At 42.8% G+C, this 72,089-nt stretch overlaps 2 pseudogenes; one reads left to right on the forward strand and one right to left on the reverse strand.

Moving 5' to 3' along the window:
* Positions 1–2,274: 2,274 nt before the first annotated feature.
* On the reverse strand, positions 2,275–54,595 carry LOC117074108 (annotated as a pseudogene).
* Positions 54,596–58,291: 3,696 nt separating this feature from the next.
* Positions 58,292–60,092, forward strand: LOC117074109 (annotated as a pseudogene).
* The last annotated feature ends 11,997 nt before the right edge of the window (positions 60,093–72,089 follow it).

The following is a 72,089-nucleotide window of genomic DNA, read 5'->3' on the forward strand; positions in this document are numbered from 1 at the left end:
GCTGGGATTACAGGCGTGAGTCACTGCGCCCAGCCCCAAGATAGGGATTATTTCTTATTCATTAATAATATTTTCCTGGGACTTTTCCAGATCCAAGCAAAGACAGACAGGAATAACCAGTATCATCGAGCTGCTGGGTTTGCTACTACTCTCCTAGGTTTGTTAAATTGAGTTGTATAGGAATCTGTCAAGTGGGAGCTGGGGATAGTGAGCTCCTTTGCACAGTGTGAATGGCGGGGGCTGTGAAAAAGAAGAGAAAACAGTTTCTCAGTGCCTATCATTTCTAAATGCCATCAGTATCCACCTAATTTTCTAAGCTAGAGTCTTATAATCACCTCCTATTCCTTCTTCTCCTTCACTTGTTACCCGCTCCACATCTAATCAGTCACTAAATTCTGTCAGTTCTACCTTTTAATGTCCCTGGAGCCTGCTGGCATCTTGCCATTGTCATTGCCAGTACTACAGTTCAGGCCCTCATTATCTCTCATCTGGAATCAATAGCTCCTGACTGGTCTTCTTGCTTTTCGTCTCTCTTGCCCTTCATTCCACCTCCCATTTATCCTCCCCAGTGCTGCCAGAGTGTGCTTTCCAAAGCAGATCTGATCATGCCACCATTCTGAAAAAAAGCATCCTGGGGGACTACGTGACTTGCAGAAAGAAATCCAAATTCCTTAGCATCCTCCATCTTGCACCAATTTCCCCTACTCAGCCTCACTCTAGCCTACTGGATAATGCAGTTTCCTGAAGTTACCACACTATTAAGCCTTTGCTCATGCTGGTTTGTGTGTGTGTGTGTGTGTGTGTGTGTGTGTGTGTTTTGAGACAGAGTCTTACTCTGTCGCTCAGGCTGGAGTGCAATGGCATCAACTCGGCTCACTGCAACCTCTGTCTCCCAGGCTCAAGTTGATTCTCATGCCTCAGCCTCCTAAGTAGCTGAGATTACAGGCACGGACCACCATGCCCAGCTAATTTTTTTGTATTTTTAGTAGAGATGGGGGTTTTGCGCTGTTGGCCAGGCTGTTCTTGAACTCCTGATCCACCTGCCTTGGTCTCCCAAAATGTTGGGATTATAGGCATGAGCCACTGCACCCGGCCTGCCCATGCTGTTTTTTCTGCCTAGTGTGCAAACTTCTCTCCTGGCCTTCAGATGACCTGCCACTCATTTTTCAGGACCCAACTCATAGGACACTTCCTCTTTCAAGAGGAATGCCAGATGAGCTTTTGGAGACAGAATGTTAGCCGTTAAGGGGGGGAGAAAAGAAAGATAGGTCCAGAGTTGTAACATTTGGTAAATAATCTCTGTTAATGGATTTGATATGTTATGGTTATTTATGCATTTGTCTCTTTCTCTCAGACTTACTATTTTGTGTTTGTATCCTTAGCATACAGCATAAGTGCTCAATAAATGTTTGTTAAATAAGTGAAGTAGGTATGGGGAGGGAACAACTGTTTATTGAGCACCTATTGTAAGCCTATATACTTTTAACACATCATCTCATTCAAACCTCAAAACAATTTGTTTGATATAAGTAGTGTTTGCTAATAAGAAACAGTCGCAGAGGACATAAATACTTCCCTCCCTCCCCACCCACCAAGGTTATGGGTTTGTGAGGAATGGAACTAAAGTTGGAACCTAGGTCTGTCTGACTCCAAACCTTTCCTCTCTTGTGTGATTCTCAGACAGGGACAATTTTGTCCCCCCCGCCCCGGGACATTTGGCAATGTCTGGAGATATTCTTGGTGATTATAATGGGGGTGTTACTGGCGTCTAGTGAGTACAGGTCAGGTATGCTGCTAGGCATCTCCATTTTCCCACAGAAAAGTCCCTCAAGCAAAGAATTTTCTGGCCCTGAATGCCAGTAGTGCCAAGGTTGAGTGTCTTCATCTATTTGAGCTGCTGTACTAAAATAGCATAGACTGGGTAGTTTATAAATAACAGAAATTCATTTCTCACAGTTCTGGAGGCCAGGAAGTCCAAGATTGAGGTGCCAGCAGGTTTGATGTCTGGTGAGGGACACTTCCTGGTTCATAGATAGCCATCTTCTGGTTTTGTCTTCACATGATGGAATGAGCAAGAAAACTCGCCAGTCTCTTTTGTAAGGGTGCTAATCCCCTTCAGGAAGACTCCACCCTTGTGACCTAGTCACTTCCCAAAGTCTCCACCTTCTAATACCACTACCTTGGGGGTTAGTTTTCTTTCCTTCCCTTCCCTTTCCCTTTCCTTTTCTATTTAAAGCAGTTGTTAACATTTAATGAACCTCCTTCTATGTGGCTTCAAGCCACCAGGACAAAGCTCCCCCCACGGAATCTTCTCCAGAGCTCTTCTGCTGAAGAATCTGGCCTTCACAATGACAGGCTGGTTTGGGAACTTTTCCCTTCCCAGAACTCTGTAGTAGCCCGATGGCACCACATCAGTGATGGGAGCTGTTCCAGGCTTGCTTTTAGCAGCATTCACCTGTGTCTGCTTCCTGACCAAAGCCCACAATTTGTCAAGGCTGATAGCTGGGCAGAAGCTCAGGATCCTCTTTAGGTGGTAATGCCTCATACCAACTTTCCTAAAGTAACCTGGGTGACATTTGCTGAAGTCCATCCTATGGTGATGCATGCTGCCGGCATTGCCACGGCCTCCTGGGTGCTTTCAGTGCTTGCCGATGCGGCAGTGGCCGTGGCTCACTTGGCCCCAAAATTTCTGGGTCCTGTGGTGACTACATTTCCTCAGTCTGGATGGCTGTGTGGAAAAAGAAGCTTGGTGGTAAGCCCTAAGGAAGAAGGAGCAGGGGCAATGCTTGCCAGCCTGAGATGGGCCTGTAGGCCTGTGGGCCAAGGACCTGCCATCTGGAGCATTTGGCAAAGTTGAGGGGCCCGTGTGTCTTCGAGATCCGAATCCCAGGCTGAACAGGGCCCCGCCCCAGACCCACCTGAGCCGCACTGCCCTGCTGCCAGCCAGGTGCAGCCTGGAGGTCCCGATCAAGGTCGAGGGTGGGTGGCTGAGGGCAATGGGAGTAGAGCTTAGGGTTCCTGCTAACAAGGAAGTGGAGGCAAGAAAAGGATTCTAGTTTTCAACATTTGAAATTTTGGAGGACACAGACGTTCAGTCTATTACATTGTGAAATCCTGCTCTATTCCATGTTGACTCTAATGAAAAGCAATTCATCAGCAAAATAAATGCATCCATGACTCCATGGGGAGTCAGATTGGGCTGAAGAGAAGTCCTAGGGGCTTGGGGCCATTCATGAGTCACTGGCATTGGTAGGATAGAAAGACTATTCTGTCTAGTCCCTGACCTGCCTTTCATTGTATGGTTCTTTCTCTACTGCATCCACCCAGTCCTTCTGCCTCTTCTCCACCTTTCCTTTTCTTCAGTAGACTCTAATTTAGCTTGGGGAAGGCAACCCAGAAAGTTCCAACATTTTCAAACCTCTTTTCTAATTAGAAGGTAGAGTTAGTATATAAGAAGCTGCAGGTTTCAACTTGACAATATCTCTAGAACTGAGAACAAGGCCAAAAATGTCACACTCTGAAATTGACAGTAAAATAGATGAGATTATTCACTGTGATAATCTTCCCAGAAAATAACCCACCTAAGAAATTCTTGCTAAGTGTGCTGCTAAGACTTGGCTGTTTCCTAATCTCAGCCAGGGTCCAAGAATGCCTCCCTGTAAAGTAAAGCATTTGAAACGTAACTTGTGCATTAAACTAGTAATCTAGGAAATTATAAAGTGTTTGTCCTGGGGAAGTGTTCTAATGGGGGACGCTTTTAATGACTCTTAAGTGTAACTGCCTGTAATTGTTGGGGATGCTTTGTGTTTTTGTTTTTCTATCTCTCAGCATAACAAGTATTAGGAGAGAAGAACCAGGTTTATTTTACTGGTGTCTGGCAGCAAAGCCATGGATGAGTCACGGCTGGTGAAGGGTGGGAATTAGTGGTGTGTGTGTATAGGGCTGGCGGATGGTCATAGAAGTCTTATCCTTGGTAAAGTGATTTTAATCAGAAGCCCATAAACCTTGGTTGTGTGCAAAATGTGTGTGTATTTGTATGTACTTTTTCTGTAAAAAAGTGTCTGTAGCATTCAAAGGGGTCTCTGACCTCTAAAAAGTAAAACCCCTGCCCTGGTGATTGGAACATAGCTACTAGGGACAATGAAATAGAAGATAACCCAGGAAAGGCAAGGGAAGTGAGTGCCTCATAGGAAAGAAAGGATTCATTTTAGAGCTCACATTTATTGATTGTGCATGCAGAAGGCCTCTTTACATACATAAATAGGGTTCCTAATTTTATCACAAATATTGGGAGCCCAGCATGCAGTGGGAAGATGAACTGTGAGAAAACATCAAGGCAGAACAAATCCAACCTGGTGGATGCTGGATAAAAGTACAAAGGGTGATGAGAGGACTTGGAAAGAATATAGCGTGGGGAGAGAGAGAGAGAATGTGTGTGTGTGTGTGTGTGTGTGCACATGCACATGCACGCATGAATATGAGGTGGGAAAGATGAATATTAAGTTGTTCTACATATGTCAATATCCATGCTGAGTTTAGATTCCACAGATGCCCTGGGGTAGCCAACACTAAGGGAATGGTTCTGTAAAGCTGAGTTCTAGGAAGCTAACCAGACAATTAAGAAGGAATTCTTCTAAAGTTCTTTTCAATTGTAAGTTACAGAAACCAACTTTAGCTAAAGGACTTAAAGGATACTGGTCAATCATAAATCCTAAGGAAAGAACTAAACAAGGAAGTCTGGGGAGGCAAGAGATTGGACAGTTTGGGGACTTCCACAGCAGGTGACCAGCTGCAGTGACCTCCAGTTTCCAGATCTCTATATTTGGGTTTTAAATTAACAAGAGAGGAGTTAACTGTTGGGACTTGTCCCAGAGAAGGGGAAACCATGAGCCAAGGAATCACCTTGGTTGTTGACCAAAGTCATTATCATATTGGTTTAGAGCAGGTGTCCTATCTTGAAAAGTGTGTGAGACTAGTACCCAAGTCTTCTGATTGCCACTTACACGCAGCATGCTCTCAAGACATATTCTTAATTTCTTAATATTTTAAAAACTAATTAATAGGTTTTGGGTAGGAATAGAGTAGGGGACTGTCAGGCAAAGGGAACAAAAAAGTGCAGTGACCTTCAGGTAGGATGAACTTGGCATCCCAGAAATAGAAAAGGCTCTTGTGGCTAGAGAATTATCTGCAAGGAGTAAGGAGTAGCAGAAGGGTGTTCAGAGGCTTTATTGCATTATGGTGAAAAGTTCAGAGGTTTTTTTTGTTTGTTTGTTTATTTTCTTATGTGCATTCGAAAGCCACTGAAGAGATTTAAGCAGATATGAATTACATTTTCTGAAAAACACTCTGACTGCTCAATCGAGAATGGATTCTGTGAAGGCTTGAATAAGAGTGACAGTACTAGAGATGGTAAGAAGTGGGTTGATTCAGCATGCATTTTTGTATCTTGGAGAGAGAACTGGTAGAACTTGCTGATGGATTTGGTGTCAGGGAAAAGAAAAGGGAAATCCAAAGTGGGTGCTAGGCTTTTGGCTTGGGCAGCTAGATGGATGGTAATGTTCTTCACTGAACTATGAAGACTGATGGAAGGAGTAGTTTTAGGGAGGAAGACAGTTTGGAATCGATCATGTCAAGTGTGAGATGTCAGCAGTCTTAGGAAATCAGAGGGACAGTCAGATATACATTTGGGAATTACAAGATTATAAATGTTGCTTAAAGATAGGGGCCTGGATGAGATTGCTTGGGGGGCCTAAGACTGAGCTCTGGACACTGTAATATTAGATAATCTAGCTAGGCAGCAAAGGGCAAAGGAAACTGGGAAGTCAGTTAGGTCAGAGAAATGCTGTATTATTTTTAAAGTGTGGGGTTTTTTTGTTTGTTTGTTTGTTTTTTTGACAGAGTCTCACTCTGTTGCCCAGGCTGGAGTGGAGTGCAGTGATACCATTTTGGCTAACTTCAACCTTGACCTCATGGGCTCAAGCAGTCCTCCTGCCTCAGCCTCCCAAGTGGTTGAGACCACAGGTACATGCCGCCATGCCTGTCTAATTTTTATTTTTTGATTTTTTGTAAAGAGGAGGTCTCACTTTGTTGCCTAGGCTGGTATTGAACTCCTAGGCTCAAGCTATTCACCTGCTTCAGCCTCCCAAAATGTTAGGATTATGGGTGTGAGCCACTGCACCTGGCCAAAGTTTGGGCTCTTAATTTATAGTTCTTTATAGATGTTTGTAATTTCTCTATATGATACTTTATTTTGGACACTTGGGTTGTTTATGAATCTCTTCTCATATTAGTCTAGTAAATGTTACACACTTTGCAGCTCTAGATTTTTCCTTGTTTAAATCATTGGCAAAATCTCTCTAGTTTTCTCTTTCTGTGTGTTTGAGGAGCTGGGAACCATTCCCTGTTAACTGGGCATGGAAGGAAGCCCAAGTCTGCCAATAAGTCTCTTTTTGAGCCTGTAAATATTTCTATAAGGTCCATTAACTCTATTAAGTGGTCATAGATAAACCAGGTACTTATAGGCAACTCTAATAAATGACATGCAGCTTTGTAGGTTATTTGCAATACAATTTTAATTTTAGCAATCCTTTAGTTGTTAAATTAAAGCCTGCCTAACCTCTCTTGTAGTATTTTGCATTTGTCTGGGGTGTATCTCTTCATTGGCTTTTGGCATATGTGTTTAGTTTAAAGCAGTCCAAGCAAAACGTAAATAGAAAGGTAAGTCTACTAATTATATACGGCATATATATTTACACACACACACACACACACACACAGACAGCCATAAGAACTATGTCCATCTCTTTCTAATATAGCTAAGTAACTGTAACAGTCAGTTAGTCCACCTGAGGACCCAACTTTATTTTTTAAGTAAAAATAAAAATCTTACTTGTTATCAAAACAATATGTTCCTTGTAGTAAAACAGAAGCAAGCTTTTTAAATAGAAAATTTGGAACACAATAATCATAACTCCACCATCCAGGGATAACCACTGTTAATATCTAAGGCTGTATTCTTCCAGATCATTGTACATATACTGTAGAGTTTGGAGTCATACTATTCATTTTAATTTAAAATAAACAACAACAGCAAAAAACTTAGCAATGTATTGTGACTTTCTTTTTTTCTTTTCTTTTTTTTTTGGAGGCAGGATCTCATTCTGCCCCCAGGCTAGAGTGCAGTGGCACAATCATAGCTCACTGCAGCCTCAACCTCCTGGGCTCAGGTGCTCCTCCCAGCTCAGCATGTCAGGCAGCTGGGATTACAGGTGTGCACTACCACACCCCACGCCCAGCTAAGTTTTTTTTTTTTTTTTTTTTTTGAGAGATGGCATTTCACCATGTTAACCAGGTGGGTCTCACACTCCTGGGCTCAAGCAATCTGCCTGCCTCAGCTTCCCAAAGTGCTGGGATTACAGGAGTGAGTCACCACGCTCAGTCCTCCCCCTCCCCTCTTCCCCTCCCCCCACTTCCTCCTTTCCTCCTTTCTCTTTCCCTCTTTCTCTCTTTTTTTCTTTCTTTCAACAGAGTCTCACTCTGTAACTTAGGCTGGAGTGCAGTGGCCTGATTTCTGCTCACTGGAACCTCCACCTCCCAGGTTCAAGTGATTCTCCTGCCTCAGCCTCCTCAGTAGCTGAGATCACAGGTGTCCGCCACCACGCCCAGCTAATTTTTGTATTTTTAGTGGAGACGGGGTTTCACCATGTTGGCCAGGCTGGTCTCAAACTCCTGGCTTCAAGTGATCCACCTGCCTTGGCATCACAAAGTGTTGGGATTATAGGCGTGAGCCACTGTGCCCAACTGGGCCCCTATTTTTTAATAATAATAGATATCCTTCAAGACTTGCTTCAGACTTTAAATGACCGCCAAGAATTTCACAGTATGAATGTACAAATTTACCTATTTATCAGTGTTCGCATTGTTTCCATGTTTTTGTTTTTGTGTTCTGCTAGTGTATCAATAATGTCATCCTGGCTGGGTGTGGTGGCAAACTCTTGTAATCCCAGTCCTCTGGGAGGCTGAGGCAAGAGGATTGCTTGAGCTCAGAAGTTTGAGACCAGCCTGGGAAACATATGGCGATCTTATCTCTATTAAAAAACAAAAATTAGCCAGGCATAGTGGTGTGCACCTGTAGTTGCAGGTACTTGGGAGACTGAGGCAGGAGAATCAGTTGAGCCTGGGAGATAAGGCTGCAGTGAGCTATGATTGTACCACTGAACTCCAGTCTGGGTGACAGAGTGAGATAATGTTTCAAAAACAAACAAACAAACAAAAAAACAAAACAAAGGTATCCTTACAATTAAATCGTTGTTTACAGTATATTCCTATTTCCTTAGTCTAAACTTTGAGAAGTAGACTTGCTGAGGCAAAGAGTTCTGACACATACTGCCAAATTTTTCTACAGACTGAATGTATACTTCTACCAAAAATAAATGCCTTTGTTAACACTGGGTCTCAAAAACAATTTCAAAAATGTTTCTCAAATCAATAGGGAAAATGGTGTCTCATCAGTGGTTTAATTTGTATTTATTTGATTACTTGTGAGGTTGAATGTTTTTGTCTTACACTTGTTAGCTATCGGCATTTCTAATTTAATGACTTGCTTTTCTATATCCTGTACTCAATATTCTCTGAAGATGCTTGTTGTTGATTTGCAGGGACCAGTGTCTCTATAAATGGATATTGAGTCTATGTGTTTTAAATAATTTTTCTCGTCTGCCATTGGCATTTTATTTTTTGATCTGAAATGGTTAAAAAATATATGTAATTTAGGCCAGTTTTTCTTTTTATGATTTCTCTGTTGCTATTTTTAAAATGTTGTTATTATAGACATTATTTTTTGATACATATTTGTATGTATTTATAGGGTACAAGTGCTATTTTGATACATGCATGGAATGTGTAGTGATCAAGTCAGGGCATTTAGGATATTCACCACCTCAAACATTTGTCATTTCTTTGCATTGGGAACATTTCACGTCTTCTCTCCCAGCTATTTTGAAATATACAATATATTGTTGTTAACTATAGTCACCCCGCTCTGCTATCAAACATTACAGCTTTTTCCTTTCATCTAAGTGTTTGTACTCATTAATGAACCTCTCTTCATCCCCCGCATCCACACACACACCCTTCCCAGCCTCTGGTATCTGTCATTCTATTCTCGAACTCCATGCGATCAAATTTTTTAGCTCTTACATATGAGTGATTTGTCTTTTTGTGCTTGGTTTATTTCACTCAACATAATGACCTCTAGTTCCATCCATGTTGCTGCAAATAATAGGATTTCATCCCCTTTTTCTGGCCAAATAGTATTCCATTGTGTATATATACATTTTCTTTATCCATTTCCCCTTGATGGACACAGTTTGCTTCCATATCTATGCTATTGTGAATAGTGCTGCATTAAACATAGGAGTGCAGATACCCCTTTGATATACTGCTTTCCTTTCCTTTGGATAAATACTCGCTAGTGGAATTGCTGGATTGCATGGTAGGTCTACTTTAAGTTTTTGAGAAATCTTCATACTCTTATCTGTAGTGGCTATGCTAATTTACATTTCCGCCAACAGTGTATAGCAGTTCCCCTTCTCCACATCTTGTCAGCATTTGTTTTTTTCCCCTGATAATAGCTATTCTAACTGGGATAGGGTGATATCTCATTGTGGTTTTGACTTGCATTTCCCTGATTAGTGGTGTTAAGCATTTTAAAAATATATTTATTGTGTATATGTATGTCTCCTTTTGAGAAATGTCTTTTCAGATTCTTTGCCCACTTTTAATATAATTATTTGCTTTTTGGTATTGAGTTGAGTTCCTTGTATATTTTAGATATTAGTCCTTGTCACATGAATAGTTTGGAAATATTTTCTCTCATTCAACAGGTTGTTGTTATTTTTAAGAAAGCATTTCCCAACTTGAAATTATATAAATACTTACCTATATATATATTTTCTACTGCTTGTTTAGTTCCATTTTTTACTTTAAATCATTACCCTGTAGACGTTATTTGGTGTGATACAAGAAGTAGAAATTTAATTTAATTTATTTCAAATGATTCACTATTCAAAGATTAATCAATTTTTTATACCATTTCACATTTCTTCTCTGTATTTGCAGATTAATTATAAAGGAAAGCACTGATCAACAGTTGCATGCTGGAGGCCCATGGCCATATCTAGCCTATGAATATATTTAGTTCAGAATATTTTTGAATTAGTTATCTGCATCTAAAAATCAGAAAGTTTTATACAAGAATCTGTTTTTACAAATTCTCCTTAAAAATCAGAATACTGGCAACTCTAGACTCACAGTCTCCCTTGACAAAAATGTGCAGGAGCTGGGAAGCAGTTGCTTTCTGTCATCAGGAAAGGTCCCCACCAGTGTGCTTTATTCATTTTTGTTGTCTGCCTGATCCCTGGAGGCATTTGAGGATGCAACCACTGCTATTAAGTTTTGTATATTTATTTTGCAATTGGACACATTACACGAATTCTCTAATTAGTACTAACCATTTTGTGGCTAATTTTCTTGGGTTTTCAAGTAATTATATCATCATGCAAAAAATTATAATTTTGTCTTCTCTTTTCAAAATATATACTTTCTAATACTTTCTTCTCGCCTTATTACAGTTGCCTAAAAATTTCTCACATTTTGAATAATGGTTATGACTGTTAATTTTAACTTTAATTTTTAGCGTGACGAGATTGAGAGGTGCCTAAATGGTTGGTTTGTTTCTGGGTGTGTCTGTTTCCAGGAGAGATTGGTGGGTGAGTCAGTGGACTGAGAGAAGACAACTTGCCCTTGTTGGGGGCAGGCGTTGTCCAACTGGTTGGGGGCCTGGTTGGAACAAACAGGAGAAAGACAGGAGATTCTCTGTCTCTGCTGTCTTTCTTCTGGAGTGGGAGGCTTTTCCTCCTCTTGCCCTTGGACATCAAGCTCTAGGTTCTTTGGCTTTTGGACTCTGGGACTTGCACCAGGGACCTCCCAGGGCTCTCAGGTCTTTGGCCCCAGACTGGGGGCTGCACGGTCAGCTTCCCTGGTTCTGAGTTCCCTGGTTCTCTTTAGCTTACAGGTGCTGGTCATGAGACTTTGCCTCTGTGGTCATGTGAGCAGCCAATTCCCTCATAAATCCCCTCTCATCTCTCCTACTGGCTCTGTCTCTCTGAAGAACCTTGACTAACACCATGGTCGTAATAGCAAACATCTTTATACGGTACCTAATTTTAATGGGAATGCCCCCTGTGCTTGACTTTTAGGTATGAAGTAAGCATTTTTTTTATTGTGTCAAGGAAGTATATTTTTTATAGTTCTCTCATGTTCTGATTTTGTACTAATATCAGTAATATATGTGGAATTTGATCAGACCAAATGACTTTTCAATATCTATTGATATTATCCTGTGACTTCTCTAAATTTAATACATTATAATAAGAGATTTTTCTAAGGGTTCATATGCTTCACATAGTTTAAGCCATGTATGTATTTTTATTATGAATCCTACCAATATCTAACACTACCTAATAAGCCCTAATAATATGCTTCTTAATCTAATTTGCCTTTAAAAGGCAGTTAGGAAATTTTTATCTGTTTTCATAAATGAGATTTGTCTATTGTAATTGTTCTTTCTCTTTTTGGTGCTTTGTCATTTTTTTCTTATTAGAAAATGTCTTTTCAACACAACTAAAGCAGCAGCTCAAGATTTTTTTCTTAAAATATACTTCATTTAATATCTCTACTGCTGACCATACTTAATTCTTTAATTGCATTTACTGGTACTTTTAAAAATTCTCTAAAAAGTTAATTTTTCATTTACATATTGTGATGGTTAATTAAAATTAATGCATAAATGCATCAACCTGACTTGGCTAAGGGATGCCCAGATAGCTGGTAAAACATTTCTGGATGTGTCTGTGAGGTTATTTTCAGAAGAGAGTAGCATTTGAATCAGTAGACTGAGTCAAGAAGACCACTCCACCAGTGTGAGAGATGTCATCCAATCTGTTGAGGGTCTGAATGGAACAAGAAGGTGGAAGAAGGGTGAATTTGTTCTCTCTTCTTTTTTCTTAATTTATTTTTTATCTTAAAATTTTTTTCCCACCCAGCTGCACACTGATGTTCTCTCTTCTTGAGCTGGGACATCCAACTTCTGCCCTCAGACATCAGCTCTCCTGATTCTCTGGAGTTTGGGCCTGGACTGGAACTATACTGCTGGCTCTTCTGAGCCTCCAGCTTGCAGGGATCAGATTGTGGGACTTTGCAGCCTTCGTAATCCCATGAGCCAATCCCTCATAATACATCTCTTTCTGTATATCTCTCTCTATATATACCTTTTTGGTTCTATGTCTCTGGAGATCCCCGATTAATACATATTATTTTCTTTTCTACTTTTTTCTTTTCTTTTCTTTTTTTTTTTTTTTACAATTTTGATGTGAAGCATATTATACATACAAAATAAGAGTAAAACATGCATGTGTACAGTTTAAAGGATGATAATAAAATAAACACCCATATAGTCATCACTTAGCTTAAGACATAGAACATCATCAATGCCTAGAAATTGTTTTCCAATTGCATTTTTCTTCTTCCTCACACAAAACCATTATCCTGAGTTTCGAGTTAAAATATCCTTGCTTTTTACTGATAGTTTCGCCTCTTAATGTATCCTTTAACAATATGTTGTTTAGTTTGGCTGTTTTTGGTCTTCACATATGCAGCTACTCCTTGATTTATGATGGGATTACATCCTGATAAACCCAAACCTAATGTAAGTTAAAAATCAGATGGGTTTATCAGGAGTGTACTGAATGCATATTGCTTTTGCACCATGGTAAAATCAAAAAATTGTGACTAAGGGACCATCTATATAGAATCATATGGCATATATATTTTTATGATACCCTTTTTGCCCAATATTATGTGTATGTGAGCCATCCATGCTGACGTATGCAGCTGAGGCGCACTTATTTACACTGCTGTATATATTCCATTACACACATTTATTATCTCTTCTGCCTTTGAGTGACATTTTTGCATTTAAGGTTGCTAAGGAGAAATCTGCTATTTCTCAGTGTAAATGGCCTGTTCTGTTTTGTTTTCAGCCTGGATGGTTATAGGCCTTTTTTCTTTAACTTTGATAGTCAATGTTTGCTAGAATAAATCCAGATACATTTTATTAAGTTTGTCTGGCACTCCTCATATTGGCCCCATTATTTCTATATGTGGTCATTTTTCTCCATTTTCTCATCCTTACAATGGAAGGCTTATGCCTCTCCAGCATGGGAATGGGTAAGTGTTCTCTCAGAGATGTCCCTGTGAAAGCCTTTCAGTCTTGGCACAGGAAATAAGTTTATATTTTCTTGACCTTAACCATCTTAAAAGTGTCATGGTGTATGAGGAGTGAGAAGAGACGTGGCCGGCCCGACGCGGTGGCTCAGGCCTCTAATCTCAGCACTTTGGGAGGCCGAGGCGGGTGGATCACGAGGTCAGGAGATCGAGACCGTCCTGGCTAACACGGTGAAACCCCATCTTTACTAATACAAAAACTTAGCCAGATGTGGTGGCGGGCACCTGTAGTCCCAGGTACTCGGTAGGCTGAGGCAGGAGAATGGTGTGCACCCGGCAGGCGGAGCTTGCAGTGAGCTGAGATTGCGCCACTGAACTCCAGCCTGGGTGACAGAGCGAGACTCGGTTTCGGAAAAAACAAAACAACAACAACAATAAAAATCAGAAGAGACGTGACCATAGGTAGGCAGCCTCATCTCTGCCTGAAGGGCTTCTCCTGGGATTGTCACAGCAGCTGAAGCCCACCGGGGCAGGCAGCAGTACCCCTCCAGCCAGCATGGCAGCCCTCCCCAAGAACAAACCTCATCAGTACCTCTGCTCCATTCTCCATGCCTTCTGTGCTGTGAACAAGCCTTGAGCATGCCTGGGACCACCCGGCCCTCCTTGAGAGCTCCAGTACCTGTTTCCTTCTCAAGGTGGTGGTGGAGTTTGAATTTGGCACTGTCCTCAACGAAATGACAGTCTTATGTTCATCACTCATCTCTGGTACCGTCACACCAAGGAGTGGATTGTTTGTCCTCTTCTTTTGTGTAGGTCATTTCAGCTGCAAATTAGGAAGGGAGAGTGTTAAATTCATTGGCTCAGATCGTCATGCTGAATTGGAAACACTGGCTGTTCCACTTGTATTGACTCTCAAGTTGAAAAGTGGGCCTTTTGTGCATTCAGGATGTCTCCCAGAGCCTAGTGAGGAGGGTAGAGATGGATAGGCAACTTCTTTTTTCCAATCCATACTTGAGAAAATTTCAGCTGCATCAGCAGTTTACAAGGGAAACTACCTGAATGCCACCTGGGATTTATAGACACCTGGGGGATAAGCATTTGTTTCTAATGTGGAATAAGATAATCTTTTCCTCCTAGCCTCTGGACAATAGAAAGGGAGTCTGACCATTTGCCAAACACATTGTGGAAGGGGAAAGTACATAGAACTGGAGATTGGACAATGTCCTTAGTATTCTTCCTTTACAGAAATTCTGTGACTAGTGTTTTCTTTGACTAGAGATGAAGGGCTCCATCTCTCTAATCTTGAAGTCCTGAGATATGTGCCTGCTTGTTCAATGTCACCTAAGGCTTTTTAGTCAGTGTTGAAGGATGGGGCTGTCTTATGATCACACAGATATGTTTTATTGTCTTAAGGGCCTGACAAATCAGGGATACCTTCTAGTTAAATTCCTCTTTAAGGGCCTGAAGTCTCCTTAGTACTCAGCATGCAGTTCAGATGTTTCCCTTTCTCCTGGGAAACAAATAGGATTCTCAAATTGTGACTTTGTTAATTGTTCTGAAGCAAATTGCATTAAAATTTATATGCACCTTTCCAAGAGAAGATAAATTATACATATTACAAGAAGGAGAAGAAAAGACACAGTGATTATGAAATTCCTCAGAGAAAGGCTCTTTGTTCTTTGCGTGCCGCATAATGTATCTGTCAGAGCAGACCTGTCCATTCAGCAGGTCTAAGATGGCAGTGAGTTATGATTGGAGGATTCAAGCTTATCCTCCTCATTATTGGGAATAGAATCAAAAGATCAGAATACTTCCCCTTGGAGAGTTATCCAAGGCAGGGGCTTGGCTGTGGTCTATGGGTCTTTAACTTGAGGACGGGCAAGATAGGGTAGGGAACGTGGTCTTAGATTTCTCAGATATTTGAAAATAACTTTATCTTCAGTCAAAATCTGGAAACTGTACACATTACAATCAAGTGTTTCTTGGACTTTCTAGGGTAGAGGAAAAATGGGACAATAAAATAACTCTTTTATTCTTTTATGTCTGTTGGAGTCTTGAATATCATTTAGCCCTGATATCATTCAGTTGGGTCCAACCTGAGAAGGAGAACATCTCTGATTTGATAAGCTTCTAAAGTAGTGTACATGTTGCATTTTGATCACAATAAGACAGATTATACAGAGTGCTATGAGACAGAGACAGGCCAAAAGAACGTCACTCTCTTTTTATTTCCTTTTTCTTCTTACATAAAAGGCTGGGCAATATTCAGGCATTGCCCATGCTACTCCTGACCCTGTGCAATTGTCCAGAAGGTCCCTGAGCCCAGAGCTGGGTGCAGGCTGTGCCTACAGCAGTCCTTGGGGGTAACTAGTAGCCTGTGGGGGAGGGGGACTATTCTGACCTCCTTTTACAACTTTCCCAAGGGCAGGCAATCTGGATCAATGGAGTTAGCTAGTCATAACTTCCTCAGTTATTTTATAATTCTGTGCCTCAGTTTCCTCTTCTCTAAAATGATAAAAATAGAATGTACTTTTTAGAGATATGAAAATTAAATGAGGTAAAGCTGTTAGGAGAGTTTCAGGGCTAGAGTAAGTGCTTAATCAATAATTATTTGTGACATTATTATTACCTTATTTGGATCATTGAGGAGTAAATTTCTCCCTATTCTTGAGTAGAAATGCTTAATAATCAATTTGGTTTCTAAGTGAAGATGAGCTTTTAGTGGGAAATTTACAGATATCTTATGCCTCCCCTTCTTGCCTGTACAAAACCTATTTTCTTGGTGGGACACCGAGAGCCTTATAAACTTTGCTTACGCACAATAGAGAATATTCACAAAGTCTCTTAATCTCATCCAACTCCCATGAGAAGGAACACTGTTACATAGTGATGACAGTGGATCTCAACTTCATCATGAATTCTTCCCAAGAGACTCCTGAAACATTTATTTTATAGCAAAGATGCCTTCTAGCAAGATTGACTATAAAAAGAATTCTCTCTCTCATTGACTTGTTTTATAAAATCAAAGATATGATCTCATGGAAGAAAATCTCCCAGTTGATTTGACAAAAATGCTTAGTTAAGGAATGAGTAGATGATGTGTTTGTTTTATTCCACAACTAAGTTGTAAGGTCTGAAAGGGAAGGGAGCTAGATTCCTATTTTTGTAGATTACAAAGATTCAGTACATCGGACTGGCGTGGTGGCTCATGCCTGTAATCCCAGCTCCTTGGGAGGTCAAAGTGGAAAGATTGCTTGAGCCCAGGAGTTTGAGGCTGCAGTGAGCTGTGATCACGCCATTGCACTCCAGCCTGGGGCACAGAGCAAGACCTTGTCTCTAAAACAAAACAAAACAAAACTAAACAAGAATAGATTTAGTACAGGACCCTAAAATGTGCTGGATACAGTAAATGTTGACATGGGCTGACCAGGTCCGAATAGTAGAAACAATATTTTTGAAACTTTAAGAAGAAGATTCATGTATGAAAAGATAAAAATAGACGTGCCTAGATGTGGAAGTGAAGAGAGTAGCCACACTCATTTGACTCTGCCTTTCCTAGAGGGCCCTGAGGGTGTCCTTTAGCGCTTTGAGGGCCTCTGAGAGGGCCTGACCCTGTTTGATTGAAGATGAGGCTCCCGAGACAAAGTGACTTAACCAAGTCTATACCAAGTTATTTATGGTAAAATCAGGACTAGGACTCAGGCCTTTAACTGAACTTGGAGATTCCAATATCTCCCTTCTGCTTTCTCTGTATGAAAGGAATTTTTCTGCTTTCTCTGTATGAAAGGAATTTTTCTTATTTTGATTTACACCTGAGACTAGTATAATTCCACATCAACCAGCTCCAATTATATTTCCTGTGAAAGGAAGTTGGATGCAATATCACAATTGACCAATAGATGTCACTATATGCCATATTATTTGTGCTTGTGGCCGCCTGCCTGAATTTTGCTTGAATTTCTTAATTGGGGTGGGGTCTGCAGACTTCTGGGAATCACTGGATCTCTTTGGGAGACGCAAAAGAACTATGAGAATTTTAAAAATTGCGTTTTAAGCTTGATAAAAGTTTTATCAAATCAAGAATTATTCGACCTGCTATAAAGGCAAAACTGTTACTTGAAACCTTTTTTAATAGGAAAAAAGGGATGTTTTTCAAGTTGAGCTCCCTGGATGAGAAGTGGAGTTAGTGGGGCTAGGGGAGCCCCTAACTTCTATTCAACTGGCAAAACCTCCCCTTCCACTTCACAGGAGTCTGAGGGATTGAAGGGCATGAGATTTGACAGAACTGGGTCTGAGTCCTGGTTCATTCATTAGCTGTGTGATCTTGAGTATGTTATTTAAACTCTCCTAGCCCCGCTTTCCTCAGCTGTAACATAATGACACTGATCATATGGTGTTGTAAGGATGAAATGAGACAATATGTGAAAACATAAAGATTAACCGTCATTATTAACTATGACCATTTCACTTTACGAAGGCATTTTTATAACTAAAAATGTTTGGAAAGTACTGACTAGTCAAAGTTTTCATTTTAAAAATGGGACTTAAGAGGCCAAGTGATTTGGTTCTCTGATCATGTTTTACAATTTCATAATACAAGTATTTATGTAAAACAAGACATGCCTGTTCTAAATCTTTTACAGGTGTGTCCCTCCTGACTTGGGGAAATGTGATATGTCCCTATTCAAATTTATCAAACTGATGAAATACAAAACAACCCTTCACTTTGTAATTTAACAGGCTAAATAATCCAGTTTATTTGAAACTTTTATCTTTATTTTTTCTGTTTACAAAAGTATTCTAGAATAAGTGTGTAAAATTTCAGCATATGATGTGTTTAAGTGATGATTTGATTGATGTAGTTAAAATATAATTTAGTAATTAAATATGGATGTTTTCATAACTTTCATCCACAGAGTTTTAATGTTTTGATTTAGTTGATTCATTTATTAGGCAAATATTTTCATTGGGAACATTCATATTCACCAAATACATGTATAGGCTGCCAAGTGAAGGCTTTAATGGAATGGGAATTCATGAATACTTGGCCTTATGATGTCAGTTGCTCTGATAAATTGTTAGCTGAAGAATAATTCAAAGTGTTGTAAGTCTATCCTCATTTATAATGTAAATTTAGTTTTACCTTTCTATTGACATCCACCTGTACCCTACAATTTAATTTCTGTTTCCCCAAATTCCTAAGGTTTCCAGATAGTTGTTGTTAAGGAAATGCAATTTTATGACAATAGAATCCCGTTGCAACTCCATATGCTGTAATGTCCAGGGTTGGAGAAACCTCTGGATCCAGGAACCAACAATTCAAGGACTGGTTTGATTAGACCAGGGTATTCCGGCTATTTTGAGGGTTGTCTATGGTAGTCAGGGCAAAGCAGAGAGGCCACTAGAACCACAGGCCACTAGTCTTGGGCTTCCGTGGGGGCCTCTACCGCTGCTGCCGGCAGAGGGCGCAGGCAGGTTTGTGCATCTCCTGAGCAGGTGGCGTGCTGTGAGTTATATCTGAGCCAACTACCCATTCAGGAGGCACACCATCTGGGGTCACCATACTTACTGGGACCCATGAAAATGTTTTAATTTTAAGCTCTTTTGAAATAAAAAGAAAAAATAAATATAAGAATAATGAATATAATAAGGAGTCCAGCTTACATTACATTTTGCCTGGGAAACAGCTAGACACCATCTCTACAAAAATAAAAATTAAAAATTAAAAGAAAATTAGCCAGGTGTGGTGGCAGGCCCCTGTAATCCCAGATACATGGGAAGCTGAGGCAGGAGAATTGCTGGAGCCCACGAATTCGAGGCTGCAGTGAGCTATGATCGCACCAATGCACTCCAGTCTGGGTGACAGACAAGATCCTGTCTCAAAAAAAAAAAAAAAAAAAAGAAAAGAAAAGAAAAGAAAAAAAATTATGGAGGTGAAGCTCTCTAAGCCCAAAGTAGCTAAGCCCCATGAAAATTATAATGTGATCCTGAGCTACACTTCCAAAAATGTAGAGTCCTAAGTTTACTGTAAGGGGAGAGGGGGAAGAGGGAGAAAGCTGGAGGAAGAGGGAGTTGCTGAAGGTAAACTCGGCCCTGGCCCAGGACACACGATGAAGTAGGGTGAAGGTTTAGCTCACCTGGGCTCTAACTGACTATAAGGGAGGTGACCTGGGAGTGTAGGAATTATTTTAAGTTACAACACTGGTTGTACAAAGACCTTTCTGATCTCATAGCTGCCAAGCTCCTAGACTTTTACCTGCTTCCCAAATCTTCAAAGGCAGGCTGTTTTACTCGCCTCGCTTGCAGTCTGTAAAATGTCTTGCTGCCTATAAAATGTCATAGGTCTGGATTGGAAAACACAAGGTGGGCAGGCTGCATGATTCCTCCCCATCCAGGCCTAGGGAGAGCTAAGTTTCAGGCTAAGTAGTAGTGCGGGTCAACTTTTTCCTCCTTGGAAAGTTACCATTGGAGAAACTCTGAGACTTCCAAGCAGGTATCTCTGCCTGAACATGAGGGGATAAAAGAGAGCACCCTCTGGGAAAAGAGCAGGCTTGCTGGTAACTCAGAGGACACTCTTCTGACAGGCAAGACAAGGAAGCTAGGTTTCCAGTCTGTGGCTTCTCTTTCCAGTGACAGTGTGTTCTGACACTCCCAGACATTATTGCCTGGTTTCTTGGGGGTGGTGCCTGGATCCTTGGCCTGGGGTCTTTGAAGACTGCCCTCCAGAAAGGGAGAGGCAAGTGAAGCAGACTAGAACACGACCGTCCGGTGGCATTGGGCAGTCGACCAGCATCCCCTGCCATCCAGTGAAACACCTGTGAGACTCATGGGGTGGGCTGGGGCGGGGAATGGGGAGGCTCTGCCCTCAAGAGCTTTGGTGCCACGCACCCATCTGGCCCCAGGGAGAGGGGCAGCAGAGGATCAGGGGCAGAAGACCTTGGCTGTGGAGGGTGAATGGAGGTGGCAGGTGTGCCTCTCAATGGAGGGAATAATGGGGATGCATGCATGAAGATACGGTCTGGCTTTTCTGGGGCCAACACCATTCCTACCTGCCTCCTGGAGAACAGGCTGCATCCATCATGTTAGTCTCTTAGGCTTAGGTGGTGGCTTTGGTTATTTAACTCCTGGGGTGCCTTGTGCCCTGAGGACACCATGCTGATCTTGCTCTCTGGCTGGTGGGTGGGTCCCTTTACTGGCTGACTCTGGGGGGCAGCAGGGGAGATGTTATTATATCATTCCTATGTTCATTTATGGCTTCATCTTTTAGCCCTTATGGAGTCAGGCTGGGGGACACAAAGATAAGTAATATATGGGCTCTGCCTTCAGGGAGCTCAAATTCTGTTGGGAGAGAAAAAAAAGAAAAAAAGACTACTGGTACACGGTGACAAATGCTGGGCCAAGGCCTGCGCTGGAAGGGGACAGCTACTGGGAGAGGTGTGTGCTGGAGCAGGGTGGGCCTTGAGACAGGGAAGGTGGGACTCCAAGGGAACACAGGAGTCAGCCAAGTGGGAAGTCAGGGAGGAACACATAAAGCCCTGGTGCCATCAAAACCCAGAGGCACTCAGGACTGCCGGCCCTTGAAAAGGCGAGAGCTTAGGGGATAGGATGGGAAATGGAAAGAAAGAAGAATGGAGAGAGGCAGGGCTTCGGGTTATGAACAAGAGCCAGGCTTCCCTGCATTAGAGGACTGGGGAGGAACTGCAAGATTTCCTCAGGGGAGAGACAAGATCAGACTTGAATTATACAAAGACCGAGGCTGGGAGAGTGGGGAGATGAGAACTGGAAGCAAGGAGGCCTGTTAGAAGGCAATTATGAGTAGGAAATGATAAGAACCTAAGATCACCAGCAGTCAGTGCGGATTACAGGCTTGCGGCTCCCAGGTGCATGGTGGTGAGTGAGTGGTGGGGCTCAAGGGTGGGAGGGGCCTCCCAACTCTTCCTCCTCTTGCTCCTCCAGCCCCAAGGAAATGAGAGAGCTCGGCCACATCTTATTCTAGGAAGGTGCCCCTGCTGGGTTCTGGTTGAGGCGATTTGACCAGGGTGCAGCCTTTCGCCTCTGCACAGGTTGTTCCTCCTTCCCTTCCCAGCACACTTCCCTTCTCTATGTCTTGTGATCAACTCCCACTTGTTCTTTAAGGTGCAGCTCAAGTGTTACCTCCTTCAGAGAGACTTTTGTGACCTATTCCTGCCCCATACCTTGGGTCAGGAGCCCCATTGTTGTGGCATGTGGTTACCGTGCTTGCAGTAAAGGCCTCTGTCATCGTGCACTAAAATGGCCCAATAACTTGCCATCTTTTCCCACTACGCTGAGCTCCATGAGTGCAAGGTTTATCCTGATGTATTATGTATTAAATGCATATTTACCAACAGCCTGCTTGGTAAACCAGGAACAGAGCTAGGCATTTGGGAGATAAGAGTGAGGGGGAAAAACAGGCACTAATCACGCAACCATGAAATTTAGAGCCTATAAGCAAAGACTCATGCTATAATGAGGAGAAACACAATGTTATAAGAGCTCCTAGTAGGTACCCACATTAGGCAGGGTTCTCCAGAGAAACGGAACAAAGAGCATGTGTATGTGTATGTATACACATTATGTGGATATAGGGAGATAAATTTATGATAAGGAATTGGCTCTCATGATTGTGGAGCCTGACAAGTCCAAATCTACAATGTAGTTCTAGTCCGAAAGCCAGCAACCTGGAGACCCAGGAAAGCCAAGATTCCAGCTCCAGTATGAAGGCAGTCTTTTGGAGAATTCCCTCTTGCTCAGGATAGCTGGTCTTTTTATTCTATTGAGGCCTTCAACTGATTGGATGAGATGCACCCGCATTATGGAGGTCACCCTGCCTTATCCAAAGTGTATTGATTTAAATGCTAATCTCATCCAAAAACACCCTTCAAGCTTGGGTGCAGTGGCTCATGCCTGTAATCCCAGCATTTTGGGGGGCTGAGGTGGGTAGATCGCTTGAGCTCAGAAGTTCAAGACCAGCCTGGCCAACATGGCGAAACCCCATCTCTACAAAAAATAGAAAAAAAAAAAGCCAAGAGTAGTGGTATATGCCTGTATATGCCTGTAGTCCAAGCTACTTGGGAGGCTGAGGTGGAAGGATCATTTAAGCCCAGCAGGTCAAGGCTGCAGTGAGTCAAGATCACACCACTGCATACCAGCCAGGAAAGAGTGAGACTCTGTTTCAAAAAAAATTAAAAATAAATAAATAAATAAATAAAACACCCTTCAAGTTGACACATAAAATTAGCAATTGCAGTACTCGGGCTTAATCTAGGAGGTCAGGAAACCCTCCTTTGAGAGAGGAGCAATAATGCTGAGGATCTGAAGAAGGGCCAAGGGCACATGGAGGAAGTCAGGGTGAGGGGGAAGAAGGGAGGCTGTGTCAGGTGGAGAAAACAGCCTGTGCAAAGGTCCTGTGTCAGGAAGAAACATGGTGTTCTGGGGGATCTGAAAGAAGGCCAATATAGCCAGAAGGGAAAGAATAAGGGAGCTTGGCGTGAGATGATTCTGGATAGCTGGGAAGAGGGCAGATCCTTCAGGGTCTTGTAGGCCACAGTAAGAGGTTTGGTCCATATCGCAAGAGCATTGGGAAGCTATGGAAATGTTGTTAATGAATAATGTGATCAAATTTGCATGATTGCATGTTGAAGTTCCCTCTGGTGGCAATGAGAATCGGGTGTATATAGGCAAGAGTTGCCATGGGGTGGCTGGTTGTATTATTCAGGAGATTTATTATGGGAATTGGCTCATGTGACTATAGAGGTCAAAAAATTCCATGATATGCTGTTTGCAAGCTGGAGAACCAGGTAAGCCAGTGGTGTCATTCAGTTCAAATCCAGAGGCATGAGAACCAGGATGGTGTAACCGTCCAAGGCCAAAGGTCTGAGAACTGGGGTTTGGGGTTGGGGGTGGGGTGGGGAACTGCTGGTGTCAAGTCCTAGAGCCTAAAGGCCTGAGGACCAGGAGCTCCAGCATCCGAAGGCAGCATCCGATAGATGTCCCAACTCAAGAAGAGAGAGTAAACTGTAGCACTCTCTTAATCCCTCACCTTATCCTTATTTGGACCTTGGCCCAGAGAGTCCCAGAGCCAGGAAAAATCCATGGCCAGTGTCCCAGATAGGCAGGCATACACCTCTCCCTAGCAAATAGAAGTTCCCCAGAAAGACTAGGGGAACATTGGGAAGATGGGACTGTCTGCAACGTCAGTGTTTCTTCACATAAATGAAATGACTCCACATTCAAGGCCAGGAAAGAAGGAATAGAGCATATGCCCCACCTCATCTCTGTCATAGAGGCCTGATGAACAGAAAAACCATGATATGAGCGTACTTAGAAACCACAGTTATGCTACCAATATCTATAATAAAAACAAAGTGATGTTGTTATCATTAACTATTACATTTTATTTTCATATTTTTCTGTTTAGCAGATACATATTTTTTTCTAACAGACTGTAATCTCTTGGATTGTGTTTTTCTTTAGCTATTGATGAAATTAATTTGGGTTCCTTGAACACAGCCATCATTTCACAAATGTTCTGCCTAGATGACAAAGAAAAGTCTGCCTAGAATGGAAAAAAAAACTATTAATAATCCACAAAAGGAATAATCTGCATTATCATTTGGATTAATTGAGAATTGATTGGAATCATCTTGAGTCAGGTAACTTCACTGAATTAGTAAACCTGGCATAAACCTCTTACAGGGCTGACAGCTTTATCAACAAAGTTAGGCACTGTATCTGCCTAGTCCTCTGGCCACTAGTTTCTGCCTCCTTTGAAGGTAGGAAGGTTTCACATGATTGTCATTCATGAATTGAATACTTTCCATGCAGAATGTATCGCATATAAAGCAGCTTCTGGCTCTGAGTTATTTGCACTCTTTCTTTAGAGACAGGCAAGGTCAGTGGTGAGCTAGATTCATGAGCCCTTGGATTAGTATCCAGGTTGGCACACACTGTGCTGATGCTCTAGGTGGACCCTAACACTGACGAGGTCAGTGCTTAGACCATTCAAATATCTGCACAGTTCTCCTATCACTGACATGTCCTCCACATTATTTTCTGTTCTTGGACTTTCTTCTTCTCAGTCATCCATCAATCCTGATTCCTCCAGTTGGGGAGGGCTGCCAAGGATGTGTAGTTATATTCTATGGCTCTCCTCCTTAAGGGAATATTATGCTAAATGTTCCCTCCCCCTGCACCCTGTTCAAAGAGGAGGAGCACCCCAATGAGAACCTCGTGGCATCTGTGAATTCTTAGTGCAGTATCTTCCGTTGGTTAATCAGACTTCCTAGTTTGTTTCAGACTGATTCTCTTCTAAATTCACAATAAATTGATGACTTAGCTAATTACATTTGCAAAGACTCTATTTCCAAAGAAAGACACATTCTGAGGTTCCACGTTGACATGAATTTTGGGGGGCATGCTATTCAACTTACTACACTGTCTAACCAGTGATGTACATCACTTACATATTTGATCTCAACCTAGAAGTCTATCGTCCCTTACATATTTTATGTAGACGAATGACTAACATAAATATTTTTGGAAAACTAAACATCAAGGTTGATAGATTTTATCAGATTTTGTCTGTGGTTAAAATTCATGGGCCATGAATCTGGTCCAATGTCTATGAGTTTGATTGAATACTCCTGAAAGGCCAACCATGGTATAAATCCAGGAAATACGTGGTATAAATCCAGGACAGGCTTCATCCGTGTTTTGAACCTAAGTGTTAGTGTTGTGAATTAATTAGTAGTTGTTTTTTATTTTCTCTTTGCCTGTTGACGTCTTTAAAATATACATTTTAGGCTTCAATTATACCTATTTATAAATTTGCCTTTTCTTCTAAGTTGATTGGTGAGAACTGAGGGCCAAGAAAGCATCTAAGATGAAGTGAAAAGTATTTGCATTTGAAAAGTACAAAACGAAAGAATGATTTTTTGTTATAATATCTGATTACTTAAAAACACAATTTTTATAATATAAAATTGATGTATACTCATTGTGGATGCTTTGAAAAAAAGTAGCCCAAAAAGAAAAGAAAATGCTCTTGTAGTCCCAATCATCAGAGTGAAGTGTTGTTAATATTTTCAGAGTATGCTTTTTCAGTCCTTTTTCTAATTGTATGCACATGTAAACATGAAGTGTGAAGAAAATGAGACCTGTATTTATACACATGTACTCACAGGATTGTAGCTGCTCCTGCCTTTAAGAGGATGGTAGAATTCATCTCAAGAAAGATTTTTAAAAATTATAAACATTCTTAATGGTCCTGATAAAGCATGAATGGTGGACACCTCTCCCTCTTTTCCAGGGTATGGAAAGAGGAGGTGGGACTAACAGAGCAGTGAATCACTCCCCACAAAACAGCAAAACAGGAGGGAACTGAGTTATTTGTTGGCAGCTCAAGATACTGGGGAAGATGACAGGCCAGGAAGTCGAAAGAAGGTGAGAGGATGAGGACAGAAGAGGAGCTGGGGAGAAGCTTTGGCCATGTGGACATTGGTAGAGCCTCCAGAAGACTGCAGCCAAGGAGGAATTCCTTGTGGCAAGGAATGTCTGATGGTAAATGTTAGATGGTTTTCTGCTCTGTGCTGGGATAATACAACTTGACTCAACTCTTCATTTGATTGTTCCCTACTAACAGCACCCTGGGGTTAGTGTTGCTTTGGTTGAAAGGAAGCATGAAAATGTTCTTCTATGATTTCATTTTTTTTTTACATCCAACTCTTTAATCCATTCAGAATTTATTTTGATATAAAGAATGAGGTGGAACACCAGCTTAATTTTTCTCCTAAAGGTTAGCCAATGATCTCACCATCTTTTAAATGATTTTAAATGCCACCTCGACATTATGTTAAATTATATGAAATGCTCAAGTATACTTTGGTCTGTGCTCCTCTGGAAGAGACATTCCAATGTTCCCTCTCTCTTTTAGCTTTAGTAATAAACTTTCAAAATCATCTGGACATGTGATTCTTCTAAATCATTACTATGTCTCCCAATTTCTTTTGCTGCTAGCTATGGCCATTGAGATGGAAGCAGGAATGTTGTATGTAACTTTCAGGATGGTCCTGAATGACAGGGGGGTCATGCTCCTTTTCACCCCTTTTCGTTCCTTTCTGACAACTGTGATATAAATAAAAAGAACTCTGGCAGCCATCTTGGACCATGACGTAGAAGTTGCTTGTTGAATGTTAATGCAAAATAGAAGTAGTCTTGGTCTCCCAAGAGCTCTCGATGACTTTCTGTCACCTGTAGATTGCTTATCTTTAGACTTATAATAAATGAGAGAAAAATAAACTTTGATGGGGTTCAGGACACACCACTCCAAAATATCACTGTAGGAAACCAAAATATGCCATCCCAAAATATGCCTCTTTGCTATATTGGTCATTTTAAGTTGGTTATTTTTGAGAAACTGCAGACATAGGAATAGCTCTGAAAAGTTGCCCTTTTGTAGGAGAAATGTACATCAATAAAGGAAACCTCAGTTTGTAAGGGTGTTTTCCTCTCTGAACCAAGAAGAGAAGGAAGACTGAATCACTAGAGACTCTTATCAACAGACAAGGCGTAAACTTAAATCCACATAGCAAACCTCATCCTTGTTTGTGGCGCTTTTCCTGGCCATCTGCTCTTAACCTGACTTTTACTTACACTCTTCTTTCTTTGTTTCAGAGAAAAATGGCATTTATGCCTGAAGTTTATATGCTTTTTTTTTTCTTTTACCTACTCTAGAGATTTACTCATTTCTCTGGGTTTTCTTTCATGTATATATGAGGCATACATGTTAATAAACTTCTATTTTTCTCTTGTTAATCTGTCTTTTGTTATGGGGGGGTCCCAGTTAAGAACTGTGAAGAGTAGAGAGAAAATTATTTTTTCTTCCCCTACAACTTCTATCTGATTTGAGTCCTTTTTATGTTGATTTTTTTAGTGATCATTGCAGGTGAACCTAATCCTAAGTGATGGGACTTCGTATTAGGTTTCATGGTCTATCTGCATATTAATGTAACATGGTGATGCAATTTGACTTCAACATTGTAACACATCTTATTTTGTACTCTTTTTTAAAATTATACTTTAAGTTCTAGGGTACATGTGCACAATGTGCAGATTTGTTACATATGTATACATGTACCGTATTGGTGTGCTGCACCCATTAACTCATCATTTACATTAGGTTTATCTCCTAATGCTATCCCTCCCCACCCCCCAACCCCACAACAGGCCCCAGTGTGTGATGTTCCCCTTCCTGTGTCCAAGTGTTCTCATTGTTCAACTCCCACCTATGAGTGAGAACATGTGGTGTTTGGTTTTCTGTCCTTGTGATAGTTTGCTCAGAATGATGGTATCTAGCTTCATCCATGTCCCTACAAAGGACATGAACTCATCCTTTTTTATGGCTGCATAGTATTCCATGGTGTATATGTGCCACATTTTCTTAATCCAGTCTATCATTGTTGGACATTTGGGTTGGTTCCAAGTCTTTGCTATTGTGAATAGAGCTGCAATAAACATACGTGTGCATGTGTCTTTACAGCAGCATGATTTATAATCCTTTGGGTATATGCCCAGTAATGGGATCGCTGGGTCAAATGGTATTTCTAGTTCTAGATCCTTGAGGAATCGCCACACTGTCTTCCACAATGGTCGAACTAGTTTACAGTCCCACCAACAATGTATAAGCGCTCCTATTTCTCCCCATCCTCTCCAGCACCTGTTGTTTCCTGACTTTTTAATGATCGCCATTCTAACTGGTGTGAGATGGTATCTCATTGTAGTTTTGATTTGCATTTCTCTGATGGCCAGTGATGATGAGCATTTTTTCATGTGTCTGTTGGCTGCATAAATGTCTTCTTTTGAGAAGTGTATGTTCATATCCTTTGCCCATTTTTTGATGAGGTTGTTTGATTTTTTTCTTGTAAATTTATTTAAGTTCTTTGTAGAGTTTGGATATTAGCCCTTTGTCAGATGGGTAGATTGTAAAAATTTTCTCCCATTCTGTAGGTTGCCTGTGTAACACATCTTAATATGATACAATACAGGTATTTCTCTTTCTTCTTTTTCAATATTTTCTTGGCTATTCTCATCTGTTATTTTTCTTGTAGACCTTATGATAATTATGTTAATTTGTAAACAAAAAAATCCCTTTTGGATTTTGATTGAAATTGCATTACACTTATGAATTAATATAAAAGCATTGAAATCTTTATAATGTTGAGCCTTTACTATCCAGAAATATGATATTTCTCTCTCAAACCTTTTTTATATTCCTCAAATAGATTTATGTTTTCTTTTATATCAGTTTTATATGATTTTTATACTTAATATTGGATGTATTTTTATTGTTTATATTGCAAATTGAATTTATTCACATAAATGATTACTCTAAGATAGAGCTGATTTTTGCAAATTCATATTGTTAAGAGGGCAGAGAAAAGTAGATTAAGAAAAATTCAGCTACTTCTGCCTCCTAAGGCAGTGTCATAACTTATCTCTGGAATCCATAGTCCTCCTATGTCTTAAGCAAATGCCTCAATGGGCCTTTTTGGTTGAGAAAGTCACAGCCTGGTATTTGATCTGGCAAGGGCAAAGAGACCCAAATGACTATATCATAAAGTATTTTAAGTGGTTGCAGGCAGGCTGGGAGAGTGGGTGATGGACCAAGAACAGGAAGGTGAGAAAAGTGTGAGGAACATGTAGAGAGTGAGTAGAAGAAGAACTAGAGAGAAAGTGGTGGAGATGCTAGTGTAGACTGGCACCTAAGGAGGGACATGGCTAGTAAAAAAGAACCTGTATTGAGCAATGGAAAACGCATTTCTTGACAGAGATGACTTATATTCAATGTTGTTGCCTCTGCTACTGTGCAATAAATACACTCTTTATTTTCCCAGTTGCTTTGGGGAAAAGTCTACTGTATGTAAAGCGCTTGGATTAATGATGCTCTGGTGAATGAAGGAATGGGGCAGTGTTCAGCATGGGGCTAAGAGATGCAGGAAGAATAAAACTGTAATGAGAGGCAAGTGAAGAGCAAAGACCAAGAATCCAGTGAAATTTAGAAGTTACAGCAAGAGGTAACCAGGAGAAGTATAAAATCTCCTGATAATACTGCTCAATTGGAAAAATACCAGGTTTTCTATGTGGGATGGAGGAACAAGCCATTCTGTCTGAATTAAAAAGAAAGGCAAGTCAAGAAGGCTGAATGACTTGAAGATACTCTGGAGGCAGAAATCTAAGTTACAACTATACTTCATTACATTATGTTGTTACTAGTTTTATTTTTTGATTGCTATTGAGAATGAATATACAAATAGATCATGTTCAGACCACATATCACAGCAGAGATCTGACTCACAACTTTTGCAGCAACCAGCCCAGGAAGTCAGAGCAGGACCTCTGCAGCCGTCGACCCAGATGTCAGGACTTAGTCAATGATGGCCTTCTCCCCCAATTTTTGCCTCTGCTTCCAATTCAAGACCAACCAAAGAAAGTCAAATATGCTCTCCAATTGATCACATAGGATTCTTCTAGTTAGCTTACCTCCTGCTTTCCCATGCCAAAAATCTATCAGAGTGTCTTAGTTCTGGCTGCTTTAACAAAGTACTGTACTGCATGGGTTATAAACAACAGAAATTTATTTTTCACAGTTTTGGAGGCAGGAAATCCAAGATTAGGGTGCCAGCATGATTGAGTTCTGGTGAGGACCCTCTTTTGGATTGCAGACTGCTGATATCTTGTTGTATCCTCACTTGGCAGAAAGAGGGTGAGAGAGGTCTCTGGCCTCTTACAAGGGAACCAATCCTGTTCATGAGGGTTCCATCATCATGACCTAATTACTTCTTGATATGGTTTGGCTGTGTCACCACACAAATCTCATCTTGAATTCCCACATGTTGTGGGAGGGACCAGGTAGGAGGTTATTGAATCATGGGGGCAAGTCCTTCCCATGCTGTTCTCGTGATAGTGAATAAGTGTCACAAGATCTGATGGTTTTTAAAAAGGGAAATTTCTCTGCACAAGCTCTCTTCTCTTGGCTGCCGCCATGTGAGATGTGCCTTTCACCTTCTGCCGTGATTCTGAGGCCTCCCCAGTCATGTGGAATTGTAAGGGCAATAAACCTTTGTTTTTGTAAATTGGCCAGTCTCAGGTATGTCTTTCTCAGCAGCATGAAAATGGACTAATACAGTAAATTGGTACCAGTGGAGTGGAGCACTACTGAAAAGATACCTGAAAATGTGGAAGCAACTTTGGAACTGGGTAACAGGAAGAGGTTGGAACAGTTTGGAGGCTCAGAAGATGGGAAAATGTGGGAAAATTTGGAATTCCCTGGAGACTTGCCGAATGGCTTTGGCCAAAATGCTGATAATGATACAGACAATGAAATCTAGGCTGAGGTGGTTTTAGACGGAGATAATGAACTTGTCGGGAACTGGAGCAAAGGTGACTCTTGTTATGCTTTAGCAAAGAGACTGGCTTAGCCTCTGGGTCTACATCTTTCTCCTGTGCTGGATGCTTCTTGCCCTTGAACATTGGACTCCAAGTTCTTCAGCTTTGGAACTGGCTTTCTTGTTCCTCAGCTTGCAGACAGCCTATTGTGGGACCCTGTGATTGTGTGAGTTAATACTATTTAATAAACTCCATATATATATATATAAACTCTATATAAACCCCACATATATATAAACTCCATATATATATACTCCATATATATATATATAAACTCCTATATATATAGGAGTATAAAGGGATGTATATCCTATTAGTTCTCTCCCCCCTAGAGAATTCTAATACACTTCTCAAAGGCTCCACCTCCAAATGCCATCACATTAGGACTAGGGGTGGGTTTCAATATATGATTTTGTGTGTGTGTGTGTGTGTGTGTGTGGCAGGGGGCCAAACATTCAGTACACTGCACAGAGCATATCTGAAATCTTCCCTTCCTTTTTCCCCTGCTCTAATGTTTTCCTACTCCTTGCCTGCCTCTGACTGCTCAATGCAAGTTATGGTGGCTGACCACCCGCTAAAAATAGCAAGCTCAGAATAAATATCCTCTGCTTCTTTTCTCTGAGTGGCCTTTGTTTATTTCTACAATATTCTTGGGTTTTAAAGATAGGCAATTATGTTGACTGCAACTAAGACTTTCCTCCTTTCTTTTATTTCAAATGGGGGTCTCATTTTGTCACCCAGGCTGGAGTGCAGTGGCACAATTATGGCTCACTGCAACCTCAGTCTCCGGGGCTCAAGTGATCCTCCTGCCTCAGACTCCTAAGTAACTGGGACTATAGGCATGCACCACCATGCCTAGCTAATTTAAAATTTTTTTTTTTTTTTTTTTGTAAAGACAAGGTCTCATTTTGTTGCCCAGGCTGCTATCAAACTCTGGGTCTCAAGCAGTTTTCCCATCTCAGCCTCTCAAAGTGCTGGTATTACAGGCATGAGCCACTGCACCTGGCCAAGACCTTCCTCTTTTCTGATAGCTATACATTTATTACATTTCTAATTCTAATAGCTGTACATTTATATTTCTATTATATTATGATAGCTGCATATTATATCATGATAGCTGTAATTTCTATTTTTGATAGATGTACATTTCTGTTTCATTGCAGAGAGCTGAAGCAACCACAACAACATTATGTAATAGTGACAATGGCAACCATCTTTACTGTACTCTTTATTGACAGTGTCTCTACAGTTTTTCTTTTAAATATAATATTGCCTATTGGTTTGAGATGAATATTTCTTCTCCTATTAAATAAGTATATTTTCATCTCTATTTAGTTTTCTTTTTTAATATCAAAAAAGTATCTTTTTAGTGTCTATTGAGTTAATCTTTTTCTTCTTGTGGGTAATATTATATTAATAGATATTCTAATTTTGGTACTTGCATTCTTATAAAAATAAACCTACTTGATCACAGTGCATTATTCTTTTATCACACTGCTGCATTTAATTGGATAATATTTTATTCAGGATTTTTGCATCTATATTCGTAAGTCAGGTTGGCCTGTAATTTTCTCTTTTTGGTGCTATTTTAGTCATATTTCTGACTTGAAATGTATTTCATCTACTATTAATATTGTAGAGTCTACTTTTTTTGGATAGCATTAACAACTGGCTGTTGATATGAAATATATATTTTTCGTCATATTAAGGAGCTATCTACCTAGACCTATTTACCTAGATCTATCTTTGGAGGATGCAATTCTTTGCCAATGTTTTCCAATTTATTCCATGTTTGTTAGTCTTTTCAGACCTACATTCTCTTGAGTTAGTTTTGATTACTTATATATTTTCCATAAATGTATCATTTTATTAAGATTTTCAAATAAGTTAGTATAGAGTTTTAAATAGAATTTTAATCTGTAGGCATACTTATAATCTTTAGTTTTAATCTGAGGCTGTAATGTGTCATTCCTAATATGGCCCATTTGTTTGCTTTCTTCCCTCTCTATAGGTGTAGGATATTTTCTTTCTTTCTCCTCCCTCCCTCCTTCCTTCTTCCTTCCTTCCTTCCTTCCTTCTTTCCTTCCTTTCTTTTTTGATGGCGTTCCGCTCTTATTGCCCAGGCTGGAGTGCAGTGGTGTGATCTCGGCTCACTGCAACCTCCGCCTCCCGGGTTAAAGTGATTCTCCTGCCTCAGCCTCCCGACTAGCTGGGATTAAAAGCATGCACCACCACGCCCAGCTAATTTTGTATTTTTAGTAGAAACAGGGTTTCTTCATGTTGGTCAGGCTGGTCTCAAACTCTCGAGCTCAGGTGATCCGCCTGCCTCGGCCTCCCAAAGTGCTGGTATTATAGGCATGAGCCGCCGCGCCCGGCTGAAATTTTTTTTTTAAAACGTTTATTCAAAGTATGGTTTGAGTTTTCCTCTGAGAAAAGGATTTGAGTTCAAGTTGTTTTTGGTTGGTGCAGGAAAATCCTGGTGGGGAGCAGGGAGGTGACACAGAGGTAGAAAGGTGACCCGTAGAGGAGGAATTATCCAGCTAGCTGCCTCTGTAGGCACTGGGACATGGAGGGAATATCTGGGGAGTAAAAGCATGCCTCAGAGGGGTTCCCCTCCTGAGGTGGCAGAGGGGAGTTATTTATATACAACTCCTGACAATCACCAGTTGAAGGTTACTGTGTGTGGTAGTGGGTGGTGTCAGGGTATTAATTCCCTGGCACTCATAGCCTGTCTCAGACACACAGAAAGGCTTCTTACAGCCTCAGAAAAGGCTAGTAGGCAAAGGAATGCAGACACTGACAATGGAATTCTTTTGGAAGACACTGAAGTGATGTGGTTCTGAGCATATGGGAGGAGCGTGACAGCTTCTGCTATGTACACCTGCTGGGGCTGATTGATCAATTCTGCTCCTTCACAGGTTTCTCATGAGGTTCATCTCTTAGCTTTATTACTTTGTTCCTTCTGTTTCTAAAGCTTAATTTGACGTCCCTCTTTTTTGGCATCTTGAGTTATATGCTTACTTCATATATTTTCATTCTTTATTATTTGATAATTAAAGCAATTCAGGTTAGTTATGGGGAATCATTGAGAAACCACTTGTAAAAGTGCTTAGCACAGTATCCGGCACACAGTAATTGCTCAACAAATGTTCATTACTGTTTTGATCAAACCCTTTGAAGTCATGTCTGTTAAAAGATAAACTTTAGACAAATTAACATTAGCAGAGCTTAACTGGGCAAATAATGACTTGTGAGTCAGCCTCCCAAACTAGATAGGATCGGAGTGACTATGGTGCTGCTGTGTGGTGGAAGAATATTTATGAACAGAAAAAGAAAAGTGACCTACAGGAAACAGAAGTGAGGCACAGAAACAGCTGGATTGGTTACAGCTCAGGCATTTGGCTTATTTGAATGCAGTTTGAATGGTTGACAGCCTGTGATTGGCCCAAACTTGATGACTGGCACAAAAGTAGACTACAGTCTCTTTACACATCCAGTTAAGTTACAGTTCATAATGTACTGAGAAACCTTTAGGCCAAACTTAAAACAAGTAAGTCTGCAGCTTTAGGCTGAACTTGATTTTACACTTCTGATTACAGATGTGGATGTCTTCTCTTGATGTTGATATGTGGTATTTTCGTTATCTTTATTGTCCAGGAGTTCTGTAAATTGCAGTTTACAAGAGTTCTGTAAATTGCAAAATAATCTATGGATTATTTTGAAGAGTGTTTTCAAACCAAGTAGTTTGATGATTTTTGTTTACACATTTTTTTCAATTTCTAGTTTTACTGTATTGTGGTATGCAATGTAGTCATGAAATTTCTGGGCTTGAAATTTATTTAAGGTTTTTAGTGGTTTAATATGTAATCAATTTTTAAAAACTGTTCCATAGATACTGAAAAAGATTTTTTTGTTGTTGTTGTTTCCAATATTTACAAAGTGGATCCCAGCAATGACTTTTTCTGACATTCTACATCTTTTGTTTGTTTACTTGATTTGTTAAGAACTGACAAAATGGGCCGGGCGCGGTGGCTCAAGCCTGTAATCCCAGCACTTTGGGAGGCCGAGGCGGGTGGATCACGAGGTCAGGAGATCGAGACCCTCCTGGCTAACACGGTGAAACCCCGTCTCTACTAAAAATACAAAAAAAAACTAGCCGGGCGCGGTGGCGGGCGCCTGTAGTCCCAGCTACTCGGAGGCTGAGGCGGGAGAATGGCGGGAACCCGGGAGGCGGAGCTTGCAGTGAGCCGAGATCGCGCCACTGCACTCCAGCCTGGGCGACACAGCAAGACTCTGTCTCAAAAAAAAAAAAAAAAAAAAAAAAAAAAGCTGAAAAAATCACCATAGCAATTGTGGTTTGGTTATTTTCCTCTTATTCAGAAACTAAAGGTTTATGACAAACTTATCTTCATTGCATATCTTGATTTTTATTACTTATCCTTTATTTTAATAGTTTAGGACTTTAATTCTTTTTGTATACTATATCTTTTTCTATCTTTTTATTTTTAAACCTACTGAATCACTTTGTTTTAGATGTGCCTCTTGTGGACAGTATATGGTTATATCAAATATGAGGATCTTTGTCATTTCATAGAAAAATATAACATATTTAGATACACTGTGACAATCATTATGTTTGACTTTCTGATGAACTTGTCTGGATTCATTGAAATATATAATATGAAAAAAATATTTGTTATTTTTCCTTGGTACAAAGCTCCTGAAACCTTTGAAATTTCCTGAGCGGTAGGAACATCTTTTGTTATTCATTATGCACCCCTTTCAGCAATCTGTGTTTGTACTAATGAGGTAACTCTTCACAGGGTTCCCTAGATCACTTTAAGATGGGAGCTGGTTCTGATCAAATTCTGATAAAGCTCAGAAGTTTCAGCTCCACCCCCTTCTCCTCTGGGGAAGGGAGAGGGTCTGGAGATTGAATTTAGTCACCAATGGCCAATGATTCCATCAATCATCCCTGTGTAATAAAAGCTCCATAAAAACCCTTAAACAATGAGGTTCTGAGTTGGCGAACACATTAATGTACTGGGAGGATGGTGCATCCCAACTCCATGGGGACAGAAGCCCTGTGGTCAGGACCCTCTCGGACCTCACCCTCTGGGCCTGTACCTTTGGCTTTTCATTTGTATCCTTTTTAATAAATCAGTAAATGTAAGTAAAGTGGCCCCTGAGTTCTATCAGTCATTCTAGCAAATTATTAAATGCTGGCAAGGGGTGGGGTGTGGGGAGCCTGACTTTGTAGCCAAGTCAGATGCAAATGTGGGTAGCCTGGGGATCTGATGCTTGTGACTGGCATCTGAAGTGAGGGCAATCCTATGGGACTGTGCCCTTAAGCCTGTGGAGTCTGCCTGCCACTGAGTCTCAGAGTTGAACTGAATTATAGGATACTCAGTTGGTGTAGGAGAATTGGATAATAGATTGGTGTAGGAAAAAAACACACAGTTGGCAAAGATGAAAATCTGTTTTTAGTGTGTGTGTTTGCTAATAGTTAAAAAAATATATTTGCTAGTTAGACTATAGGGATTGGACCAGACTGGTTCAGAGATGATTCATGTTGCTTGGGAACAAGTCCCTTTATGGCTGCTGCTGCGTTTGTTTGCAGTAGCTTCTCGTGCCCAGGCCCTTCTGCCTGTTTCTCATGAAGGCTGCTATGCTACAGAGCCTGTCCAGACCATCCCATGTGGCCTGCCCCTGTGTCCAGCGCTTGTCTCTCAGAGTCTTACTGTGTTGCCCAGGTTGGTCCTTCCTGGGATCAAGGGATCCTCCTGCCTCAGGCTCAAATTTCTGGGATTACACGCATGAACCACTGTGCCTGGTGTATTCCTACAGTATTGTAAAATAACGTAGTCCGTGGAAATCAAGCCCCATACTGCACTGAAAGAATACTTAGAATTTTCTTTTGCCTAATTCCAAGTCTCATGTCATTTTAGTGACACAATTTTGCTGTTTTTCACTCATTATGAATTATTCTTTCCGGGGTGGATGGAGATAGAAGATCTGGCTTGAGTTCTTTTGTTGCCATGTTTTACACAGAGGGCCCAAAGAAATATTCATATTATTTTGCAGCTGCCTCCTGAAAGAGCATTTTCATTTCTTTTATCAATGGACTATGGGCAGGTTCAATATAGTCTTGGCTAAACTAGATGTCTTGAAGTATAAAAGAAGCTTCTCCAAAATTTATCACAAATGTCTTATTAATTTAAAAATGCGAACACAAAATCTCAAATAAGGAATTATATTATATGCTTGTTTAACTTAAGTAAACCCAACTATATATTGACCAAGGGAACACTTTGCTATTATTATTATTTATCTTTTTTTTTTTTTTTTTGAGATGGAGTTTCTATTGCCCAGGCTGGAGTACAGTGGCGCAATGTTGGCTCACAGGAAACCTCTGCCTCCCAGGTTCAAGCGACTTTCCTGCCTCAACCTCCCGAGTAGATGGGATTACAGGCATGTGCTATCACATCTGGCTAATTTTTGTGTTTTTAGTAGAGATGGGGTTTCGCCATGTTGGCCAGGCTGGTCTTGAACTCCTGACCTCAAGTTGGAGGCCCACCTTGGCCTCCCAAAGTGCTGGGATTACAGGCATGTTCCACTGCGCCCAGTGAGCAAGAGAACACTTTAAATAGTAAGAGAATCTCCACCTGCTGTTCCATTCAATGAATATATACCACAGAATGTGAGTATACATTCACATTGTGAATGAGAAGGAGAGGCAAATCTGCTTTCCCTAAATCTCAGTTATCTTGTGTGATATCTTGGTATGCTGAGTGTGATTCTAATGTGTAAAAACACTTGTAGTTTTGAATCACATGGTCCCTGAATGAAAGCCACCTTCTTTGACTGGTACTGTAAGTCCCACTCTGGAAGAAAAAACCTGGCTGTGTTGGGCTGTGGGTGTCAGCGCTTCTCAGATTTTCATGGGTACTCTGAACGCTGTGTTTAGTTTGCCTCATATGAAGTCTTTAGATGTTGTATTAGTTTCTATTGCTGCATAACAGATCGCCAACACATTGAGCAGCTCCCAACAATGCACACATTTCTCACGTGGCTTCTGTGGGTCAGGAGTCTAGGTGTGGTCTACCTGAGTCCTCTTCTCAGGGTCTCACGAGACTGCAGTCGAGGCTTCAGCTGGGCTGAAACTTCGAAGTTTTCATCTGGAGGCTCTGCTGGGGGAAAATCTGCTTCCTATCTCGTTCAGGTTGTTGGCCAAATTTATTTTATTGTGGTGGTATGGCCGAGAGCCTGGGGTTTTGCTTGCTGTCAGCTGGAGGCTTCCTTGGGTCTTAGGGGCCATTCTCAGTTCTTTGCCATGGAGGTTTCCTCAGAATGGCTGCTACTTCAGCAAGGAGAATCTCTCTAATCTCAGGGAGGGCCAGGTTCCTCTTTCAAAGTCTTTCACCTGATTAAGTCAGGCTTGTTCCAGATCACCTCGCTTTTTATTAACTCAAAGTCAACTGCTTTGGGACCTTAACTCCATCTGCAAAGTCCTTTCACCTTTGCCACATTCTATGGGCTAGACCCACGTCAACACGTCTCACCTCCACTCAAAAGGAAGAGATTATATAGGCCATGGACACCAGAGACACGAGTCACGAGGGTGACACTAAGGGCTGTCTGCCACGAACCTCAACCCCTGATAGTACTCAGGGCCTGGTCAGAAAAACAGCAACCGCAATAGCTATTTTAACAGGAAATGTTTAATATAGGAAATTAAATAGTTATTGGTGGACAAAAAAAGCAAAACAAGACAATAGTGATATAACAAAGGAAAAAGGGCAGGAAACAATCTCTCCCTCCCACCGCACTGGCTAGGGCAATAAAGGGTTAATGAGTCAGGGTTATCAGGACCTCCAAACTTGGAGAAAAGTCCTTAGCCCCTGAGTTAAGTCCCCCTCTGGCTGATTCTGTTTATCATAGAGGGGCCCTACAGAGCTCAGATCTCTGTAGAGTGGGTGCTGCCTGGCTCGCACAGTCCTTCTGATGTGGTATCATGAGGCTTGTTCTGAGGGCACTAAAAGAAGCTGGTGACTGGGACAACCTGCTGCTGGGATGAAGGGCCATTCTTGGGTCTATTGCTAGGAGTAGCCAGCTGATAGGAAGGGCAGTTCTTCCTTCTCTTGCCTTCCAGTCGCTCTCCAACATCACTCTCAGCAGAATCCGACAGTGAGCAAGCTGGCAACGGAGAAATATGTTTACCAGAGTCCTGGATCCAGCATCACAAAACAAGTGCAAAAGGGTAGATTTAGAACCTAGAGACAATAGCTTAATAACCAGCATTTAGTAACCACCTTCCTTAGACAAGACTGCTGAAACTTAGGTCCAGTGGAAAACACTGGACTTCACTTTCTGGTCTAACACTGGTCATGCTTGGATTTTAGGGGATCAATGAATAAGACCTTTTTTCTTGCTTGCTTGGTTCTGAATCAAAGTTCTTGATAAAGAGAATTAGAGGGGAACTTAACTTGGTGGTTAAAGACTTTTCTCCAAGTTCATAGGTCCTGATAACCCTGATCTCATCTCCTTATTCTCAGTAGTCAAGAAGATGGTAATAAAACTATCAGCTTTATTACTAACGGAGTCTGATGTCAGGCATGCAGCCAAATGTGCTTGCCTTGCTAACAACCCCTGATGTAAACTTATTGCCAAAGTGCAGGCCTCCCCTGTGGGTTCTGGGTGGAAGCCTCCAGGCCCCTGAGATCAGATAAGTATGCACCTCCCAGGTGGCCAGCAGATTCTGAGGAGAGACAAAGACACATCTGAATGAAGCCTGCTCCTTGGGAGGAGTGCCTAGATCTGAGAGAGGTTGGTGGGGGTAGGGGGTTTCCCTGATGGAGGTTCTTCCGTTAGGGAATGTGAGGAGTGGGGAATGAGTTTTCTCAAATTGGTACACTTGAAAACATATTTGATTGCAATCTGGCTCTGGTTAGAAATATTATAAGAACAGATATTTTAAAAATTAGAGGTACTTTAAAAAAAGTGATAAAATACATGTAACAGAATTTACCATTTACAATGTACATTTTTTTTTTTTCTTTTCTTTTTTTTTTTTTTATTATACTTTAAGTTCTAGGGTACATGTGCATGACGTTTATATCATGTATAACTCCCCAATGCAATCCCTCCCTCCTCCCCCCTCCCCATGATAGGCCCCAGTGTGTGATGTTCCCCTTCCCGAGTCCAAGTGATCTCATTGTTCAGTTCCCACCTATGAGTGAGAACATGCGGTGTTTGGTTTTCTCTTCTTGTGATAGTTTGCTAAGAATGATGGTTTCCAGCTGCATCCATGTCCCTACAAAGGACGCAAACTCATCCTTTTTGATGGCTGCATAGTATTCCATGGTGTATATGTGCCACATTTTCTTAATCCAGTCTGTCACAGATGGACATTTGGGTTGATTCCAAGTCTTTGCTATTGTGAATAGTGCCGCAATAAACAAACGTGTGCATGTGTCTTTGTAGTAGAGTAATTTATAATCCTTTGGGTATATACCCAGTAGTGGGATGGCTGGGTCATATGGTACATCTAGTTCTAGATCCTTGAGGAATCGCCATACTGTTTTCCATAATGGTTGAACTAGTTTACAATCCCACCAACAGTGTAAAAGTGTTCCTATTTCTCCACATCCTCTCCAACACCTGTTGTTTCCTGACTTCTTAATGATTGCCATTCTAACTGGTGTGAGATGGTATCTCATTGTGGTTTTGATTTGCATTTCTCTGATGGCCAGTGATGATGAGCATTTTTTCATGTGTCTGTTGGCTGTATGGATGTCTTCTTTTGAGAAATGTCTGTTCATATCCTTTCCCCACTTTTTGATGGGGTTGTTTGCTTTTTTCTTGTATATTTGTTTGAGTTCTTGGTAGATTCTGGATATTAGCCCTTTGTCAGATGAGTAGGTTGCAAAAATTTTTTCCCATTCTGTAGGTTGCCTGTTCACTCTGATGGTAGTTTCTTTGGCTGTGCAAAAGCTCTTTAGTTTAATTAGATCCCATGTGTCAATTTTTGCTTTTGCTGCCGTTGCTTTTGGTGTTTTAGACATGAAGTCCTTGCCCATGCCTATGTCCTGAATGGTACTACCTAGATTTTCTTCTAGGGTTTTTATGGTATTAGGTCTAACATTTAAGTCTCTAATCCATCTTGAATTAATTTTCGTATAAGGGGTAAGGAAAGGATCCAGTTTCAGCTTTCTACTTATGGCTAGCCAATTTTCCCAGCACCATTTATTAAATAGGGAATCCTTTCCCCATTTCTTGTTTCTCTCAGGTTTGTCAAAGATCAGATGGCTGTAGATGTGTGGTATTATTTCTGAGGACTCTGTTCTGTTCCATTGGTCTATATCTCTGTTGTGGTACCAGTACCATGCTGTTTTGGTTACTGTAGCCTTGTAGTATAGTTTGAAGTCAGGTAGCGTGACGCCTCCAGCTTTGTCCTTTTGACTTAGGATTGTCTTGGCAATGCGGGCTCTTTTTTGGTTCCATATGAACTTTAAAGCCGTTTTTTCCAATTCTGTGAAGAAAGTCATTGGTAGCTTGATGGGGATGGCATTGAATCTATAAATCACCTTGGGCAGTATGGCCATTTTCATGATATTGATTCTTCCTATCCATGAGCATGGTATGTTCTTCCATTTGTTTGTGTCCTCTTTGATTTCACTGAGCAGTGGTTTGTAGTTCTCCTTGAAGAGGTCCTTTACATCCCTTGTAAGCTGGATTCCTAGGTATTTGATTCTCTTTGAAGCAATTGTGAATGGAAGTTGATTCCTGATTTGGCTCTCTGCTTGTCTGTTACTGGTGTATAAGAATGCTTGTGATTTTTGCACATTAATTTTGTATCCTGAGACTTTGCTGAAGTTGCTTATCAGCTTAAGCAGATTTTGGGCTGAGACAATGGGGTTTTCTAAATATACAATCATGTCATCTGCAAACAGGGACAATTTGACTTCTTCTTTTCCTAACTGGATACCCTTGATTTCTTTCTCTTGCCTGATTGCCCTAGCCAGAACTTCCAACACTATGTTGAATAGGAGTGGTGAGAGAGGGCATCCCTGTCTTGTGCCAGTTTTCAAAGGGAATTTTTCCAGTTTTTGCCCATTCAGTATGATATTAGCTGTGGGTTTGTCATAAATAGCTCTTATTATTTTGAGGTACGTTCCATCAATACCAAATTTATTGAGCGTTTTTAGCATAAAGGGCTGTTGAATTTTGTCAAAAGCCTTTTCTGCATCTATTGAGATAATCATGTGGTTCTTGTCTTTGGTTCTGTTTATATGCTGGATTACGTTTATTGATTTGCGAATGTTGAACCAGCCTTGCATCCCAGGGATGAAGCCCACTTGATCATGGTGGATAAGCTTTTTGATGTGCTGCTGAATCCGTTTGCCAGTATTTTATTGAGGATTTTTGCATCGATGTTCATCAGGGATATTGGTCTAAAATTCTCTCTTTTTGTTGTGTCTCTGCCAGGCTTTGGTATCAGGATGATGTTGGCCTCATAAAAAGAGTTAGGGAGGATTCCCTCTTTTTCTATTGATTGAAATAGTTTCAGAAGGAATGGTACCAGCTCCACCTTGTACCTCTGGTAGAATTCAGCTGTGAATCCATCTGGTCCTGGACTTTTTTTGGTGGGTAGGCTATTAATTGTTGCCTCAATTTCAGAGCCTGTTATTGGTCTATTCAGGGATTCAACTTCTTCCTGGTTTAGTCTTGGGATAGTGTAAGTGTCCAGGAAATTATCCATTTCTTCTAGATTTTCTAGTTGATTTGCGTAGAGGTGTTTATAGTATTCTCTGATGGTAGTTTGTATTTCTGTGGGGTCGGTGGTGATATCCCCTTTATCATTTTTTATTGCGTCTATTTGATTCCTCTCTCTTTTCTTCTTTATTAGTCTTGCCAGCGGTCTGTCAATTTTGTTGATCTTTTCAAAAAACCAACTCCTGGATTCATTGATTTTTTGGAGGGTTTTTGTGTCTCTATCTCCTTCAGTTCTGCTCTGATCTTAGTTATTTCTTGCCTTCTGCTAGCTTTTGGATGTGTTTGCTCTTGCCTCTCTAGTTCTTTTAATTGTGATGTTAGAGTGTCAATTTTAGATCTCTCCTGCTTTCTCTTGTGGGCATTTAGTGCTATAAATTTCCCTCTACACACTGCTTTAAATGTGTCCCAGAGATTCTGGTATGTTGTATCTTTGTTCTCATTGGTTTCAAAGAACATCTTTATTTCTGCTTTCATTTCGTTATGTACCCAGTAGTCATTCAGGAGCAGGTTGTTCAGTTTCCATGTAGTTGAGCGGTTTGGATTGAGTTTCTTAGTCCTGAGTTCTAGTTTGATTGCACTGTGGTCTGAGAGACAGTTTGTTATAATTTCTGTTCTTGTACATTTGCTGAGGAGTGCTTTACTTCCAATTATGTGGTCAATTTTGGAATAAGTGCGATGTGGTGCTGAGAAGAATGTATATTCTGTTGATTTGGGGTGGAGAGTTCTATAGATGTCTATTAGGTCCGCTTGGTGCAGAGATGAGTTCAATTCCTGGATATCCTTGTTAACTTTCTGTCTCGTTGATCTGTCTAATGTTGACAGTGGAGTGTTGAAGTCTCCCATTATTATTGTATGGGAGTCTAAGTCTCTTTGTAGGTCTCTAAGGACTTGCTTTATGAATCTGGGTGCTCCTGTATTGGGTGCATATATATTTAGGAGAGTTAGCTCTTCCTGTTGAATTGATCCCTTTACCATTATGTAATGGCCTTCTTTGTCTCTTTTGATCTTTGATGGTTTAAAGTCTGTTTTATCAGAGACTAGGATTGCAACCCCTGCTTTTTTTTGTTCTCCATTTGCTTGGTAGATCTTCCTCCATCCCTTTATTTTGAGCCTATGTATGTCTCTGCATGTGAGATGGGTCTCCTGAATACAGCAGACTGATGGGTCTTGACTCTTGATCCAGTTTGCCAGTCTGTGTCTTTTAATTGGAGCATTTAGTCCATTGACATTTAAGGTTAATATTGTTATGTGTGAACTTGATCCTGTCATTATGATATTAACTGGTTATTTTGCTCGTTAGTTGATGCAGTTTCTTCCTAGCCTCGATGGTCTTTACATTTTGGCATGTTTTTGCAATGGCTGGTACCGCTTGTTCCTTTCCATGTTTAGGGCTTCCTTCAGGGTCTCTTGTAAGGCAGGCCTGGTGGTGACAAAATCTCTAAGCATTTGCTTATCTGTAAAGGATTTTATTTCTCCTTCACTGATGAAGCTTAGTTTGGCTGGATATGAAATTCTGGGTTGAAAATTCTTTTCTTTAAGAACGTTGAATATTGGCCCCCACTCTCTTCTGGCTTGTAGAGTTTCTGCCGAGAGGTCTGCTGTTATTCTGATGGGCTTCCCTTTGTGGGTAACCCGACCTTTCTCTCTGGCTGCCCTTAAGATTTTTTCCTTCATTTCAACTTTGGTGAATCTGGCAATTATGTGTCTTGGAGTTGCTCTTCTGGAGGAGTATCTTTGTGGCGTTCTCTGTATTTCCTGAATTTGAATGTTGGCCTGCCCTACTAGGTTGGGGAAGTTCTCCTGGATGATATCCTGAAGAGTGTTTTCCAACTTGGTTCCATTTTCCCCCTCACTTTCAGGCACCCCAATCAGACGTAGATTGGTCTTTTTACATAATCCCATACTTCTTGCAGGCTTTGTTCATTTCTTTTTCTTCTTTTTTCTTTTGGTTTCTCTTCTCGCTTCATTTCATTCATTTGATCCTCAATCGCTGATACTCTTTCTTCCAGTTGATCGAGTCGGTTACTGAAGCTTGTGCATTTGTCACGTATTTCTCGTGTCATGGTTTTCATCTCTGTCATTTCGTTTATGATCTTCTCTGCATTAATCAATCTAGCTGTCAATTCTTCCACTTTTTTTTCAAGATTTTTAGTTTCTTTGCGCTGGGTACGTAATTCCTCCTTTAGCTCTGAGAGGTTTGATGGAGTGAAGCCTTCTTCTCTCATCTCGTCAAAGTCATTCTCTGACCAGCTTTGATCCGTTGCTGGCGATGGGCTGCGCTCCTTTGCAGGGGGAGATGCGCTCTTATTTTTTGAATTTCCAGCTTTTCTGCCCTGCTTCTTCCCCATCTTTGTGGTTTTATCTGTCTCTGGACTTTGATGATGGTGACGTACGGATGGGGTTTTGGTATAGGTGTCCTTCCTGTTTGATAGTTTTCCGTCTGACAGTCAGAAGGACTGTCTGTTGGTCTGTTGGAGATTGCTTGAGGTCCACTCCAGACCCTGTTTGCCTGGGTATCAGCAGCAGAGGTTGCCGAAGATAGAATATTGCTGAACAGCGAGTGTACCTGTCTGATTCTTTCTTTGGAAGTTTCCTCTCAGGGGTGACGCCACCCTGTGAGGTGTGGGGTGTCAGACTGCCCCCAGTGGGGGATGTCTCCCAGCTAGGCTACTCAGGGGTCAGGGACCCACCTGAGCAGGCAGTCTGTCCGTTCTCGGATCTCAACCTCCGCGTTAGGAGATCCACGGCTCTCCCCAAAGCTGTCAGACAGAGTCGTTCGCGTCTGCACCGCCCCCGCTCTTTCCCTAATGGGCTGCAGCTGTGCGCTGTCCGCAGAGGTAGAGTCTACAGAGACAGGCAGGCTTCCTTGAGCTGCTGTGAGCTCCACCCAGTTTGAGCTTCCCAGCGGCTTTGTTTACCTACTTAAGCCTCAGCAATGGCGGCGCCCCTCCCCCAGCCTCGCTGCTGCCTTGCGGATAGATCCCGCAGAGGGCTGTGTTAGCAGTGAGGGAGGCTCCGTGGGCGTGGGACCCTCCCGGCCAGGTGTGGGATATATTCTCCTGGTGTGCCTGTTTCCTTAAAGCGCAGTATTGGGGTGGGAGTTACCCGATTTTCCAGGTGTTGTGTGTCTCAGTTCCCCTGGCTAGGAAAAAGGGATTCCTTTCCCCTTGCGCTTCCAGGTGAGGCGATGCCTCGCCCTGCTTCAGCTCACGCTGGTCAGGCTGCAGCAGCTGACCAGCACCGATTGTCCGGCACTCCCTAGCGAGATGACCCCAGTACCTCAGTTGAAAACGCAGAAATCACCGGTCTTCTGTGTCGCTCGCGCTGGGAGTTGGAGACTGGAGCTGCTCCTATTCGGCCATCTTGCTCCGCCCCCTACAATGTACATTTTTAAGTGTACATTTCAGTGGCGTTGAGTACATTCACATAGTTGTGTAACCATCACCACCGTCCATCTCCAGAACTCTTTTAAGCTTGTCCTTTAAACTCTGTACCCATCAAAAAATTGGTTCCCAGTGACCCCTTGCCCAGCTCCTGGCAACCTTAACCTACTTTCTGTCTTTGTGAAATTGACTAGTCAAGGTACCTCATATGAATGAAATTATGCAATATTTATCCTTTTGTGTCTGGCTTTTTCACTTAGCATTAGGTCCTGAAGGTCCATCCGTATTGTACCATTTATCAGAATTTCCTTCTCTTTTATGGCTGAATAATATTCAATTGTACGTATATACCACATCCTGTTTATCCATCTGTCAAAGGACACTCTGTTGTGTCTACCTTTTGGCTATTTTGAATAATACTGCTCTGAACATGGGTGTACAAATATCTGTCTGTGTCTCTGATTTCAATTCTCCTGGGTATATACTCAATAATGAAATTACTGGATCATGTGGTAATTCTATTTTTAGTTAGAAACACAGTTTTTAGTGGACATTGTGAAGAACATCAAGAGGTAGAAGCCGAGAGCCTGTGAAATGCACATCACCCAGCCTAGAGGCCTCTTAGGTAGAAATTACACACTTGTCCCTGAGGGCAGCACCTGTTCTGCCTCTGCTGCATCTTCAGGTCTACAAAGTGAAAAATGGGCTGAGCCCACATCTCCTTTACTTTCAGGCACTGGGTGGTGAACTCCACTCTCAAGCATAATGGCAGTGGCCAAAGTTCCTTTCAGTCTCCATAGACCCGGGCCTGTGGCTGAGATACCTGAGTAAGATTCTGGAGCCCTTGAAGCTTGCCTAGCTTTGTTACTGTTGCCATCCTTTGTCATCAGTATCACTGCAGTGATTGACAGTGGAGCCTTTCATAAGGAAGCAGACCATGTGAGTGGTCTTTAGGGACTATCAGGAGAAGAGAGTTGGGAGGTTTCTTCTGGTTTAGAGCCATTCTTAGACAGAGAGTGAATGGGCAGGCCAGAGAAGGAAGGAAAGCAAGCAAGCTCAGTTCCTGATGGCTCCTGAGTCTCAACAGCTATAAATCCTGTGCACGGTCACCAGACAGAGTTAAATTTCCTGTTCCAAAGAGGCACCCAAATGGTAGAAGTTCAAGCACCATGGCAAACTGTTGGGTAAACATTTCGGAGTAGATGGCAGGGATTAAAGGAATAGCCACCACGTGGAGTGTACAGGTGCCCACTCAGGCACTGTGTGGGGGCGTGGTGCTCTGAACTCATTGGATATTTAAAAGAGAAAGGAGCGATTACTTCCTTCTGTCCTGGTGCAGGGGCCTGTGTTGTCTCTGAGGCCAACTGAATTCACTCTCTTGGTTTAGTTGTACCTGTCAGTCCAGAATTAACTGTGTGTTCAGGGATGTTCCTCAGTCAGCATTGTAGAAATTCAGAGCCCAGGGAGCAGATGAGTGACAGGGGTGACTATAAAGAAGTCAGTGTGTGACACCACTTTCCCTAAATGTGTAGGGCTTGCTTCTAGACTGTTCTATTCAGCAACGGGTCAGAGACTCAAAAGAGTACTGTCTGATAGAAATATAATGTGAGCCACATGCAGAATTTTAAAGTTTCTAGTAGCCACACTAAAAAAAAAGGTGAAATTTAATTTTAATAATATATTTTATTTAATTGGATGTGTTAAAAATGTTATTTCAACAAATAATATTAAGATTACTGAGCTATTTCACATTCTTTGTTTTGTACTCAGTATCTGAAATTTTGGTGTGTATTTTATATGTACAGCATACCTCAATTCGGAAAAGCCACACCTGTGTCGAATGGTCACACGTGGCTTGTGGCTACCATATTGGACAGTGCAGCTCTAAGAGATCCAAGGGTATAATAGCAAGCATTTATTGAACAATTACTATTACATGTATTGGATCATTTAATAACAAGCGATACTCCAAGGCAGCTGCTATTTACTGAAGAATACAAGTGTATTCCTTGGTTTGTGGCCCTTTCTTCTGTCCTTAGGAAGCCAAAGCATAGCATCTTCTGTCTCCAACTCTGCTTTACTCTCTGCTTCTGTCATCATGGGGCTGCATCCTGCTTTTCTCTTAGTAGGACTCTTGTGATTACATCACGCCTACTCTGATAATCCAGGATAATCTCCCAATCTCAAGATCTTTAATCACATCTACAAAGTCTCTTTTGCCATATAATAAAATATGGACAGGTTCCAGGGATTAGAATGTGGACCTCTTGGGGGGCCATTATTCAGCTTGCACAGAGCGCAAGTGACTTTGTTTTTACAAGCATGTAAGGAAAACTCTGAGCTGAGACTGCAGTTTCTCTACTTCCTCCTTACACCATCTGTGTAACTTGGCTCCTGCTGCTCTAGAAGAGACCATCTCCCCTGCTCCATCATATCTGCAGCCCTGGCTGCTGCAGGGAGAGGCACTGCCTTTCTTCTCTGGGAGTTTTTTGTTCTTCTCCCACCCTGGCCCTTTGCTGCCATGCAGGACTCGGCTGGGAGTGACGTGGGTCTCTTTCCCTGAGAGAGCTGAAGATCTGCAAGGAGACCTTCTCCCTGCCTTTTGCTTCGCATTTTGAAGGGAGGGAGGAGACTAGCCAGAACCATTGACCAGGGGAAGCACCCTTATCCTCTTAGAAGGGACCTTAGAGATCATCTATCCCCTCCACCCCATCCCTATCCTGTCACGAGGATTAATTGCTCTCTAAGTGCCTTGGCCCATGTTGACTTTCAACCTAAGCTTGACCTCTCAAGCAAGTTGTTTCCTTCCTAACAACAGTATTTCAGGTGAATTCATTAAAGCCTTTTAGTTGCAAGTAATAGAAACTAATTTAAATTAACTCAAGCGAAGAAAAAAAAAATCCAAGGAATGGTCAGAAATCCACTTCGTGGGGGAATTTGATCTCTTGCTTTTCTTGGCAACTTGAGGACCCTTTTCCTAGGAAAGGGGAATTTTCCCTGTCCCCTTCTGACTTCCAGCACATAATCAGTGATTGTGACTCCAGTCCAGGGCCACTCAATACCCACCCATCATATGTGTTGCATTCCACCCAACAGATGAAGAGGCACAGATGGATGCCACTTCCATCTCTGGTGAACTGATGGAAGTACTGTGATGAACCCTCCACAGTAGCAGAAAAGAAAAAGGATGGAAGACACATGTTGCTAATTGGCCTTAAACCTCCTCTGATGGGAACAGGAGGCAGAAGCTGGTCATGAGGGTAAGTTGATAAGAGAGGAGCCTAACCAGGGTGCTAATGAATGGCCAAGATATTGGATATAAGCTAGAAACTCTAATGTCATTATGTTTCTTTTTTCTTTTCTTTTCTTTTCTTTTTTTCTTTCTTTCTTTCTTTTTTTTTTTTTTTTTTTTTTTTTTTTTTGAGACGGAGTCTCACTCTGTCACCAGGCTGGAGTGCAGTGGTGCAATCTCAGCTCACTGCAACCTCCACCTCCAGGGTTCAAGAGATTCTCTTGCCTCAGCCTCCCAAGTAGTTGGGGTTACAGGCACTTGCCACCACACCCAGCTAATTTTTGTATTTTCAGTAGAGACGTGGTTTTACCATGTTGTTCAGGATGGTCTCCATCTCTTGACCTCGTGATCTGCCTGCCTCGGCTTCCCAGAGTGCTGGGATTACAGGTGTGAGCCACCGCGCCCGGCCATGTTGTTATGTTTCATACACATGTGTGTGTATGCATATGTACACATATAGACACACTTAACATTACACGATGTACACGCTGGTGTTGGAGATACAGAAATGACTTCACACCTATCCTACAGGCTTCCCTAAAAGACAAAGAATTGTGGGACAGTTTGATAAATGTCGTAAGAGATATTAGTAAGTGCTAAAAATAGCACAAGGAGAGGCATGATTTCCTCTGCTTGGGTGTATCCAGGAAACCTTTACAGAGAAGGGAAAATAGGAATTCAAAGATCACTGGAAGAAGTGTGTGTGTGAGTGAGTGAATGTGTGGCAGGAAGGGGTGATGGGAATGGAGAAAGATGTTCCAAAAAGGAGGAGTCATATGGCCACAGGCCTTGACGTGAAGCGGCACTGACATTTAGAAGAGTGTAGATAGTTCCATGTGGCTGTCAAGACGGGGTCTTGGGTAGAGAATAAGAGAGTGGACAGTTGAGTACAGGCTGAGTCTGGACAGACGTAAGCTTCTAATTTATCTTGTAAGTAAACAGACATCTTGGAAAGAATGGAAGCAAAGTGTAACAAGATCAGATCTGGACTTTAGAAGGAGGAGGACTCTAACAGTGTGGAGGATGAATTGAAGGAAGGACAACTAGGGGCAGCCAGATCTGTTAAGAGAAGGAGAGGCCAAGACAAGATTAGACCTGCAGAGGTGTCATGGGAAACACCACACCTGTGAAGGATGATGAGCTGGCAGCAGGAGTGGTCAGGAGAGACTTCAGACTGCAGTGCAGGTCAGACACCTGGGAAAGGAGAGCAGACTGGGAAGAGGATTATTCTCAAACTGCGGTGTACCTCCAGGACGTCTCTGCCAGGCCTAGTGTCCCAGAATACAGCTCACCTCTTAGCAAGGCCTCACATCAGGCACAGTGGCCTGTTTCTAGCCCTGTTTCTGGCACTCTCTGTGCTCAGTCATTGGCCAGGAGCAGCCTGAGGCAGTGTGAACACCCAGCACATCCAAAATACAGCAGCAGGAGGCTGGAGGCTTCTTGCACCAGGTTCTCTTTAAGGGAGACCTGAGCACACTCCCTGCCAGCACAGAGATGCCTGCAGCAGCACAGTCTGCTCTAAGGCAGTCACGGAAGAATGGAAAGCAGATGGGAAAGAGGACCTAGCCTTGTTTGCCAGCACCCCTTGGTCTGGGAAGGCTGTTTCCCTTCTGGCTTGTGAGGTTGCTGCCCTTGCTCCTTTCTTGGTTGGGGCCAGAAGTTGTCCTCCGCTCTTTTTGAGGACATCACAGGCTTGGCAGATGCAGGAGTCAGCTCAGGCTACTGTAACACATGGCACAGACCAGGTGGCTTAAACAACAGAAATTAATTTCCTCATATATCTGGAGTCTGGAAGTCTAAACTCAAAGGTCAGCAGGATTGGTTTCTTCTGAGGCCTCCCTCCTTGGCTTGTAGACGGCTGTCTTCTCTTTGTGTCTCCACACAGTCTTCCCTCTATGTGCATCTGTGTCCTGGTTTCCTTTTCTTAAAAGGACACCAATCAGAATGGATTTGGGCCCACCCTAATGGCCTTATTTTAAATTGATTACCCCTTAAAATACCCCGTCTCTAAATATAATCACATTCCGAGATATGGGGGTCAGGGCTGCAACATAGGAATTTTGGGGGCCACGATTCAGCTCATCACAGAAGGTAAGAGATGTGCTGCCTCCACTGTTCTCTTACACATCGAGAGCAGTGGTCCCTTAGTGTATGCAGGCTTTTCCTTCCTGTGTTCTGCTTCCACTGTGTGACACAAAGAAAGTCAGGTGGGACCAAGAGACACCAACATGCAGAGTGTGATGGAAGAGAGTGTGGAAAGCATTAGAGAGTGAACAGTAGGAAGGTTGGGCATGGTGGCTCACGCCTGTGATCCCAGCACTTTGGGAGGCTGAGGCGGGTGGATCATCTGAGGTTGGGAGTTCGAGACCAGCCTGACCAACGTGGAGAAACCTCATCTCTACTAAAAATATAAAATTAGCCTGGTGTGGTGGCACATGCCTGTAATCCCAGCTACTCAGGAGGCTGAGGCAGGAGAATCACTTGAACCCGGGAGGCAGAGGTTGCAGTGAGCTGAGATCGCGCCATTGCACTCCAGGCTGGGCAACAAGGTTGAAACTCCATCTCAAAAAATAAAAAACAAACAAACAAAAAGTAGAGTGAACAGTAAGCATTAAGTAGGGCTGAACTCTGACATGAGGTGAAATTAAACCCACTTTAGCCCTTGCTCCTCAGGGATCTCTGTTGCCCATCAGTGGAGGAAGTGGGCGGGCACTTGGGCAGGGAGGTTGGGTGCCTTTCTACCACCAGTCACTTTCAGCCATGAGGTAAAGGAACGAAAGGTACATGGCTGGTGGAGAGCATCAGGGGATATGGTGGAGGGGAAGAGGCTGGGAAGAGGGTTCTCAGGAGGACGGGCACCGAGCCAGATGAGAAGGCGAGTCCCCCCGACAGGAGCAGGTCCGAGGGCACAGTCCACCGTGGGGGCGGTGCCTGCAGTCCAGAAGCCCCTCCTGGGAGTGTGTTCAGAATCATTTTTCTGTTGACTGGAGAGGGATGAACCTTCCACAGTAGAAGAAAAGGAAAAGGATGGAAGACACACGTTGCTGATTGGCCTTAAACTTCCTTTGCTTTGGTTTTGCTCAGAGCATCCCAATCTTCTCCCCCACCCTAATTTTCCTCAAACCCCCCGCTCCGATTCTGTGCTCCATCCAGACCTGACCACCCAAAGTTTCCTAAAACATCCTGTGATTTTCAGTCTCTGAGCCAGTTCCTTCATGTACAGTTAATTAATTTATGGCTGCCTCCAAATCCCTTCTCAATGCTATTGGTGAGACCTCCAACAGGATGGGCCATCTCCCTTCTTTGAACTCTCACAACAACCTGACACTTTGCTTTGTGCTCCCATACATGTTTTGTCCTGCATGGCTAGACTGTCTGGGGACAGAACTATTTTATGCAACTCTGTGGCCTCAGTTTTACTTACCACAGTGCCTTACATATAGTAGAATTAAATACATCTTTGTTGAGTTGAATTAAAATTAAAAAAAAAAGATTGCCTTACATTATTTTCTCTAGGTCATTCATGGTAAAGAGTCCCATGAAGATCTCTTCCAGTCAAGAAAATATTTTTTTGTCTACCATAGTTTGACTTTTAACTATTGCCTTTTGAAGCTCAGATTGATTTAAAGCACTTGGCTTAGATGCTAAAGCTTGCACATTTGCCAACATGAGCTCATAGTTTCATCTAAGCCTGCTTACCTAAGGAGATTTACATTTTTTTTCTGAACATTTATAAACATCTTAGACCAGTTTCTAAACAGAGATATGATGTGATTTCTTCTTATTTTCCTACCAGTGTTTGCATATTAAAAGAACTTGGGGAATATAGTGGCAACCAAATAGACATCAGCAGAATTTCATGTGTGTTGGGGTGATGTCCTAGAGAGAGGTGATTGAGAAGGGCTTTCCCAAAACAACTCAAACCATACCACCTAGGTAGCCCTATGCTCCTCCTGCTTTGTAGCCATTATTACAACCTTTCCTTACCTACACCAATTTTGCAAGGTTTTCTGCTCATGCTAAGTGATCCACACATTCAGAAAACTGAACATCACCAAATAGAAGTTAAAATGAAACAATACCCACAGCGTTGATGAGACACTTTTAATAACATACGAAGCTAATCTAGTGCCTCATAAAGAATAAGGATAAATGGATCCCTATGCCCTCAGGCCAAAAACAATCTTTATTTTCACATAGTCGAATTAAGTATTTCTGGGGCCAGTGTGGGGGAAAGATGGTATGGAATGGGAGAATCCCTCCTTCCTGCGAGAGGAGAAAGCCAGAGACTGCTCTGTCTGTATTTTTACAAGGAAATTCTTCCTTCGTTTCTAATAGCCAAACTCAGAGGCACTGATGTTGGGCTGGAACAAGGACTTTCTGGTGGGGAGGGCAGCTGGGCTGCATAGACTTGAGGTTCAATTTTTGAGGTTCACCTTGCCTTGGGGTCTGTCCTTGTCCACCACTGATGTCTACCATGCTGGACTTTGGAGAACTTTGCTTCCACTTCAACACACCTTGGTACCTTCAGTCAAGTTTTTATTAAAGACTAGGGAGAACAAAAGGGAAATTTAAATAAGAAAAGAGTGCCAGGAATCTGTCTTATAAGATACAATTTATGCATCCTCATCTGTCTCCCTTCTTAGTTGCTGGCCTGTCTGGATGCCATCTTAGCATCTGTGACCCAGGTGGCTACATTTGTCCATCTACCTACCTTAAGGTAGAGCGAGGTCCTGGAGAGATTAGGAAATCTTCCTATGTGCCTAAGATTCACCTCATCAGATCTGGAGTCCTGTCTAAAGAGCCACCTTTTGCCTAACAACACCAAAGTCAAGGTCTCCTTTATGAAGTTCCCCACCCCTGCCCCCCTCTCCCACCCCTAAGTCTTGTCTTGCCTGCTTCTTCTTGGAGGAAGAGGTGGTTGTCGCTGAGGTCTCACCTGGCCCTTTTGTCTTGTTCTTCCTGAAGTGGGGAGGGTATGACATGGGCTTACTCTGTGGAGACCCTAAAGCCAGGATGGCCAGGACACAGCGCAGAAATGTTCCTGTGGAACTTAATAGGAACTATGACCTGGTGGGGTGGGGCAGTGGTGGGGGCTGGCAGTTTTCAAATCTATGTAGGAAGAGGGAGGACGAAAGGCCACAGATACTTCTGTGCACATCAGTCCCACTTCTAACCACTCTTTCTGTCAGGAGGTCCTTATTATCCAATCTCACCCCCTCCCTTTTCCCCATGGCAGGTCCCTGTGATGGAAAGTTTGGCGAGACTTTGATCTCATGTTCCTGCATGTCTCCATGAGTACACCTGTGTTCATGTCCCATTCTGACCACTCGGGCTGTTTGGACATGTCTGTCTGAGGGGACAGCTGTCTGGGTGAGGTGTAGATGGCTGGCTCCATCTTACTGAGCTCTGGTTTCTGTGCCTGTCTGCACAGGGCTGTGCTCTGGATCTAGGCGAGAAAGCCTCAGGGTCCTTTCCCTCCCCAGTTCCTGGTGGCACACATCTATGCCTTCCACTTTTCTTTGGTCACTTTCTTCCATTTACACCAGGCTTCTCTACCAAGTGAAGTCCTAGCCCTACCAGCAGTAGCTGAAGGATGCTGTCACTGGCCCTATAGGGAGCTAATCCTGCAGGGACATGACTAATCTTTTCTATAACTGGGGAGATGGTGTGGGAGGAGGGTAGAAAAGAGACAAGAATCAACTTCTAGCAGAAAACTCTTCTTTTTCTCCCAAAGTAAAGACTACATCTGCTAACCTCACGTCTTCCAGTACTACCTGGGAACTCAGACTGGGAACAAGGACATCAGCTCAGCCATTCTTTGTCTCTCTCTCTCTAATCTTCTGCCTTCAACAAAAATGCAGGACTAGGGAAAGCAAAAAGGAAACGTAGAAAAGAGTGCCAGGAATCTGTCTTATAAGATATAGTTTATCCTTCCTCATCTGCCTTTCTTCTTAATTCCTGACCTGTCTGGATGTCATCTTAGCATCTGTGACCCAGGTGGCTACACTTGTCCATCTACCTACCTTAAGGTAGAGCCAGGCTCTGGTGAGATTAGGAAATCTTCCCGGTCCCATTGTTCACCTTTTCACCTACTCTTCCCCTAGCTACAATCTCCTTTCTCTTTCTTTTCTTTTCTTCCTTCCTTCCTTTTCTTTCTTCTTTCGTTCTTCTTTCTCTTTCTTTCTTTCTTTCTTTCTTTTCTTCCTTCCTTCTTCCTTCCTTCCTTCCTTCTTCCTTCCTTCTTCCTTCTTTCTTTCTTTCTTTCTTTCTTTCTTTCTTTCTTTCTTCTTTCTTTCTTTCTTTCTTTCTTTCTCCCTTCTTTCTTTCTCTTTCTTTCTTTCTTCTTTCTTTCTTTCTTTCTTTCTTTCTTCTTCCTTCCTTCTTTTCTTTCTTTCTTTCTTTCTGTTTCTTTTTCTCTTTCTTTCTTTTCTTTCTTTCTTTCTTTTTCTTTCTTTCTCTTTCTTTCTTTCTTCTTTCTTCTTTCTTTCTTTCTTCTTTCTTCTTTCTTTCTTTCTTTCTTTCTTCTCCTTCCTTCCTTCCTTCCTTCCTTCTTTCTTTTTTTGAGATGGGGGTCTCAATATGTTGCCTGGGCTGGACTCAAACTCCTGGGCTCAAGGAATCCAAGTAGCTAGGACTACAGCTGTGCCCTACTGTGCTGGGCTCTGGATTCTTGATACTGTCTTCTACTCTTTACCTCCTCCCACCATTCCCACTGTATACTGAGAAACCCAGTTCCTTAGAATCTTCAGTTTCAAGGAATGGATCCATTCTCAGGTAACTTCAAGAAAGAGAAGTTTATTAAAAGCTATATGGGGAAATAAAGAAGATTGAAATATTTTATTTAATCTAGCGTTTTAATTGAAACATATATGTGAATATGGTAAAAACATTAAATTTAAAAAAAAAAAACAAAGAAGTGCATTGTAAAAATTGTTTCTAACTCACCCCAGCCTATGAGTTGGTTACCCAGTCTTCCCTTACATTATAAACATTTTATATGCATATGCAAGCATACATATGTATGTGAATATGTATGCGTGTTTCTTTTTATATACAAATGGAGGTGCACTGTACACATGGTTTCACACGTTGCTTTTAGTGTTTTCACTAACACTTTATCTTGGGCTCATTCCATATAGGTATTTATGGATCTACTTTGTTCTTTCTCATGACTACATTATATTTCATTATATGGCTGGGCCGCAATTTATTTCACAAATTCCTTATTAATAAACATCTTAGTTGTTTTTACCCTTGTGCTATTTTAAGCCATATATATTATATAGATATTCTTTATATATAAAAAGCAAAAGGGTAAAACAACTTTTACACACACACACACACACACACACACACACACACATACACATTACAATCTATACTCCTTCCTTGAGTTCTGGAGTGCTCCATTCACACAGCTGACTTCAAGCACCACCAAATGTAAATGACTCCCAAGTCTCTATCTCCAGCCCAGAACAGACCCTGAAGTTACATATAGGCTCTGAACTGAGGGATATCTCCACCTGGCCATGCCAAGAACATCTCATTTGAAGATGGACACATTTTAACTTACATTTTCCTACAGATCAGTGTCTTGTCCTCAATTTCCTATTATCCTGAATTCCTCCCTCTCCTTTGCCCCTCGCCCCCCATCAAATCTTCAAGTCTGTATCGTCAAGTCTTATAGATCCTGCCTCCTTAGTGTCACTGGGATCTATGCCCTCCTTTCCACCTCACTGCCATTGTTTCAGGTGACACCTCTCTCTTGCCCAGGCAATTGCAATAGGCTCACTGTCTTTTTCTCATCCCATTCTGATCATTCTTTACTTGGCAGCCATCAGATCTCGAATGCAAGTTTGATTCAATTACTCCCAATTTCAAATCCCTCCTTTCCTTTCCAACTGCTCTGGTATAGTTTGAGTTCATCTGATTACTGCCTCCCCAGGCTTACTTCTTAGCATACCCTCTTCACAGTCTATCTCTCCAGGCATGCCACACTCCACCAGTTCCCAGACTACTCCTGGCTGTGTCCTTGCTCACGTGGCTACATCTTGAAACAGCTTCTTCCTACATCTCCCTTATACTGAATACTTATCTTTCAAGATGAGGTCAAGGGGACCTCACCTCTTTGGGTGTCCTCCCCAGGTAGAACTAAGCAGTTTCTCTCTCTGCCCCCTCTGTCACACTTGTAACACTTTGTCTCTTTTCTTGCCTTCTACATTGTGAACCAGCATATACCTGAGGGCCTGGCATGTAGAGGTGCTCAATAAATGATTGATGAATGAATAAGTCAATGAATGAATAACAAATAAATTCTGCTTCTCTGCCTTCCATTGAATCAGTACCTTTGTTAAAGAGATGAGAACTCTGACATACATCTAAGTATTGAGACTCCCAAGGAGTTATCTATGTTACTGCTTGGGGACGGAGTTCAGACCACACTTGGAAACCCAAGTGCTCTATGGTTGGTGGTAATAGAGAAACCAGGTTTGAGCACCTGGGCCTGTGCTCAGGGACCCTGTGAGCCTCATAAGTTCCAGGAGTGATAGAAGGTGCCTATGGTCCAGGAAGAGGCTGATTACACCTGTGTTCTTCTTGCTCATAATGGGAATGAGAAGGGAACTCTTCCATGAATCCCATTTCTGCATCTTTTGTCATGATCCTCAGGCCTGATCCCAGCCACGGCTTTTGGCTCTTGAGGCTACCTGACCTGTGGGAGATTCCACACCTGGGGAGAGACCCTTGTCCTCCCCAGTCAGGGCAGAGAACTTAAGTTCAGGATGAGAACAGACAGGACAGGGCCCTGCATGGCTGGGGTGGAAACTGAAACCCCTGCTGGGGATTGGTATTGGTGTGGGGCATCAATGGAGTCCAGACCTCTGGGAGCCTTTAAGGAGGAAGGTAGGAGCGAGCCAGATCAGGCTCCTTCAATCCCTGGATTCTCACAGGTCCGGACCTGGAGCTGTCACTGGAGGTGGGGACTATTGAGTCACCCTGGACTGAGGCAGCATGTGAAGTGTGAAGAAATTGGAATTTGTTCAGGAGGAATAAGATAGCTATATAATTGGGATGATTCCAACTGGAACCAAACATGTCGATGGGGAGGAAAATCCAAAATATGGTAGGATCAGGGAGAGAGAAAAAGGGAGAAGAAAAGGGAAAGGATAGAGGCACATGGGAAGAGAAGAGGAAGGAAAGAAGAAGGAAAGGGAGGAGAGGGAGGAAAGGAAGTCCAGGTCCTGCCCTTCTCTGTTCAGCATGAAGGACTGGAGACAGTGACACTGCACTGGTGCCATCCAAGGGCCTCCATCCCCAGCAGAGGCCTTAGACTGGGGGCCGCCCTGTCCCTTTGTCTTGCAACCTGGCTGTACCTCCAAGCCTGGCCAAACCTTGTGTTTGAAGGAGATGCCCTGACTCTGTGATGTCAGGGATGGAAGAATACACCACTGTCTCAGGTGAAGTTCTACAGAGATGGAAAATTCCTTCATTTCTCTAAGGAAAACCAGACTCTGTCCATGGGAGCAGCAACAGTGCAGAGCCGTGGCCAGTATAGCTGCACTGGGCAGGTGATGTATATTCCACAGACATTCACACTAACTTCAGAGACTGCCATGGTTCAAGTCCAAGGTGAGTCACCAGCTTGGGAGTTTGTGGGGCAGGAGGTGCCTCTCAGGGGTCCCATGTCTAGAGGTCAGTAGCTCTCTGGATAGGACCCCTGTCTCTGGCTGCCCCTCATGCTGGGCCAATGTGTGGGGCCCCGAGGTTTCCCAAGATGTTGTCTCAATACCCCCATCTCCCCACCATGGGGCACATATGGAGCCAGCGGAAGGAGGGGGGAGATTCCTGGGAGGGGGGCACTGGGAAGAGCCTGGACCAGTCCAGGTTCACCCTTCCCCTCTGTGGACTAGAGGACCTCGAAGGGCCCCTCTGCCTCTGACTTCCAAGATTCCAGAAGGGCCTGGCTGTGTGGGAGTCACTTCAGAGCCTGTGGGTAAGGACAAGAGGACAGGTCCTGGGGATGAAACTGCCTCCCATCGGCGTCCCCAGGCTGCAGCCCAGGATGAGTAGAAGCTCAGGCCTCAGCCTCCTGGGGCTTCATCATCCGGGACTCCCCTCCTGAGCCCTGGGCCTGCATCTCCCCAGAGCTGTTCCCACCTCCTGTGCTGAGTGCCACCCCCTCTCCTGAGCCCTGAGAGGGTAGCCTGGTGACTCTGAGATGTCAGACAAAACTGCATCCCCTGAGGTCAGCCTCAAGGCTCCTCTTCTCTTTCAACAAGGACAGCCACACCTTGCAGGACAGGGGCCCTCACCCAGAACTCTGCATCCCAGGAGTCAAAGAGGGATACTCTGGACTTTACTGGTGTGAGACGGCCCCCGAGGGTGGCCAGGTCCAGAAGCAGAGCCCCCAGCTGGAGGTCAGAGTGCAGGGTAAGTGTGTGAGGGAGTGGCGACGCCCCCAAGGGTCTGGGCATCAGGCAGTGGGACCTCCTGGGAGGAGAGGAGTTGTGGGAAGGGTCCCCAGGAGAGGAAGGAGCCAGAGTCCTGGGTGGTCAGGCTGAGCTTCCCACCCCATGTGCGTCCCAGCTCCTGTGTCCCATCCTATGCTCACTCTGCACCACAGGTCTGCTGACCCTGCTGTGGGAGACGTGGTGCAGCTCCTCTGTGAGGCCCAGAGGGGCTTCCCTCCAATCCTGTACTTGTTCTACCTCAGTGGAGAGATCTTGGGGATCTCTCCTGAGAATCACTCGGCTCCCCATGGAGCTGTTTCCCCCTTGTTTCCAGTGAAGTCAGAGCAGGATGCTGGGATCCCGTCCTGCAAGGCTGAGAACAGCATCTCCAGAGAGAAGAGTGAGCCCAAAAGGTCTCCCTTGTTGATGCATCTTGTCTTCTAACTGGGCTCTGAGCCCTGAGGGCTAGGATAATGGTTCAGTCATCACTGCACCCTCAGCAGCCTGGCATGGAGTGAGGGGAGCTTGGAGGAGGCAGATGTGTGGAGGGAGAGGAATCTCAAGCGTTAGGAAAACAAGGGCAACAGGGCCCAAGCAGTGAGATGTGTCTCCTTTCCACAACCACAGAAGTTGTGGATCCTTCCAGAGAACTGGTTTCCTGTGGTCTCAACAACGCTGAGCCTTCTAGCTCTTGGCTTAAGACACAGGCAACTTTCCTGCGGTGAGGGTGTAGGGTGTGTGTGAGGGGTGGGGCGGGGGCCAGACCTAGAGGCACATACAGGGCATGAACAGAGAAGTGGAAGGAGCTGGAGTCCCGTGTGCATGTGGGCCTGGGAGACCTGCAGGAGCCCAGAATCCTCAGCTTGGCCCTCATGACTCTCCAAGCCCTCTAGGCACCCTCCCCCCAGAGTTGTCTGCTGGGGTGAGCCATTGACATGGATCTGTATGCTCTTCTGCAGAGGGAGCTCCGTGGCCTTACAGACAAGTTTTTTTTTTTTGGTGGTGGTGGGAGGGGGGCAATCACAGGCCTCTGAGTTCCCCAGGACTCCTCAGAGTGCCAGGGGAGAAACAATAGCTGTTTTGTCCAGGTGCGGCCTGAAGATTCATGAAAGTCACTCTAAAGACCTGGGTGTCAACTGTGACACTGACCCTGTGTCCTTCCCAAATGGTCCTGCAAAGCTGCCAGGACTCCCACTTTCTACTGCACATCCTAATCTTCTATGCCTGGGAATCTTACCCAATAAATAGAGGTGACAGAATTAGTCCAAGTCAGCCTCAATGTGCGTCAGTATCTCTGCACCTTCCTTGGTCTCAGAGGACACTATGTGATATCTCTCCTCACCTCACTCAGAGTTGGGTGGCACCCTTAACCCCCTTCTCCAACCCAGGGTACCAACTCATAAAGGGGCTCAATGGCTATGAGGACAGAGGTTCCTGCTGGAATCCTTCACCCTGGACTTCTCCCCGAGTGATCTTGTTCTCCAGCAGTCTTTGTCAGTGCAGGACAGGATTGAGGAGTCTGGCCATCCTGGACTGATTTGGTTTGATTGGTTGGTTTGTTCCTTCCTTCCTTCTCGTTGCCTTGTTCTAAAGATGAATTTTCGTTGCCTAGTGAAGCAGCAGCCTTTCCCAAAGACAGGTCTAGCATTTGCCCTCCACTATGAGGTGCCGATCTCTAGGCCCTGGAATGCCATGCCTGATAAAAGTGTCTTTGTTTGTCTAGGGGCCTTGGCCATCAGACAGTTCAACAGTGTGATTTATGATGACAGATTTATGCCAAGCACTATCATTTCTACCTCCAGAGGGACTGGAGACCAAAGGTGTCAGCTTGCCCTTTGGAAGGGCCAGTGACTGAGAGTCAGCCATGTGGGCAGCGTGTGATTTAGTCCTAGTAAAAACTCTGAGGCTTGGGCGAGATTTCCTGGTTGGAAATATTGTGTGTGTATTGTTACACACTGATGCCAGAAGAGTACCCTGTCCTAACCCTATGGGAAAGGACATACTTAGTACTTCCCTGGACTCTGTGCGCTTCTTTCCTAGGCTGATTTTAATATGTGTCCTTTCCCTACAATAAGACATAACCATGAATGTAACAGCTTTCATTGTATTCTGTGAATATTTCTAGCAAATTACTAAAACTGAGGGTAGTTTTTGGAACTCCTTGAACTTTCGGGTGGTATCAGAAGTGAGAGCAGTCCTGTGTAGATTGTATTCTTTCTGACTGTACACTTGGCTAAACGCTCATGCACGTCTTAGAAAATGTACACACTGTCACAAGATAAAATACTAGTTAGGAAGATGAGGTTAGAAGAAAGTAGGGTAGGAAAATAAGTTGCAGCAAGGAACAAGCACAGTGTCCAAACTATGCTTGAGTGTTCTATCCATGACTATGGGAGGGCTACAAATGCAGCTTTCTGCTTTCCAGCAGCAACTCCAAGAGGACAGTAAAGTCTACTGTAAAATCACAGGGCTGCTCAGAGAGATGGCCCTGCTGTTCCTACCACTGGGAGGCATTTTTTCTCAAGAAAACACTGTGCGATGATAATGAACAGCATCTTTAGCCTTACCTGTCCCATAGCCCCACTGAATATTCCTGCTTTATAACACTTTTTGACACAGGCCATGGTCATTGATTGTAACAAAGCATTTCAGGGGAGCAAGTCTGCACCGTCCCCATAGGAGGTGGCTTGGGTTTTATCTTTCTTTTTTCTTCTTTTCTTTTTTTTTTTTCTGAGACAGAGTCTCACTCTGTCGCCCAGGCTGGAGTGCAGTGGCGCATCTTGGCTCACTGCAAGCTCCGCCTCCCGGGTTCACGCCATTCTCCTGCCTCAGCCTCCTGAGTAGCTGGGACTACAGGCACCCGCCACTATGCCTGGCTAATTTTTTGTATTTTTAGTAGACACGGGGTTTCACTGTGTTAGCCAGGATGGTCTCGATCTCCTGACCTCGTGATCCGTCTGCCTCGGCCTCCCAAAGTGCTGGGATTACAGGCGTGAGCCACCATGCCTGGCCAGGTTTTATCTTTCTAATAATTCAGCTAAACCTGGGTTAGTGATTCTCAATGGAGGCAGAAAGCCCAACTTTGAGGACCTCTGCCAGAGTGAGCCATGATTACATATAGGAGCATATGGCATGCTTTTGTGGTTTTAAGGCTATACAAAAAGGTGATAAACACTATTTTATTTATTTATTTATTTATCTATTTATTTATTGAGAAGTGTCTTTCTCTGTCACCCATACTGGAGTGCAGAGGTGCTATCATGGCTTAGTGCAGTCTCCACTCCCCCTTCACCCATGGGCTCAAGCAGTCCTCCCACCTCAGCCTCCTGAGTAGCTGGGACTATAGAAGTGCACCACTGCACCACCATGCCCAGCTAACTTTGTGTTTTTGGTAGAGATGGTGTTTTGCCATGTTACCCAGCCGAGTCTTGAACTCCTGGGCTCAAGTGATCTGCCTGCCTCGGGCTCCCAAAGTTCTGGGGTTACAGGCGTGAGCCACCACGCCCGGTTAATAAACACTATTTTAAAGGATTTTGAGTGGGGTGTGGGAACGTGTTTTTAAGGAAAATATTCCTCTCCCCTGTCCAGGAAATATTTTCATAAGCCCAATATGTAACTAGGGGAAAATCCAGCTATTCTAGTTGAAATGGAGATGAAAGTCCAGGAATTACACCTGGCAATGCTGCCCCATTGTTTTGCCCATCTGCAATCCCCGAGCAGCGGTGCTCCCTAGAACCCTTAAGGCTCCAAGGCATTGCCTTGGGATTTAAGCAAAGTGCTGAGATGGGATACTCCCTCCAGCTTCTACAAGAATAGTTTATTTTTTATCATATTGAGTTTCTTGTAATATTTCCATTGAGGAAAGGTTGCATGGATTTTTTTATTTTTAAGTTCAGCCGCCAGTGTTCTAGAGGAAGGACCCAGCTGCATAGCCTTTGGGTAATACCTCATCAGGTGAGCTTGGGAAAGTAGAGTTAGGGACTATACCCCTTACCCCCTTCTCCATCCCCCTAGGCAGCCACAGTCAGCAAAATTGGCTATCCCTAGTGCTAGAAATTGTCCATCATAGAAAACTTCTCTCCACCTCTTCTTCCTCCATCCAGAGAGCAGTTGTAGTGGTTGCTTCTTAACCCTCCACTTCTCCTTCTGTTTCCCATTTCCTCTTCTAGTAGTTTGAGGGGGAATCCCCAAGGTCTTCCCTACCTCTTCTTCTTCTTTCTATTTTTTTTTTTTTTTTTGAGATGGAGTCTCACTTTGTCACTCAGGCTAGAGTCCAGTGGTGCGATCTCAGCTCACTGCAACCTCTACCTCCTGGGTTCAAGCGATTCTTCTGCCTCAGCCTCCCGAGTACAGGTGCCTGCCATCACATCCGGCTGATTTTTGGTTTTTTAGTAGAAACGAGGTTTCACCATGTTGACCAGGCTGGTCTCAAACTCCTGACCTCAGGTGATCCACCTGCCTCGGCCTCCCAAAGTATTGAGATTACAGACGTGAGCCACTGTGCCCAGCCCTTCCCTACTTCTTAACCATTTCCATAGACTAGAAGAAAATGTCTCCATTGTTGATGTGCTGCTACCAGGCTTCTTTCCTCTCAGAGGAAGAAACCTCTCAGACATAGGAAATCCTGCCTCATAATCCAATGACTCAAACTCTGAGCCACCTTCAATGTTCCAAGGTCAGAATCCCAGGCAGTCCCTCTCTCCCCTACAAAGAAGGATTTGACCAAGAGAGAAGAGTACCATGGGTGCCACAAAACCGTTGTAAGTGGCAAGGTATTTGGGGAACTTGACAGGGAAGAGAGAAGATTTTGCATGTGATAATGGAAAATATTTAATGGGAAGGAGAGGAGTGAGTAACCATGAGAAAAGAGAAAATGAGATTGCCTTCTGAGTCTCAAAGTGCTAAGTAAACACTTGGTACATCAAAGATGAGGCATGCACATTATCCCTAAAGAATTACAAAAATGAGATGGGGTGGTGTGAACAGCTCTCAAAAGAGTAAGTATGAGAGAATGTACCTCAACACAATAAAATCCATATATGACAAGCCCACAGCTAATATTATACTCAATGGAGAAAAGTTGAAAGTTTTTCTTCAAATATCAGAAACGCAACAAGGATGCCCACTTTCACTACTCCTTTTCAACGTAGTTCTCGAAGTCCTAGCCAGAGCAATTATTCAAGAGAAAGAAATAAAAGCCATCTTAATAGGAAAGGAAGAAGTGAAATTGTCTTCATTTGCTGATGAAATGATCTTATATATATATAAAACCCTAAAAATCAAAAACCCTTAGAACTGATTTAAAAAATTCCATAAGGTTGCAGGATACAAAATACATGCACAAATTAGTAGCATTTCTGTATGCTAATAACAAGCTATCCAAAAAGAAAATTAAGAATGATCCCATTTACAATAGCAACAAAAGATAAAATAAAATAGTGAGGTGTAAATTTAACTAAGGAGGTGAAAGACTTCTATACTGAAAGCTATAAAACACTAGTGAAAGAAATGGATGAAAACACACATAAACGGCAAGATATTCCATGTTCATGGACTGGAAAAGTTAATACTGTTATAATGTCCATATTAACCCCAAACAATCTACAGATTCAATGCAATCTCTATTAAAATTCCAATGTCACTCTAAACAGAAATAGAAAAAAATCCTTAAATTCGTAGGGAACAACAAAAACCACAAATGGCCAAAACAATTTTGAGCAAAAATAATAAAGCTGGAGACATCACACGACCTGACTGTAAAGTATATTATAAGGCAGTTGTAATCAAAACAACATAGTAGTGGCATAAAAACAGATCCAGCAACCAATGGAACAGAAATAAACCAATGCATTTATAGTTGATTGATTTTTGACAAAGGTTGCAAAAGCCTACAATGAGGAAAGGACAATCTATTCAATAAATGGTGTGGGAAAACTGGTTATCCACATGCAGAAGAATGAAATTAGATCTTTATCTTACAGTATGCATAAAAATCAACTCAAGGGAGGGATAGCATTAGGAGAAATAACTAATGTAAATGACAAGTTGATGGGTGCAGCAAACCTAATAATAATAGTAAAAAAACCTCAAAATGGGAAAGACTTTAATGTAAGACTTGGCACTGTAAAACTACTAGAAGAAAGCATAAGGGGAAACCCTCGTTACATTGGTCTGGACAAGAATTTTTTGGATTTGACTCTGACAGCTCAGGTAACAAAAGCAAAAATAAACAAATGGGATTGCATAAAACTAAAAAGTGTATGCATAGCAAAACAAAAACAACAAAGTGCAGAGACCCACAGAATGTGAAAAAATATTTTCAAACTGTACATCTGATAAGGAGTTAAAATCCAAAATATATAAGGAATCCAAACAACTCATTAGCAAGAAAACAAGTAACTTGATTAAAAAATGGGCAAATGACTTGAACAGACACTTCTCAAAGGAAGACATACAAATGGCTAACAGGTTCATTAAAAAATGCTCAGCATCACTAATCACTAAGAAATGCAAATTAAAACCACAATGAGGTATCACCTCACACCTGTTAGACTGGCTTTTATCACAATGATAAAAGATAACATGTGTTGATGAAGACACAGAAAAAAGGGAACACTTTTACACTGTTAGTAAGAATGTAAATTAGTACGGCTGTTGTGGAAAACAGTATGGAGGTTCCTCAAAAAACTAAAAATGTAACTTCCATATGATCCAACTATCCCACTTCTGAGAATATATCCAAAAGAATTAAAATGACTGTGTTGAAGGGTATCCCTTTAACATGAACTCCCATGTTTATTGTAGCATTATGTACAATAGCTAAGATGTGGACTCAATCTAAATGTCCATCAGTGGATAAACAGATAAAGAAAATGAGGTGTATACACACAATGGAATACTAATCAGCCTCTAAAAAGAATGAAATTCTGTCATTTTGGACAACACAAATGACTCTAGAGGATACTGTGCTAAGTGAAATAAGCCAGGCACAGAAAGATAAATACTGCATGATCTCATTTAGATGTGGAATATAAAAAAAGTTGAATTCCTAGAAGAATAATGGTTCCCAGAGGCAGTGGGCAGAGGAGGTGTGAAGGAATGGGGAATTACTGGTTCGAGGGTACAAAGTTTCAGCTAAACAAGAGGAATAAGTTTTGAGATCTACTGCACAGCAGGATGACTGTAATCAATAACAATATGTTGTATATTTCAAAATAAGAGAGTAATTTCAAATGTATCACCACAAAAATATCAAGGAAGTGAAGTGATGGATATGTTAATTAGCTTGATTTAATCACTGAATTGTAGATTTATATATCAAAACATCACATTGTACTATGTAGATGTAATATAATTATGATTTGTTAATTAAGCATAATTTATATCTTTTGAAAAAGAAACATTGTAATGTGGGGGCAAGGAAAGTGAATAGCTCTGGAAAAGGAGGAAATGAGATTGCCTTCTGAGTTCCAAAATATTAAGACAATACTTAGTGGATCAAAGATGAGGTATGCAAATTATCCTGAACGAAACAAATAATCAAATGAAGGTGTGTACTTTATTAGAAAAATGAGATGAGTGGTGTGGACACATTGCAAAAGGAGAGTCATAGAAGTATACACCCTGACAGTGCCTATTCAAGTTCTGTCTAGGGACTCTGTCAGCCAGACACAGTATCCAGGCAACCTCACAGAAGGAGCCTCACTGGAGATGGACCCCATAGACTGTCATCAGAGTGTTGAATCTTAGCTCATCTCCTTTCCTCTAGCACCATGTTCCCTAGGCAGCCTTCTGTTGACAACTCCCCATACTGACTGAGTACAGGGAGGGAATGTCAGGGTGATGGAGCTGCAACTGGCCTATTTGATCAGAACACTCTGACCAAAGAAGGCTGCTTGTCCCCATCCCTTGGTGTTCCTTTATCCTGCCTTGTTTTTCCTCACGGTACTTTATCGCCTGATGTTACAGATCTGTTTGTTGCGTATTGCTTACCCTCCCCCAACCTTGACTCTGACCATAATGTAAGCTTCAAGTTTTCCTGTTCATTGCTGTGTCCCACACCTAGAACACTGCCTGGCATTTAATTGAAGCTTGATAAATAATTGTAGGATGAATGGCTAATTTTATATGTCAGTTTGATGACATCTCTGACAAAATGAGGCAGCATTCCAGATTCTGATCAACTCTGGGACATTGATGAGTTAGAGTTTGAGCCTGTATTGTGAAAAATGCTGAACTGACTAAGAAAAATGGCATCATGGGCAGACTTGTCTGGGTGACCCACGGCTTCCCTCAAGCCACTCCCCTCTGTTTCCTTTGTGCTTTCTTCGTGTGCCTCCAGTCTCAAATACAAATTATAACAGCAAAGGAATACAAATACAAATCACTGATGACATCAGCAACAATAATAACACTGAGGGCTTTCTATATGCCAGGCATAGTTTTGTTACTTCTCAAATTAGTTTAATCAAGTAAAATCCTGCCAACAAGGCACCAGGAGACCAACAAGACACCAGGAGTTTTGGCCCCAGGTTTGCTGTTAAACTGTGACCTTGAGGAAGTCTCTCCACCACTCCCAACCTCTGGTTTTTGTTTGTTGTTTGTTTGCTTTTTAGTTTTTAATTTGTGAAATAAAGGGTTGGACAAGATCCATAGATTCTAAACTTTTTTCTTTTAGCAACAGCACCCTATTTTCAAACAAGTTCTTCATCAGAACTCCCTATGTGAAAAGATAAAAGCACCCTGTCTGTGGTTGAAGCTCCCTGGCCTGCACCTGCTTCCCTGCGGCAATCCTTGAGACAGCTCCTCAGAAAGCCCAGGAGAACAGATTAAAAGCTCCCAGAGCCCCTCTCATGTTCTCCAAAGGCCAGACCAAGAATGAAGCAGAGTGTTGTTTCATGGCTTTACTCAGGGGGAAAGAAACCCTTTGTGATTGGAAACAAAAGATATCACTGGCTGGGGAACTTCCTCTCTGCTCCAACAGAACAGAAGAGTAGGTGAAGTGTAGGGATTCCCAAACTTTAGCTTAGAGTAGCATCACCCGGGGACCTTGATAAGCAGGTGGATTCACAGGCCACACTCTGCTTTCCCCCATCGTGACTCAGTGAGTCCGAATCAGCGTTTTTGTTTGTTTTTTGAGACAGAATCTTGCACTGTCACCCAGGCTGGAGTGCAGTGGTGCGATCTCTGCTCACTGCAACCTCTGCCTCCTGGGTTCGAGTGATTCTCCTGCCTCAGCCTCACGAGTAGCTGGGATTACAGGCACTTGCCACCATGCCCGGCTAATTTTTTGTATATTTAGTAGAGATGGGGTTTCACTATGTTGGCCAGGTTGGTCTTGAACTCCTGACCTCGTGATCTGCCCTCCTTGGCCTCCCAAAGTGTAGGGATTACAGGCGTGAGACACCACGCCTGGCCTGAGTAAGTGTTTTAACTAGCTCTCAGCTTGATTGTGATACAGGTGGTATGAAACCTACATTTTTTTTTTTTTTTTTTTTTTGAGGCGGAGTCTCGCTCTGTCGCCCGGACTGGAGTGCAGTGGCTGGATCTCAGCTCACTGCAAGCTCCGCCTCCCGGGTTCACGCCATTCTCCTGCCTCAGCCTCCCGAGTAGCTGGGACTACAGGCGCCTGCCACTTCGCCCGGCTAGTTTTTGTATTTTTAGTAGAGATGGGGTTCACTATGTTGGCCAGGTTGGTCTTGAACTCCTGACCTCGTGATCTGCCCTCCTTGGCCTCCCAAAGTGTAGGGATTACAGGCGTGAGACACCACGCCTGGCCTGAGTAAGTGTTTTAACTAGCTCTCAGCTTGATTGTGATACAGGTGGTATGAAACCTACATTTTTTTTTTTTTTTTTTTTTGAGGCGGAGTCTCGCTCTGTCGCCCGGACTGGAGTGCAGTGGCTGGATCTCAGCTCACTGCAAGCTCCGCCTCCCGGGTTCACGCCATTCTCCTGCCTCAGCCTCCCGAGTAGCTGGGACTACAGGCGCCTGCCACTTCGCCCGGCTAGTTTTTGTATTTTTAGTAGAGATGGGGTTTCACCGTGTTAGCCAGGATGGTCTCGATCTCCTGACCTCGTGATCCGCCCGTCTCGGCCTCCCAAAGTGCTGGGATTACAGGCTTGAGCCACCGCGCCCGGCCCGAAACCTACATTTTAAGAGCAATAAGCATCAGGGAGTCACAGGACATGCAATTGAGAAGAACATGAGCCTAGTCCATTTTAGGAAAGAAGGGCAGACATATTGTACTTAAGAGGTAAGTTGAGGGAAGGGTATGTGTGTGCATGAACGAATCTGAGATATGTGAAGCCTGAGAGACAAGGAGTGGGTTGCCCTTGCAGTGTGGTTAAGGGGATCAGCCCGGTGTGTTCCATCTCTGCATATGTAACAGGCTGATCTGGGGAAAGGGCGGCTGGCGTGGAAAACACCGAGCTGGGTTGTACCTCCCAACAGCAATGCTTGCAGTCTCTTTAGACTATGGGCTGATTGGTGCTGCCAGCTAACATTCTTGAATAAAACCTATTCACGTGTCTTATGTTAAGACTTCCTGTGTATTCTCTTCAATAATCACAGACCCTGGCCAATTACCAAGGGGCCCCAGGTCTTCCTAATGCCAAAGCCCACTGTCTTTATGCTTAACCAACCTTCAGTAATAACCATGACTCACATTCATTGAGCCCTTACCATGAGCCAACTCCACACCGAATGCTTTCTGTCATTAGTTCATCTGATTTTCACAACCACCCTATAAAGCGGGTATTGTGAGTGTCCCATCCTGCAGACAAAGGAACCCAAGTAGTTTGGTTCCAGAGGCATGCTCTTCCACACTGCCCACCCACCATCTCCTTCTAAATCTTTAGGGCAATTTGTTGACTGAAAAAGGTAAGGGCAACCTTGAACTCTTAAAGTTTAGCTGTTTCAGTATGATTCCTTTAGTAAGATTTTGCTTCTGCTCTACCCATAACTTATCCTCCAAACTAGAGCACTTTCTGAGAGTGAAAGGGGGCACTATTAATAATTAGGGCAAGATAACAGGCTTACATGACGACCTTCTTAAGAAACCTTAACATACAGTTACCTCACCTGCTTCAAACTGTGTCCATTCTCTTGAAATGCCTGCTTTTCACGTAAACCTCCAATTTTAGCAGATAACTTTGACTCCACTTCAGAGAACATCAAAACCACTGTTCAGGCCTTCCCTTAACTGCTTGTCACATACAAACCTATCTGCATCTCTGCCCATTTTCTTCTCATTATAGCCGAGGCCCATCTTGTAATCCAAGGTCAGTTCTTTTCCCTTGGCTCTGAATCTCAGCTCCCTCCTGTCTTCTGGGTGTGTGTGGGGTGGTGTGGGGTCAGAGAGAGGCCTTGCTCCATTGTCATCACCTTTTCCCTAAATCTTCAACCCCTCCCCCTACTGGTTCTGCTCGTCAGCATTTAAATATGTTCAAATCTCCACAGCCTGCCTCCGCCTTCCAAAGTGCTGGGATTATAGGCATGAGCCACCGCGCCCAGCCAAAGGTAAACTTCTTGAGTGCATAACTTATAAACTCAGCAGGTCTATACACCCCCGGTGAGCTGCCTGCAGTCCATCTTTGTAGCCTCATCTCCACGCTTAAAATGAAATCATTGGCAATAAAACTATCCCTCTACCCCATGTTTTCCCTTTGCCTCCCATCCTCTATTTCCTCTTGCCGTCAAAGGTAATTTTTTTTTTTTTTTTTTGAGATGGAGTCTTGCTCTGTCACCCAGTCTGGAGTACAGTGATGCTATCTTGGCTCACTGCAACCTCTACTTCCTGGGTTCAAGCAATTCTCCTGCCTCAGCCTCCCAAGTACCTGCGATTACAGGCATGCGCCACCACGCTCGGCTAATTTTTATATTCTTAGTAGAGACAGGGGTTTCACCATGTTGGCCGGGATGGTCTCGAACTCTTGACCTCGTGATCTGCCCACTTCAGCCTCCCAAAGTGCTGGGATTATAGGCGTGAGCCACGCTCGGCCAAGGTAAACTTCTTAAGTGCATAACTTATAAACTCAGCAGGTCTATACACCCCCGGTGAGCTGCCTGCAGTCCATCTTTGTAGCTTCATCTCCACTCTTCTCTGCTTCTCTTCTCAGCTCCACCTGTGTGGGCTTCTCTCTGTGCTTCAGTGTGCGCAGCTGTCTCCCCCACCCCAAGGATCCTGCACAGGCTGCTCCCTCTGTGAGGAACGCTCTTTTCTCCTCTGTTTCACAATGGCTCCTTTGGGTGCACTTCAACAATTTGCAGACTCTTACAGTTCTCTCCATCCACCTTCATGGTTCAATTGAATAATCACCTTTTTAACACTGACACTTAAAAAGAAAAAGAAAAGAAAGGAAAAAGAAACCATATATCAAGTGCACAGGCCAGCCTCAGAATAGAAGGATAGAAGACACATGCAGATCTCAACACGTGTTGCC

This window comes from Trachypithecus francoisi, unplaced genomic scaffold (genome assembly GCF_009764315.1).
Source record: "Trachypithecus francoisi isolate TF-2019V2 unplaced genomic scaffold, Tfra_2.0 Lachesis_group5, whole genome shotgun sequence".
In the NCBI taxonomy this organism is placed as follows: domain Eukaryota; kingdom Metazoa; phylum Chordata; class Mammalia; order Primates; family Cercopithecidae; genus Trachypithecus; species Trachypithecus francoisi.